This window comes from Nicotiana tabacum, chromosome 19 (assembly GCF_000715075.1).
Source record: "Nicotiana tabacum cultivar K326 chromosome 19, ASM71507v2, whole genome shotgun sequence".
NCBI lineage: Eukaryota > Viridiplantae > Streptophyta > Magnoliopsida > Solanales > Solanaceae > Nicotiana > Nicotiana tabacum.
The window spans coordinates 75,061,417-75,133,505 of record NC_134098.1 but is presented as its reverse complement, the minus strand read 5'-3'; the positions used below and the strand labels follow the sequence as shown (position 1 = coordinate 75,133,505).

Genomic DNA, 72,089 nt, shown 5'->3' with positions numbered 1-72,089 from the left:
CCTAACGACAACCATTGAAGTTGCTTGCAAATATATTAGATAATTAAGTATAGTACTCGATTGAATGGTTATAGTAGATCTTTTGTCCATAATGGTTGGAGTGGATGTTCTGTTTAAAGTTAGTTTTAAGACTAATTATAATATTGATGTTTTGTGTTTAATGGTTGGAGTAGTTGTATTTAAAGCAAAATTTTGAGACTAATGATAATTTACTTTAATGTAATTTATGGTTTATTAATATATTAATGTTACTTAATACGCAATTTATATAATTTGTAGATGCTTTATTATATTAATATAATTAAAATTGGATCAGTTATGGAGTAACATTGCAAAAAAAAAAAATCAATGAATAGCGGAGGTTATAACTGCCGCTATTTAACCTATAATAATATTGTGTTATAAATTTGTGGGGGTTAAATAAAAAACTTGTGGGGGTTTAGACCTCCGCTATTTTTTAAATATGTAACAGCCAAACTACCAAATTGCGGAGGTTATACCGCCGTTGCCGCTATACGATAACGGCGGTCTGTCAAAAAAAAACCTCAAATTGGTTGCGGCAAACATTATTGAGGGGGTTTTGGAAACCGCCGTAAAAGTATATTGAGGAGGTTTCCAACCGCCACAATATGTAAATAAAACCTCCGCAAATTCAGTATTTTTTTGTAGTGAGATTTCAATGAAGTCCAAAAGAAACTCATCTGAAAGTTGCTAAGAGAATTCTGAGGTATCTCAAAGAAACTCAGGACCTGGTCCTCTATTATCCCTCAAGAGATAATTTTGACTTAATTGGGTATGTTGATGCGGATTATGCTGGTTATTTGGTGGATAGAAAGAGTAAATATGGGATAGCATATTTTCTGGGATCATGCTTGATTTCATGAGGTACAAAGAAACAAAACTTTGTAGCCCTCTCTACTGTAGAAACTGAATATGTGGTAGTTACTTCATGTTGTGCCTAATTGTTATGAATCAAGCAACAACTGGAAGATTTTGGTATGTTTTCTGACTATGTGCCACTACTGTGTGACAACACAAGTGCTCTCAACATGGAAAAGAACTCGGTTCAGCATAAGAGGACAAAGCATATTGATGTGCGACATTATTTCCTCAGGGACAATGTTGAAAAGGGTCTCATCTGTATGACGTTTTACAAAATAGAGGACCGGGTAGCTGATATCTTCACCAAAGCATTGAGCATAGAGCATTTTAAAAATAATCGACTGGAGTTGGGATTAATAAAATTGAACTGAGAACCTGGTCCCTCAATGATTGGCTATGAAGGAATGTCAAGGTAAACTGCTAAAACTTTCTGGTAATTTCTAACTCAATTATATACTGTTACAGGTAAACACGCATGGCAATAACAGGGCAAACAAGCAACTAATGACATTGCAATTTGGTAGAAGGATGAGGCTCATATTTATAAAAATCAGTCAAGGAACCTGGTTCCCTTGACTCAAGTTAGTAGTTCTTCTTACACTCATACGCATTTTTAAACTGCTAAAAGTATCACGTCATTAAAATGTGTCCGCCCTTTCTCCCACACCTTTTAATTCCAAACGTCACACCCATTATAAACCGACCCGACTACCGAGTCACTTTCCCCCAATTGTAATTGGTAACTCCCTCCCTCTAAATAACCCCAAAAGACATGTCTCTCTCACAACTGTTGAAATCAAAGCCATCAACCTTTCCTCTTCTCTCAGAAACCCTCTTTCTTATGTCATTGTTCTAAACAATTACCACGTCTTCTCAAAAATCAGTCTCCTAAAGCCACCATTGTCATTCCTACTGTGACTTCGTCTCACGAGGCACAACAACCCAAGTCTGAGTCTCAACCTTCACCCACTGAAAACTCCATCTCCAACCAACAGCCACCCATTATCTCTTTTCCGACTCCATCGAGTTTCGATTCCCACCGTAGCCAAAAATAATCAAACACCCAAGAAGTTTGTAGCGACAAACTCTCCCTCTTCTACGCTGGAAAAAATGGCAGAAGATGGAATAGATGGAGAAGAGGGAATAGATGGAGAAGAGGGAATAGAGGTTTCGAGTCAGCGAGTTGAGGAGATAACGGTAGCCCAAGAGGTTGTTGCTAGTCTTGGTGAAGCATCTGTAATGACCCAGCCGGTCGTTTTGAGAATTTAAGTCTTGTTCGGCGGCATAAGATCTTGAGAAGCTTCGTATTATGTGTATTGACTTGCGTGCGTGGTTAAATTCAGTTACTGGATGATTCAGAGTCAAATCGAAGAAGGATTCAAGTTTTGGAAGCTTAAGCGGTAAGAGTTGACCGGATGATTCGAATTGTTGCTGTGGAGACTCAAGGTAAACTTGTTATTGCGTTCGCAGGCTTTGGAGTCACTTCTGATTTTTATTCACACTGTTTACTTTATTTCAAACAGTTGTATTTAGAAAATTGTAATAAACTCTGTAGAGCTTATGACTTGTACTACCGGTTTTGGGAATTGTAAATTTTATACATATTTCCATTTCAATGTTATTAAATTACTGTTGTTATTTAGTAAATGTTAGGCTTACCTAGACCCTAGAGACTAGGTGCTATCACGATACCCAACGGAGGGAAAATTGGGTCGTGACAAGTTGCTCACAGGTTTCTGTCGTGCTATTGTTACTACTGAAATTTGCGCATGTGGCGTGACAAGGCGGGCTATATATATGTATGTGTGGGTTGCACATATGGTGAAACAAGATGGGAATATTATTATACATGTGTGGCGAGACAAGGAGGGCATTTACTTTATTATTGCACACGTGGCGAGACAATGTGGGCTGTGTCAGGGATTGATTTGTGATAACTTGTGATGGCCTGGGGGCATTCTTGTTGTTGATATTTGTGCAATGGTACACCTACCTGTGTGAGCTTTATCTTGTGGAAAGTTACGGGAAAACATTCTATGTGTTTTCCATTTCTTTTCCTATACTTACTAGCTGGCATGAACTATGTTAGGACACTTGCACAAGCATACACGTAGTTAAGCACTCTTATCGGTTAAGAGGTTTTCTTGATATTGCTGCGTATAGATGCACACCCTGTTTACTTGCCTTCTATGTGAGAATGGGTCTATTTGGCACGTGAGTCGTCAGTGCAGTTATAAATTGTAATGAGAGCATAGGATGCTAAGTGTTAGGGTTCAGGAATTGGGATTTCACGACCCAAAATCCGACTAGTCATGATGGCACCTAACCCACCCACTAGGTAAGCGACTTAATCACTAACCAAATCCAATAATAATTAATAAAGCAATTTAAGTAAAGAATTATCTTAATCTTATACATTCCCCAAGAACTGGTAGAACAAATCATGCGCTTCTAAGATTAGAGTTTACAAAGCAGAAATGAAATAAATACATAGTCTGTTTGAGTAGTACATAAACAGAGTTTTACAGATCTAAAGCTACCACGAACAAGAGGCAGCTACAGCCGGGACGCAGGTACATCTTCAATCCAGCTCTCATCGAACACAGCAACATCAGCAACCAACATCCGCACGCAAGGTGCAGAAGTGTAGTATAAGTATAACCGACCCCATGTAATCAATAAGTAACAAATCTAACCTTATGTTGAAAGTAGTGACGAGCTTGTACCAAGGTTGGGTCCCAACTTCAATAACCAACAATAGTTCATAACAACATAAAACAAGTAATACGAGAAGTAACTCAATAATCAAATGTTCAACAAAAACATGATTTCTGAAAATAGTTCCGCCTTTCGAGTACTTCAGTGAAAACCCAAATCGTTTACCAGAGTTATCAAAAATATGAATAAGTTTGAAAAAAAATCCTAAAATCCTTTCCATAATAAATAAGATGTTTCATTTTCCTTCCAAATAACCAGTGTAAACAAATGCATCACTATGCCCATCTGTCAACATGTGTGAGAAATCATGAATGATGTAATACCGTACAGCATGAGAAAAATACATCTCTATGCATGTATGTCATGTGTGCATGTCAATGCAATGCATCTCAGAGATGAACTCATGTACTCACACTCTCAGAGTACTCAATCTCACTGTCTCGCATTCTCTCTTACTATGCTCAAGGCTCAGCACACTCAATCACTCAGTGCTATATAATACATGTTGCGGCGTGCAGCCCGATCCACATATCCACATATATATATAGTCGACTGCGCTCACTGGGGGTGTGCAGACTCCGGAGGGGCTCCTTCAGCCCAAGTGCTATATTGTTGTGGCATGCAGCCCGATCCAATATTGTTGCAGCATGCAACCCGATCCAATATTGTTGCGGCGTGCAACCCGATCCAATAATATATATATATATATATATATATATATATATATATATATATATATATATATATATATATATATATATATATATATATATATATATGCCTGACAAGATTGTTGCGGCGTGCAACCCGATCCATATAATATATAATCAATATCATATGCTGCGACGTGCAGCCCGATCCCAAAATGTCACTCTCACTCAGGCCCTCGGCCTCACTCAGTCATCAATCTCTCCAGTCTCACTCACGGGCTCACAATGATATGATGTATCAATAAAAAACAACTGAGACTGAGATATGATATGAATGCATGGATATGACTGAGTACAATTTATCAATAAAATCAGTGAGATGACAGCAAAAAACGACCACTATGGGTCCTAACAATATCAGCATAAAGCCTAAACATGATATTTAGCATGATTGACAGCTTAACTACTTTACCACATGGTGATAACACAGATATCAACAAAATAGGGCCATTATACAGTGCCTATGAAAACAACGGAATCACAATTCATAGGGTGCACGCCCACACGCCCGTCACCTAGCATGTGCGTCACCTCAATACCAATCACATAACACGTATTTCAGGATTTCATACCCTCAGCACTAAGATTAGAAGAGTTACTTACCTTGAACAAGCCAATTCCAACACCGAGCAAGCCAAGAGATGCTCCAAAAATGCCATCATGCTCATAGCGACCTCTGAACCGCTCAAAACTAGCCAAAAGCAACTCAGATACATCAGATAAAGCCCAAGGGAGCAATTACAAATGATAAATATCGAATTCTACATCAAATCCCAAATTCGGCCAAAAATCACACTGGAGCCCATGCCTCGAAACACAACTCACAAAATCTGACAACCCATTCATTTACTAGTCCAACCACACTAGTTTCACTCAGATCCGACTCCAAATTGGTGTTCAAAACTCAAAAATTCATATTATGAAACTTTAGGCCACCCCCCCCCCCAATTTCCTCTTTAAAATTCACCAACCAATTGCTAAAATCGAAGATAGATTCATGGAATATAATCAAAACTGAGTAGAGAACACTTACCCAAATCCCTGTGATGAAATTTGCTTCAAAAATTGCCTCAATTGGAGTCCTACATCTCAAAATATGAAGAAAGAACCAAAACCTCAATTTTTATAACTCTACCCAGCTATTCCGCATTTGCGGTCAAAATGTCGTATCTGCGACCACCGCTTCTGTGATAATTCCTCGCTTCTGCGAAACAACCTCACTCAGCAAAACCTCGCACCTGCGGTCTTTAAGCCGCTTTTGTGCTTGCGCTTCTGCGCACTTGAACCACATCTGCGGTTACGCAGGTGCGTCCAAGCACCCGCACCTGCGATCCTCACGCCCAACTCCCTTTCTCGCTTTTGCGATGGCACTGCCGCTTTTGTGGCTCCGCACCTGCACTACATGCTCCGTAGGTGCGGTCATACCAGAACCAGAAAATCTTCAGCAATGCAACATGGAATGAAATTGGTCCGAACCTCGTCCGAAACTCACCTGAGCCACTCGGGACCCCATCCAAATATACCAACAAGTCCCATAACATAACACGGACCTACTCGAGGCCTCAAAATACACATAATAACATCGAAATGACAAATCACACCTCAATTTGAAATCATTAAACTTTGAAACTTTAACTTCCACAACCGATGCCGAAAACTATCAAATCACATCTAATTGACCTCAAATTTCGCACACAAGTCACATTTGTCGTTACAGACCTGCTCCAACTTTCGGAATCGGAATCCGACCCCGATATCAAAAGGTCCACTCCCGGTCAAACTTTCCAAAATTCTAGCTTTCGCCATTTCGAGCCAAATTCTACTTCAGACCTCCAAACCACAATCCGGACGTGCTCCTAAGTCCAAAATCACCCAATGGAGCTAACGGAACCATCAAAACTCCGTTCCAGGTTCAAATTCAAAAAAAGTCAAACTTGATCAACTCCCCCAATTTAAAGTTTCAACAATGAAATCCATTTTTCCAATTCGATTCAGAATAACCTGAAAATCAAAATCGATGATTCACATAAGTCATAATGCATCATACGAAGCTACTCGTGCCCGTAAACTACCGAGAGAAGTGCAAATGCTCAAAACGACTGGTTGGGTCGTTACATCCTCTCCCACTTAAACATGCGTTCGTCCTCGAACATGCCCAGAGTTGTTTCAAAAGCCATCAAATCGCCGTGTAACCTTACCATGCACATACCAGGGGGGTGATCCCACATCACCCTATCCCATATAGGTCTGATAACACAACATGATTGAAATTTCTTAATCCAACCTAGCACATAAACCTTAGAATCCAATTTTCAACCTCCACAATTTCTATAAGATCAGAATCTCGTATCTACTCACTGTATAAGTCTGAACAAGCTGTATCAAGCCATATCTATAACCCAAGATGTAATCACATGATGTACCATATAACTCAAATACTCATAGCAAAAATTTCAAATCATAATAGCTGCTCAAAACAACCCAATACCGGTAATAGACATCATATCAAACAAAGCCTCGCTCTAAAACCCTCGTACACTGCCAATGATGAAAGAAACATATAGAATTCATAACCATTCATCAGATCAACAGGTCATGGAGCTCCCTCTCCTTATACAAGAACTATAGCCAATTTCTAAGCCGACTTCCGATATTATCCTTCCAAATATACCAAACCAAATCCGATAGCATCCATTCTAGATCCAATGACTTTATCCCATCTAACATAATCACTCTAGTGACACGACACATCAATACAGCTTAAAGCCACAACTCGTGCACCAAATAGTAACATTCCAAATGTACTAAATCCTGAAAAAAATGCCTCAAACGAGAGGATTGTCCCGCTAGCTTAACAAGTACCATCACAGCACCATGCTAAGATCCTAACACACACCGTAGAACCAAAACACATGAATCTATCACATAGGATCATATCTCAACATAACTTCACGGTAATGTGTGACCCCATCCAAACGCTGATCCATGTTATATCCCTCGAGCCACCTTTCTCCAAATCAATAACCACGTGAAATTCAACATCAAGTACCCAAAGTGCATTACCATAACCATGGAGAGTAAATAACATAATACCACAATCCAAAAAGAACATAGCCAACGCGCAATCAATCATGCAATACCCAAATACTCATCTCGCTCATATTCCGCTATAAAGCTCAAATAGAACCGCACCATATGTGCGTATAACCAACGAATCACAACTCCTCGTGGCATAGAAGAGTAATTCACCAAACATTTCAGAACACGTATAAGCTCAACAACAGTTGAATGGCGCATCCCTCAATAATGGCAGTATGGAGCCAACCAATCCGACTCGGTGCAGAACACACATCCATATTGGGCCTACCAATGAACCCCAAATCAACTCTCGTCACCCATAATAGATAAATAACCCTCCGAAAGTCCACAATAACTGAATCACAACATATACTATCTTCTGACTAACCTTGGCTACATTTTCAGAGTCCATAACAAAGAAACAATCTACTCATGAGAACTCCCAGTCTCCAAATCCATAGGACACACGAATTACCATATCTAATCTCAACTCCACCGCCTGAATGTCTAACACTTCTCTAATACACGATCATCCCACGAGGAATACTTCTATAATTCTTCTGTGCCATAAAGCAAAATTTGAACATCAGCAGTCGATCAAACAAGAGAGTGCTTGACACAATACCAATGAAGTATCCATAAATCAAAACATATTGCCCTTTCTGAAATGTATACCCTCATCGAGCCATGCCAGATAGTAATATCATTTACCTAGTCGTCCGAAACTGCACACGTTGCCTAAGGACTCATGACCTTCCCTTCAAAATTGAACTGTGACCTTACACATGAAATTCTCAATCCTACCCAACACACCGCACATACCATGCCATCATACGAAAAAATACGAGAGCTTCGAAATCCACTCCGAGTCACAAGCAACTGCATACTTAATTAGCTAAGAACTTTCCTTTTGAGCACATCCAGGAGAAAATCGCTATACATCGCATGCTCCTCACGCCAGTAGAAAATATACATCTCTAACCGTGGTAGAAACCATCAAGAACTCTCTGAATCCCATTTGCATAAAATACATTATAAGCACCAAACGAGCCAATTGCATATGTTGCCATGCTGATCCAACCTGTTACTAAACTGTCCTAATTCTCTGAGTTCCTTCGGAATTACCTTCAAATTGATACTCCTCCTTGCCATAATACTTCAATCCTCAACCCAAGAATCACCACACGAGAACCTAGCATAAAAACACACCGCCTCAAGGCTCATAAGCCGCTGAATGCTCTCTTAAGCACCACAAAAGTACCACAATCGAGATACCCACTCTGAAGAGACCTTCTGTGAATTTCAAGTTGTTCATCTTACCTTCCTGATACTGAAATGTAGAATCCACAATGATGTAGAAATACTGCGAGTCTCGACACCATCCCATGCAAATATCAGATCCTAGCCATATACCAATCTGAAATCCTCAATTTCTACATATAATTCTTGAATCCATTAGAACCACTCTCGAGAGTCATCCACTATACTCAAATCTTAATTGAGCCGACCAAACAGACCGAATGACCTGTGCCCCATTAGTACACCAACACCCAAGGGAGTAGTCCACACTCATAAGCAATCGAGCAAATTCCTACTCCAAGTATCCTACATCCTTCGCGAATAACCACTCAATTATTTTATGATTCCCATATACCCATAAAGCATAACACAAACCTTATCCAAAATTTCCTTTACTCGAGTCACCCTCGATCTCAACCTTTGTAAGCCATAACTGATTCACCAGTATACCTCAAACTGAAACCAATACAACACATAACCATGCAATCAACCCGTCAATACAGACTCCCCCACTAGGCTCAAGGCTAAGGAATAAAGCATCTAATAACTTACAATAGCCATACCTCAATACTACCATAGTACCACAATGAGATTCTACTAAATCCTTCATCCTCCCATGCAACACAAAACATCTAGTACCTCAAATCATTTGCAAATCTCGCGTTCATCCTCGTGATGGTTAAGCCAACTTCCACAGGCGATCCAAACTCAAATTGCAACATATATCATTCACTGGTAAAAGAGAACTCTTTACAAAACTTCATAAGGACCACACAACCTCAGGACACCTTGCAGGAGATAACCTACTTGCTCTGCCTCAAACTGACATCTCTCTATACCCTTCCACAGTCACGACTACTACGCAATCACTTAATCTTCTTGATTCTAAACTCATCAACAAGATATGAGAATCTACTTTACTCCACAACTAAACAACAGGAGAGATCCCTCAACACACCCATAACTCGAGACCATATGCCAAATCAAGACAGAAATCAAACACCCCATAGTCCTTTCTACCTCTCAAGTAAACTCTTCTCGTCACATTCGAACGATCCGAACACATCTCGCAGTCACATCATACTCACAACATAGCCATTTCACCGCTTATCGAGCCATAAATTCCTCTCGTTGGGACATTACCGGACATATGAGTCCAAATGTACAAGTTACCACTGAAGCTACTGAGCTCAAGCTGCGGTCTAACCATGGCCTCAAGTCCTCCAGACTGGCCCATCACCAAAACACAGAATACATATCTCGAACCTCGTTCATAGAATCACAAGCTGGCGATGCACAGCTGATACCAAGCGCTCATGTGCGCATATGAGTGGTGGAAGGAATTCAAAGAGTTACACTTTGAGCTGAATCAATGTCGCACGATAAGGAAAGAAAGATGGGAAGTATATCCTAAATATCCTATAGCCTTTCGAAGATAGGTATGGACATCATCAAACCGATACGTAAGACTCTACTAGACACTTGCTCATGACTTGTAGAACCTATGAACCTAGAGCTCTGATACCACCTTGTCACGACCCAAAATCTGACTAGTCGTAATGGCACCTACTCACCCGCAAGGTAATACACTTAACCGCTAAACAAATCTAATAAGAATTAATAAAGTAATTTAAGAAAAGAATTATCCTAATCTTATACATTCCCCAAGAACTGGTAATACAAATCATGAGCTTCTAAGATTAGAGTTTACAAAGCGGAAATAAAATAAATATATAGTCTGTTTGAGTAGTACATAAACAGAGTTTTACATATCTAAAGCTACCGCGAACAAGAGGCAGCTACAGCCGGGACGCAGGTACATCTTCAATCCATCTCCCATCGAACACAGCAACCAACATCTGCATGCAAGGTGCAGAAGTGTAGTATGAGTACAACCGACCTCATGTACTCAATAAGTAACAAACCTAACCTTAGCTTGAAAGTAGTGATGAGTTTGTACCAAGGTCGGGTCCCAACTTCAATAACCAACAATAGTTCATAACAACATAAAACAAGTAATACCATAAGTAACTCAACAATCAAATGTTCAACAAAAACATAATTTCTGAAAATAGTTTTGCCTTTCGAGTACTTCAATGAAAACCCAAATCGTTTACCAGAGTTACCAAAAATATAAATAAGTTTGAAAACAATAATTTTCCCAAAATCCTTTCCATAATAAATAAGATATTTCATTTTTCTTCCAGATAACCAGTGTAAAACAAATGCATCACTATGCCCATCTGTCAACATGTGTGAGAAATCATGAATGATGTAATATCGTACAGCATGAGGAAAATATATCTCTATGCCTGTATGTCATGTGTGCATGTCAATGCAATGCATCTCAAAGATGAACTCATGCACTCACACTTTCAGAGTACTTAATCTCACTGTCTCGCATTCTCTCTCACTATACTCAAGGCTCAAATCACTCAACGCTGTATATTACATGTTGCGGCGTGCAGCCCGATCCACAAATATATATATACCCCGAAGGCTTGTTGCGGCGTGCAACCCGATCCATATAAAATATAATCAGTATCATATGCTACGGCGTGCAGCCCGATCCCAAAATGTCACTCTCACTCAGGTCCTCGACCTCACTCAGTCATCAATCTCTCTAGTCTCACTCAAGTGCTCACAATGCCATGAAACTAGCATGACAATAATGATGTGATGCATCAACAACAACAACTAAGACTGAGATACGATATGAATGCATGAATATGACTAAGTACAAAATATCAATTGAAATCAGTGAGATGACAGCAAGAAATAACCACTATGGGTACCAACAATATCAGCATAAAGCCTAAACATGATATTTAGTATGATTGACAGCTTATATCACATGATGAAAACATAAATATCAACAAAGTAGGGCCACTATACAGGGCCATGGGAACAATAGAGTCCTATTTCACAAGGTGCGCACCCACACGCCCATCACCTAGTATTTGTGTCACCTCAATACCAATCACATAACACGTATTTCAGGATTTCATACCCTCATTACTAAGATTAGAAGAGTTACTTACCTTGAACAAGCCAATTACAACATCGAGCAAGCCAAGCGATGCTCCAAAAATGCCATCACGCGTGTAGAGATCTCCGAACGGCTCAACTCAAATACATCAGATAAAGCCCAAGGGAGCAATTACAAATGATAAAGATCGAATTGTGCATGAAATCCCAAATTTGGCCAAAAATCACTCTGGGGCCCATGTCTCGAAACTCGACAAAACTCACAAAATCCGACAACCCATTCAATTACGAGTCCAACCACACTAGTTTCACTCAGATTCGACTCCAAATCAGTGTTCAAAACTCAAAAATTCATATTATGAAACTTTAGGCCAAATACCCCAATTTCCTCTTTAAAATTCATCAACCAATTGCTAAAATCGAAGATAGATTCATGGAATATAATCAAAACTGAGTAGAGAACACTTACCCCAATCCTTGTGATGAAATTTGCTTCAACAATCGCCTCAATCGGAGTCCCAAATCTCAAAATCTGAAGAAAGAACCAAAACCTCGATTTTTATAACTCTGCCCAGCTATTCCGCATTTGCGGTCCAATTGTCGCATCTGCGACCACCGCTTCTATGATAATTCCTCGCTTCTGCGAAACAGCCCACTCAGCAAAACTTCGCACATGCAGTCCTTAAGCCGCTTTTGCGATTTTGCTTATACGCACTTGAACCACATCTGCGGTTGCGCAAGTGCATCCAAGCACCCGCACCTGTGATCCTCACGCCCAGCTCTCTTTCTCATTTCTGCGATGGCACTGCCGCTTTTGCGGCTGCACCTGCGCTACATACTCCACAGGTGCGGTCATACTAAAACCAGAAAATCTTCAAAAATGCAACATGGAATGAAATTGGTCTGAACCTCGTCCGAAACTCACCCGAGCGACTCAGGACCCGTCCAAATATACTAACGAGTCCCATAACATAATACGGACCTACTTGAGGCCTCAAAACACACATAACAACATCAAAACAACGAATCACACCTCAATTCAAAATCATTGAACTTTGAAACTTTAACTTCCAAAACTGATGCTGAAAACTATCAAATCACGTCTGATTGACCTCAAATTTTGCACACAAGTCACATTTGACATTATGGACCTGCTCCAACTTCCGGAATCGGAATCCGACCTTGATATCAAAAACTCCACTCCTGGTCAAACTTTACAAAATTCTAGCTTTCACCATTTCGAGCCAAATTCTACTACGGACCTCCAAACCACAACTTGGCTGCGCTCCTAAGTCCAAAATCATCCAACAGAGCTAAGATAACCATCAAAACTCTGTTCTCGGTTCAAATTCACAAAAAGTCAAACTTGATCAACTCCCCCAATTTAAAGTTTCAACAATGAAATCCATTCTTCCAATTCAATTCTGAATAACTTGAAAATCCAAACCGACAATTCACATAAGTAATAATGTATCATACGGAGCTATTCATACCCGTAAACTACTGAGTGAAGTGCAAATGCTCAAAACAACCGATTGGGTCGTTACATGGGACCCGTGAGTTGTGAATATTCTGAGGTTCGGTACCTCGTGGAGGTTATTGGCTAAAACCCAGTGTGAAAGTGGTCGTTTTGTTGAGTTGTTATTTGCCTTTCATTTATTTGTGATCACCAGATTTAGACTGTGTTTCCATACATCTACTGTGTCATTATTATGGTATTCCGCTGATAGTTGTTGTTTTCCTTTCTTATTGAAATTACCGTATTAATTTCCATTTCGCGTGGTCATTATGTAGTTATCATACTCTGTTGTTCCTATACTTATACTTGTTCAGGTTTTTTAGTCTAGTAGGTATCTTGACTGTACCTCGTCACTACTCCACTGAGGTTAGTCTTGATACTTGCTGAGTACCGCAGTGGTGTACTCATACTACACTTTTGTATAGTTTTGTGCAGATCCAGGTATTTTTGAAGTCAGTTGATCATTAGCTAGCTGTGCGGATTGTTGTTGTGGAGAATCAAGATAAATATGTTATTGCGTTCGCAGGCTTTGGAGTCACCTTCTGATTTGTATTCACATTGTTTATTTTATTTCAAACCGTTATATTTAAAAAATTGTAACAAACTCTGTAGAGTTTATGACTTGTACTATCGGTTTTGGGAATTATAAATTTTATAGAGATTTCCATTTCAAAAAAAATTAAATGTTATTAAATTACTGTTGTTATTTAGAAAATGTTAGGCTTACCTAGTCCCTAAGACTAGGTTCCATCACGATACCCAACGGAGGAAAAATTGGGTCGTGACAAGTTGGTATCAGAGCCCTAGTTTCATAGGTGCTACGAGTCATAAGCGAGTTTAGTAGAGTCTTGCGGATCGGTACGGAGACGTCTGTACTTATCTTCGAGAGGCTGCAGAACTATTAGGATAGTTTCTCTTCCTTCATTCCTATCGTGTGAGTTTATTGATCTCAAAGTTTGAAGCTTTTATCATTCCATTCTCTCACAGATGGTGAGGACACGAGCTGCAGTTACCGATGACGTTGCCCCTGGAGCATATGTCGCTAGGGGCAGAGGCAGAGGCCGAAGAGGAGAATGTGTCACAGCTAGAGCATCCACTAGAGCAACAGTTGAGAAGCCGCCAGTAGCTCCGGTTGAGGGACAGGTACCGGAGGTGCCTGCTGTTACCCCCGGACTTCAGGAGACCTTAGCACAGTTCCTGAGCATGTTTGGCACATTAGCTCAGGCGGGTTGATTTCGGTTGCACCAGCTACATCACAGACCAGGGGAGGAGCTTAGACTCCCGCTGCCCATACTCTAGAGCAGCGAGTTCACATTGGTCCGATTTCAGGTGTCATGGCGACATAGCCTGTGGTTCCAGTTTAGCATGTGGTTATGGCAGCAGCATCTGTGGAAGAACAACTTAGACTTGAGAGGTACAAGAGGTACCACCATGCTACCTTCAGTTGATTAGCGACAGACGATGCCCGGGGTTTCCTGGAGGAGTGTCACCGCATTCTTCGTACTATGGGTATTATGGAGACGGGCGGGGTTGCTTTTGTTATGTTCCAACTTAGAGGAGCGGCTTATCAGTGGTGGCGGGCGTATGAGTTAGGTAGCCCGGCCGAGTCAGCTTCACTTACATAGGTTCAGTTTACAGAGATGTTCCTGAGAGAGTTTGTACCTCAGTCCCTTCGAGATGCATGGCGCGTGGAGTTTGAGCAGTTGCACCACGACACTATGTTAGTGTCAGAGTATGCCATTAGATTCAATGATTTGGCCACACATGCACCTGCTTTGGTCGCTACCGTTAGAGAGCGTATCCGTAGATTCATTGAGGGGCTCAGGCATGATATTCGGTTCAGCATGGCTCGGGAGTTAGAGTTGGATGTTTTGTTTCAGCAGGTAGTAGGGATCGCTCGCCGAGTGGAGCTCATGTGGGATCAAGAGAGAGAGAGGACAGGCGGTGCCATGAGAGAGAGGTTAGACGAGGTTAGGAGAGAGAGGACAGAGAGGCTAGGAGGCCTCGTAGACCGGATAGATCTACTGGTCCTTATTTTGGAGGCAAGGTACGGTATGGTAGAGGTTTTGTGGGTCAGCCAGTTCAGTTTGCACTTCAGGCTACGCACGTTGTTTCAGCTACTCATAGGTCTCAGAGTACCCGTACCGCACAGTTCCCACAGCCACACCAGCAGAGAGGTTGCTTTGTGTGCGGAGATACCAGCTACATGGTGAGAGATTATCCCAGACTCTAGACAGATGTGTCACAGCGGGGTATTCAGGCGAGTAGAGGGCACCCAAGAGGCGGAGTCCTGGCCCGTTGATATACTTTCTATGATATGGCTGAGGCTTATGCCCCAGATGATGTCATACATGTATGCTTTTTATTTGTTACAGAGGGGCACCATTCGTATTTAGTTTTGGTTCTACTTATCGGGGCAAGTTCCCTTATTTGTTGCTTCATTTATGGGTGAGTTTCATGATTAGTACTCTCCTTACGTGTTTACCCCTGTTGGGGAGATTCTATGAGTGGTAGCCCGTATCTATAGTTTGCAATTATTCATTATTGAGATTTACAAGGCTAGAAGTGAATTCATGTTGTCCATTATGGTAGGTTTGATGTGATTCCTGAGTAATTTGGTTACGATTTGTGATTTGATACTCTACCGGGGTGAAAGTTTAGTAAGTGTTGTGATTTTATTGGAAGAATTGAGTTAGTGGAAGATTTCCATTGGTATAATGTGTATTCGACTTGTGATTCGGAGTTGAGGGTGAAACCATCGCGATTCCATGTGATTTGATATGTTTGAGCCGGGCTGCATGCCGCGGTGGAAGTTATATCAGGATGAGATCCTTGTGAATTGTTCATATACTTCAATTTTTCCTTTTAAATTGATTTGTAGGATGGTACTCATAGAGAGTTGTGTCTGTCGGGCTTGTTTGACATTCGCATATATGTTATTCTTTACATATTCAGTCATTTTTCATTTTGTGCTTCTTGAGTTTTAGCTTGCGGGGTGTGTGCCCGGTGGTGTTAGTTGTGACTCGTTGATTTGGGTGTATAGTTAAGAGGTCTTTATGTTTCTTGCACCGTTGTCAGTGTTGTAGAGGTTTAAAACAGGGTTCTAACGGATATGAGACTAATTGTCGATGTTGGTTTGATTACGGGCACCTATTATGATTAGAAATGTTATTACGGGCCTATGTGTGGCGTGTCATGTTGAGTGGTCGTACCTTGTGGGGGTAGGCATGAGTTGTTGCAGTTGGTTGAGACTGATACAGGGTGTGGATTTAGAATCGGGTGTTTTGTAGATGAACGGAAGGTGAGAATTTTGACTTTAAGGCTTATCGGTGTTGGTAGAAAGGATAAATTATAGTTGAGATGGTGTCGTCAGGTTTATGTGGATTGAGGTGACATGGGGTCACCTGCGGGTGTATGTTGGATATGTGCATTCAAAGATTTGAACACGTCGAGACGATTCTTGGCACGTTCGAGGACAAACGTTTGTTTAAGAGGGGGAGGATATAACGAGCATGTCGGTCGTTTTGAGAATTTAAGTCATGCTCGGCGGCATAAGGTCTTGAGCAGCTTCGCATTATGTCTATTGACTTGCATGCGTGGTTGAATTCAGTTACCGGATGATTCAGAGTCAAATCTGAAGAAGGATTCAAGTTTTGGAAGCTTATGCGGTAAGAGATGACCGGAATTTGACTTTTGTGTAAACCGCTCCGAAATGAGTTTTGGATGATTTCAACAGCTTCATATGGTGATTTTGGACTTAGGCGTGCGTCCAAATTTGGATTTGGAGGTCCGTAGGGTGATTTGAAGCATTTCGGCGAAAGTTGGAAAAGTTGAAGTTTTGAAGGTTGAGAGGTTTGACCAAGAGTTGACTTTGGTGATATTAGGGTCGAAATGCGATGTCGAGAGTTAGAACAACTCCGTTATGTCATTTGGGACTTGCCTGCAAAATTTGACGTCATTCCAGGTTGATTTGATAGGTTTCGGTGCGAGTTTTAGAAGTTGGAAGATTTGAAAGTTCATAAGTTCGATTCATGGTGTGATTCATAGTTTCGACATTGTTTGATGTGATTTGAGACCTCGAGCTAGTTCGTGTTAGGTTATGGAACCTGTTGGTATGTTTAGACGGGGGTCCCGGGGGCCTCGGATGAGTTTCGGATGGGCTACGGGCCATTTCCTTCTATTTTTGGACTATTGTTTTCTGTCATCTGGTTTCCTTAATCGCGTCCCCGTCACTTCCTTCGCATTCGCGTAGTGTAATTTTTGGAGGATGAATTATTTGTTCTCCGCATTCGTATAACTCCTTCCGTGATCGCGGAAGCCTGCCTTCCCCTTCTTCGCGTTCGCATCCGCTCCATCGCGTTCACGTAGTAGAAACTAGGAGCTGGGAGTTGGTGACCATTTCCTCTACGCATTTGCACTGCTCTATCCGCTAACACGTAAGTGTGCTTTCCCCTCCTTCGCGGTCGCGTGCCGCTTCACGCGTTCGCGTAGCCCAGTTCCTGGGCCATTATTTTCCTTCTTCGCGATCGCCCATGCTTGTTCGCGATCGCAGAGCACCAATTCCGGGCAGTAGCCATTTCCTCTTCGCGATCGCAGCTCCTCTTCTGCGATCGTGATGAACAAATACCTGGGCAGCAGAATATATTTTCCAAATCGAGGGTTATGCCATTTTTATCATATCTTGACTTGTAGAGCTCGGTTTTGAGTGTTTCTTTGTAGGGTTTTCAAGTAAATCAATTGGGTAAGTGTTCTTCACCTAGAATTTATTATATTCCATAATTTTATCTTCATTTTTATCATTTAATTTGTATTTTGAGTTGAGAAAAATGGTGGTTTTTTAAGAAAATTTTCAAAATGAAAAATCATGATTTGAAGGACGAATTGGTATCGGAATTTGATAATTTTAGTATGGTTGAACTCGTATCGAAATGGGTATTCAGGTTTTATAAAATTTGTCAGGTTTCGAGGTGCGGGCCCGGGGGTTAATTTTTGGGTTAATTTTTAGATTTTGATAAAGATTGAGGCTTTATGATCCGGAATAGTTTCTTATGAGTTTTATTTGTGCTTTGAAGTTATTTTGGTTAGATTTGAGCCGTCCGGAGGCCATTTCACCAGAGAACTTTATTTTTGAGTATCGGTCTTTCTTCTTTGAGGTAAGTATCTTGCCTAACTTCGTGTGGGGAACTACCCCTTAGGATTTGAGTCTCTATGCTAATTATAGTCCGTGTACGCGAGGTGACGAGTACGTGCTCGGACTTATTTGTGGAAAGTTGGTCTTTTAGGGTTTTTAGGTTCTTTTATTTACTGAATATGTAGTTGTTTTGTTATGAATACGTTTCTTAATTACTATTTTCACCTCTACCTGCTTTAATTAGAGTTAATTGCTTCATGATCCACTCATGTTATTTATTTGATTCATCTATGCCTTAACTGAAATTGTTATCTCTTCTATTGTCACGTTATCTTTCCCCTAGCTGCTTATCTTTATTTGAAGTTATAATTATCTCTTCTGTAATTGTTCATCCTTAATTGAGACTATGATTATTTTTCTGCTGCTTGTCCTTAATTGAATTCGTTGTGTCTATTTCATAATTGCCCGACCTTAAAAGAAGTTTAGATATCCTATATCTTAGTTGACTTTTCCTTATTTGGAATCATTCAACTTATGTTAGCTCCCTTGTTGTTGAACTGTACATTGCGGGCCGTTGTTACATATTATTTCCTTCCTTATTGAGCTATTCTTATTATGACTAGCATTCCCTATTGTGACTAATCCTTGTGAACTTGTTCTTCCGTTTCTTTGAGTTCTAGAATTTCTGAGTTGATTTATTTATTGTACCCTTGTATTAGTGTTATTGTTGATGTGGTACTTGTTGTGATGCACGAGGTCTCTGTCATGCGACTGTTATTGTGATGCACGAGGTTTCTGTCATGCGGTTATTGTTATGGGGTTGCATGAGGTTTCTGTTGTGCTATTGTTACTACTGATATTTGCACATACGGCGTGACAATGCGGGCTATATATATGTGGGTTGCGCATGTGGCGAGACAAGGTAGAAACATTATTATGCATGTGTGGCGAGATAAGGCGGGCATTTACTTTATTATTGCACACGTGGCAAGACAAGGTGGGTTGTGTCAGAAATTGATTTGTGATAACTTGTGATGTCCTGGGGGCATTCTTATTGTTGATATTTGTGTAATGATACACTTACCTGTGTGAGCTTTATCTTGTGGAAAGTTGTGGGAAAACATTCTACGTGTTGTCCATTTCTTTTCCTATACTTACTAGCTGGCATGAACTATGTTAGGACACTTGCACAAGCATACACGTAGTTAAGCACTCTTATCGGTTAAGAGGTTTTCTTGATATTATTGAGTATAGATGCACACCCATGTTTACTTTCCTTCTATGTGAGAATGGCTCTATTTGGCACGTGAGTCGTCAGTGCGGTTATAAATTGTAATGAGAGCACATGATGCTAAGTGTTATGGTTCAGGAATTGGGACCCGTGAGTTGTGAATATTCTGAGGTTCGGTACCTCGTGGAGGTTATAGGCTAAAACCCAGTGTGAAAGCGGTCGTTTTGTTGAGTTTTTATTTGCCTTTCATTCATTTGTGATCACCGGATTTAGACCGTGTTTCTGTACATCTACTGTGTCATTATTATGGTATTCCGCTGATGGTTGTTGTTTTCCTTTCTTATTGAAATTACCGTATTAATTTCCATTTCGCGTGGTCAATATGTAGTTATCATACTCTGTTATTCCTATACTTATACTTGTTCAGGTTGTTTAGTCCAGTAGGTGTCTTGACTGTACCTTGTCACTACTCCACTGAGGTTAGTCTTGATACTTGCTGAGTACCGCCGTGGTGTACTCATACTGCACTTCTGCATATTTTTGTGCAGATCCAGGTATTTTCGAAGTCAGTTGATCATTAGCTAGTTGTGCGAATTATTACTGTGGAGACTCAAGGTGAACCTGTTGCTGTGTTCGCAGGCTTCAGAGTCACCTTCTGATTTGTATTCACACTATTTACTTTATTTCAAACAGTTGTATTTAGAAAATTATAACAAACTCTGTAGAGCTTATGACTTGTACTACCAGTTTTGGGAATTGTAAATTTTATAGAGATTTTTATTTCAAAAAAAATGTTAGATGTTATTAAATTACTGTTGTTATTTAGTAAATGTTAGGATTACCTAGTCCCTAAGACTAGGTGCCATCACGATACCCAACGGAGGGAAAATTGGGTCATGATAGCATCTGGTGTGTCTACTACTCTTTATGTTCCAACGTTTGATCTGAATATTGCATCACCATCAGGTAACGTCTCTTTCGCCTTCATTGATTCTATATTGTTGGATGCAACTGAGAAGGAAGCCATAGAGAACATGTTGTTTATTGCTACTGAAGGGGTTTTGGTTGGGGAGTATGTGTCTGGAGATGTGAGTGCTGAGACTCAGGGGGAATAAAAAGAGAATGGGAATGGAAGTGAGGAACTGGTGCCTCAAGGTGACTTGGTACCAGTTAGTACTACAGGGAAGCCAACAAAGGTACCTGCTCCCTCTGCCCAAGAAGATCACTTTGCTCCTACTTGGGATGAAACTCCATGCTCCACTAAAAAGCCCCTGGATAGTATTAACCCTCTCCCTTCCCCTCATCTAGATGCAGTTCCTTTACATTTTGTGATTCCTGATATGAAGCCTTTGTCTGAAGAAGAAGATGACGAAAGTGAGGAGGATTATGATGATATGCATGTTGCACAATTTATAGTTGCTAGAAGTGGTAGGGCTGTCTCCAAGGTGACACGTCAGTATGATGACCCCCACCTGCTCGTTCTTCATGACAGGGTTCAGCGAGGTGATGCTAGAGATGTGATTGTTGGTGATGATGGCATGTTGAGGATGCAGGGCCGGATATGTGTACCCAACGTGGATAGGCTTCGGGAGTTGATTCTTGAGGAGGCCCACAGCTCGCGGTACTCCATCCATCCGGGTGTCGCGAAGATGTACCAGGATCTGAGACAACACTATTGGTGGAGGCGGATGAAGAAGGATATAGTTTGGTTTGTGTCGGTGTCTCAACTGTCAGCAGGTTAAGTATGAACATCAGATACCGGGTGGCTTGCTTCGGAGGTTAGAGATCCCAGAGTGGAAGTGGGAGCAAATCACCATGGACTTTGTAGTCGGGCACCCACGGACTTCGAGGAAGTTCGATGCTATGTGGGTTATTGTGGATCGGCTGACCAAGTCCACACACTTCATTCCAGTTGGCACTACTTACTCTTCAGAGCGGTTGGCTGAGATTTACATCCGAGAGATTGTTCGCCTGCATGGTGTCCCAGTTTTCATCATTTTAGATAGGGAACTCAGTTTACATCGTAGTTTTGGAGGGCCGTGCAGCGAGAGTTGGGTACTCAGGTTGAGTTGAGCATAACTTTTCACCCTCAAATGGACGGGCAGCCCGAGCGCACTATTCAGATACTGGAGGACATGTTACGCGCTTGTGTCATTGACTTTGGGGGTTCATGGGATTAGTTTCTGCCGCTCGCGGAGTTTGCATATAACAACAATTATCAGTCGAGCATTCAGATGACTCCGTACGAGACTTTATATGTGAGGAGGTGTAGATCTCCAGTAGGATGGTTTGAGCCGGGTGAGGCTAGGCTCTTGGGTACAGACTTGGTCCAGGATGCATTAGATAAGGTGAAATTGATTCAAGAGCGGCTTCGCACAGTGCAGTCTAGGCAGAAGAGCTACGCGGACAGGAAGGTCCGTGATGTGTCTTTTATGGTTGGGGAGAAGGTTTTGCTAAAGGTATCACCCATGAAGGGTGTTATGAGGTTTGGGAAGAGGGGAATGTTGAGCCCCCAGTTTATTGGGCCTTTTGAGGAGCTTCAGAGGATAGGGGATGTGGCTTATAAGCTTACCTTGCCACCCAGCTTGTCGAGTGTGCATCCAGTGTTTCATGTTTCCATGCTCCGGAAGTATGTTGGAGATCCGTCCTATATTTTGGACTTCAGCACGGTTCAGTTAGAGGGTGATATGACTTATGATGTGGAGCCGGTGGCCATTTTGGATCGGCAGATTCGGAACTTGAGTGCAAAGGATATAACTTCAGTAAAAGTGTAGTGGAGAGGTCAACCTGCGGAGGACACCACCTGGGAGACCGAGCGGGAGATGCGGAGCAGATATCCACACCTATTTGAGACTCCAGGTATGTTTCTAGACCCGTTCGAGGACGAACGGTTGTTTAAGAGGGGGAGGATGTAACGACCCGACCGGTCGTTTCGAGAGTTATAGCCTTGTTTCCCCAATTTTTGCTACTGTTTTGTGTTATTTAGTTGTATTATGATATATCGGGTTAGTTGGTTTGGCTCCGGAGTGGTTTCAGAGTGAATTGAGACACTTAGTCTCTAAAGTAGAAGCTTAAGTTGGAAAAGTCAATCGGATGTTGACTTATGTGTAAAAGACCTTGGATTTGAATTTTGATGGTTTCGTTAGCTCTGTTAGGTGATTTTGGACTTGGGAGCGCGTTCGAAATGAGATTTAGAGGCCCATGGTAAAATTAGGCTTGAATTGGTGAAAGTTAGAATTTTGACAATTTTGGTCAGTAGTGAAAATTTTGATATCGGGGTCGGAATGGAATTTCGGAAGTTGGAATAGGTTCGTGGTGTTATTTTTGACTTGTGTGTAAAAATTGAGGTCATTCGGACGTTGTTTAGCGGGTTTCAGCATCGTTGGTGGAATTCGGAAGTTTAGAAGTCCTTTGGCTTGAATCCGAGTGTAATTTGGTGTTTTGATGTTGTTTTGAGTGATTTGATGATTTGTCTAAGTTCGTATGATGTTGTGGGATATGTTAGTATATTTGGTTGAGGTCCCGAGGGCCTCAGGGTGATTCCGGATGATTAACGGAACAAGTTTGGAAATTGGAGGATTGCTGAAGTTGAACTCAGCTGTCATAATCGTACCTGCAGATGTCTCATCGCAGGTGCGAGCCTGCAGAAGCAAGCGGGAGATCGCAGATGCGAGATTGGAGGAGCTGGGCAGAAGGCGTAGGTGCGATGGTCGCGGAAGCGAATTATGGGGAGCAAGTGCGTTGTTGAACTGCAGGTGCGAGAAGGTTGTCGCATCTGCGAGTCCGCAGGTGCGAGATTTGGCCGCAGATGCAGAACCTGGGATCTTAAGTGAGTTCTGCACCTGCGATGGAAATTCCGCAGGTGCGGCATCGCAGAAGCGGAAAAAGGTGCCGCAGGTGCGTTTTCACTGGGCAGAATGTATAAATTGAGGACTTCGTGATTTTTGCTCATTTTCACCATTTTTAACTCGGACTTTGGAGCTTTTGGGGTGATATTTGAAGGGGACTCAAGGGTTTTCACAGAGGTAAGTTGCTTGAGCTCTAATACTCCTAGCTATGGTGCTTTCCCGTTGATTTCTCATCTAATTAGTGGGGTTTTGAAGTGAAAATTGGGGGTTAGGGCATGGGATTTTGGAGAGTGTAATTTGAGGATTTGAGGGACCAAATGATGTTGGATTTTGATGAATTTTGTATGGTTAGACTCATGAGTGAATGGGCTTTCGGGTTTTGTGACTTTTGTCGGATTTCGAAACATGAGCCCGGGGTTCGGATTTGAGTTGATTTCGGGTTTTGAGTCTAATTTAGTAGTTTTCTTGTGGAATTAATTCCTTTAGCATATATTAATGGTATTGTACTGCTTGTGGCTAGATTCGGGATGCTCGGAGGCTGATTCCAGAGGCAAGGGCATTGCGGAGTAGAGATTTGCTCGGATTGAGGTACGTAACGGTTGTAAATCTAGTCATGAGGGTATGAAACCCCGAATTTTTGTGTCATGTGACTATTTGGAGGTGACGCACATACTAGGTAATGGGCGTGTGTGAGTGCACCATTGGGGATTTGTGACTTGGCCCGTCCCGTAGCAACTGTAAAGTTGAACAACTTGTTGTAGCTATATGCTCTTTATGTGCTTTAGAAAGATTTACTGTAAATCACGCTAGATACCATGTCTAGGCCTTATTCCAGTATTGTTTGGACCCTTAGAGGTTGTTTCTTGCTGTCCTCTCACTGCTTTAGTTGATATCCCGTACTCAGTCATGTTCATGCATTCTTACATCATAGCTCAGTCTCTGTTATTCTATTTGTTGCATCATGTTAATATTGTTTAGGTTGATTTCTGAGAGCCCGAGAGACTGGAGAGGTTTATGACTGAGTGAGGCCGAGGGCCTATTTGTGAGGTATTGTACCTTAGCACGTGAGTTGTCCGTGCGGATTCTGATATGATATTATAGCACGTGAGTTGTCCGTACAGCACATGAGTTGTCCGTACAGATTATAGCGCTTGGGCTGTAGGAGCCCTTCCGGAGTCTGAACACCCCCAGTGAGTGCATGTACCTACTGAGTGCGAGTGCCGAGCGATTGTGAGGCATGAGTGATGGTGAAGCATGAGTGATTGTGAGGTTGGAGTGATTGGGAGGACTGAGTGATGTTAGCCCGAGGGGCAGTATATGATTTCATCATCCATGCTCATAGTTGCTTTGAGTCCTTGTTTGAGAACTATTGAAAGATATTTCTAATTGATTTACTTGAACTTGATTTAAACAAGCTAATTTGACTTAAACTCTGGTTACAAAGCATGCCGCACTTTACTAAATTTTGTGATATGAACGGTACTTGCATTTAGCTCGTCACTACTTCTCAGCCTTTATTTGTTTCTGTTACTTACTGAGTTGGTGTACTCACGTTACTCCCTGCACCATGTGTGCAGGTCCAGGAATTTTTGGTCACAGTAGTGACTGTTGATATTCCTGTAGCTGATCATTGGAGTTAGCAAGGTAGCTGCCTGGCGAACGCAGCCCTGTTTTCTCCTTCTTTATCTCCCCCTTAGTTGTATTTTGGATTTTTTCCCAGACTATGTTAGTCTTATTGTTGTCGGACCAGTTTTTAGTAGTTGCTCATGACTCAGTGACACCCCGATGTTTGGTCCTTTTCATTCCGCATTTCTATTTTTGAGTTCAACCCTTATTTCCTTTATGAAATTCTGTTATACAAGATGCCTTTTGGCATATGTTTGAATGAATTGTTATAGTATTGTGGGAGTCGGCTGGCCTAGTACCATCGATAGGCGCCATCACGATAGGTTTGAGTCTAGGGTCGTGACACCTGCCTCCTGCCAATATTGTGGATGTTGAGGACAAAGAGGTGAATAAGGAACCTGCTTCCCTTGTTCGTAAATCCTCTAAGAAGTCTGTGCTCGTGAAGCCCAAGAAAATATCGTCTGTGAGGGGTGTTGAAATTGATAGAGAGAAAATTGTTGAAAAGAAGGAGCCTGGTGAGAAAGCTAAGTCTGGTAGGAAGGAGAAAAGTGTTGAGAAGAAGAAATCTCATAAGAGAAAGGCAAGTGACACTGAGGAACCTGATTCCTCCAAGAAAGCCACAGTGGAAGTATCAGAAATTAACAAAAGAGAAAAGCTGAAGAAGCAAAAGGTACTGTGAGGCAAAGTGTTTGACGCTGACATTCTTGACATGTCAGGCATGAGACAACTGTTTGATATTTGCGAGTTTCATAAGTGGACTCATCTCTTTACTATTCAGAGTCCCAAAGTCTATGAAGAGGAAGTTCGCATTTTACGCTACTCTGTTCACTGTGGAAGATGACAATATCTACCTAAGGGTTAATGGAGTGGATTTTGTGATGGATGAAGCTGTACTGGGGAGTATCTTGGATGTGCCTACTGAGGGGCTCTCGTCTGTTGAAGGGACATGCTCCTCCGATTTTAGGAAAATCATTCTAAAGCCTCAGGCTGTTCAGTGAGAGGAGCGGCTGCACAAAAAGACCCTGCTTCCAGTATACCAGCTCATGTTTGAGATGGTGAACAAGGTCCATCTCCCTCGTGCGGAAAGACGTTCCATTACTTCAATAGCGGACCTATTCCTCCTGGAGGCATTGGATGAATACATTACTATCAAACTGCCTGGAATCATAATTGAACATATGAAAAAGGTGGCAGACTTCAAGGATGGGAACCATGGTTGCCTTATGGGTTTCTGCTCACTAGAGTGTTTGAATATTTCAAAGTTCCTTTGGGAAGAGGAGCGATGGGTACTCGAAAGCAAACGTTCTCAATGACTACCTTGGAGGAGTGCGAGTGTATCGATAAAAAGGGGGAGTTGGTAGCAATTCTACAATTTCTCAGCTAATTGATGCTCATACTACTGCTAATAAGGAAATAAAGAGGCTGAAGGCTAGGAATGCCATTCTTAAGGGACATCTCGGTCAAGTCAAAGAGTAACTAGTTCTAGCATTGCACAGGGTGCAGAGGTTGCCCGCTTGATGGCTGAAAATGTAGACTTGAGAAAACAGGTTGAGAGCGATCTACAAATGCTCGAGTGTATGTTCTTCTCAAAGCCCTTGCCCCATCATCCTTCCCTCCCTCTTATAGTGCCCCTTAAACAGTCCCTTTGTCAGTGTCCAGTTTATCCATGCTTGTCTTCGTCCCAGTGTCCTATTTTGGTTTGTTATTTTTGTGACTGTGCTACTTTAAGTTGGTTTATTGTGCGTATGTTTTGTAACAATAGTACTAGTACTGCATATGTTTTTCTTCTCAAATTAATCAATGAGCATCCCAGTCTTTTGCTATGCATGTTATACTCTTGTGCTCTATTTTTAGCTATGTTGTGTGCACACAAGTGGCATGAGTTAACTTTGCTGGACTTCTTTTTACGTTTACTTGCATAAATATTTTGTATGATACCAAAAGTGGGAAGAAAAATTGAAGGGGAGAAAGAGAAATAGGTTCCTAGGGGGAATATAACTAATCTGCAAGGTGAATTGTATGGAGATTTGGTTCTTAGGGGGAACTTCAATTCTAAATTTGTCATCATCAAAAAAGGAGAAAATTGATAAGTTATGTGCCTTTGTGTTTTGTTGATTTAATAAACTTCGTATGAGAACCAGATATGGAACATGATACAAAGCCTCAAAGTGTTCAGAACAACAAGTCACATGTCTGGCACAAGTTCCAATGATACCAGTGAAAGGAACGACAGATGGAACAAATGGCTATCAATTCCTCCGGTCACACTACATGTCAACTCCTTATAGCTGTTAAAGCTGCTGCACTGTTGCACTGCACACACAACAGTGCAACAATCACTTTTTGGAGCATGCTATGTACCAGATACTTGCTTATATCATCCCAATGACCTCACTTATATATTACCAACACGAGACAAGGGAAAACACACACTTGCAAACCCTAAATCATTAATTCTTTCTCAAGTGTGTTGCCGCCTTCATTGACTCCAAGGCTTAAAGAACAAAGTAGCAACAGAACAAAGGACTATATCCCAGCACTAAGTTCATCTTGTGCCCTTAGTATTGTTGTATCTTTGTTAATGTTATTCACTTGTAATTCCTGCCCAACTTAGTTAGAAGCATCTCGTATGATATCTTTGTATACCAAAAACCTTGTGTTTTTGTTTGGCTAGAGTTAGTCAAAATGATGAGGTTTGTAATAGAGTTATTACAAAAAGACTTGCAAGTACGTGAGTGATTACGAGTTTAATTCCTATATTACAATAGGTCATGATTTTTAATCCCGTGAGCTGATAGTTTTACACGTAAAATATTGTTGTGTTATTTACTTACTGCTGTGTGTGTTACGTGTGAATTAATAGAGAACCAGGTTCTCTATATAGTTTGTGGACTCTAGTTTTCATCAATAATATTATATTATTTTATAATATTATATATTACATAACTTGGTATACAGGTTCCACCGAAAAACTAGTAAATATAAAAGCCAATCCACAAACTAAGAAAAAGAAGAAAAAGGAAATGAAAGTCCTCATAAAAAAAACGATTTTTTTTGTTAACGACATTAGTTGACGGGTAAAATCTAAAAAATTTGTGATAACATTATATTAGAATAAAAAATGTTTGACATTTTTATTATTGGTCTGACGAAGTTGTACGCTTCAGACAGCTATGATTAGCGGCCAAAACACCGTGCTGCACCATCCTCCTAATTCGCTCTTCAATTCCTTATCTCCTCGCCATATCTGTGTATCTTTCTGTAACGACAAAGCTTTAAAAAAGTCAGTCACGCACTCCGCCCCTCGGTTTGCTCGTCTGTTAAACAATGAATCACGAAAGTTGTTGGGTCGTCATCCAAATTGCTGGCCTTGGGCTCGACGACCATCTCTTCCTCCGGGACGTTCCTGTGACGGAAACATTGAAAAAGAACAAGATATGTGCGACAGCAGCAAAGACGATAGTGATAGTGATAGTGGTATCCAGATAGGATCTCTGCTCGAGGAAGTTATCCCACAAGGCAATAATACCGCTATAATCTCGGCTTGCTTTGTTGGCCTCTTCACCGGTATCAGTGTCGTGCTTTTCAACGCTGCGGTAAGTGCGCTATAGGTCTTTCATTTCTCTTTTCATCTACTATTCTCCCTTACTTACTTGGCCTCAGTCAATCAGCCCCCTGCCTACTTTAAATTATTGTACAATTTATCAGAGGAGTATCCTATACATCAAATTCACATAACTTAGTAAAATATGCTGACATTCTGAATTTTAACCTTACCAGCTTAGAACATCCAGGCTAGTTCAGAAACAGATAATCTAAATTGGCCTCATTTATAAGTCATTTTGTTAATCAAGACATACAATTTGGCTCTTGATAAAAGATTATGCAGCGCCCGATGATAACCTAATATTTATCAGCAACCCATATGTCACTTTCTTTTGTTTAAATGCTCTCCCATGTAATTTAACAATATTGTCACCATACAAAAGAGAACTGAAGTGAATGTTCCATTTGTGGTCATATAACGGATATCTCCCTTGGTTAGGTTCATGAAATACGTGATCTTTGTTGGGATGGAATTCCATATCGAGCTGCCTCAGAGGAGCCCATTGGAGTACATTGGCAACGTGTAATCTTAGTACCAGCTTGTGGCGGTTTGGTAGTCAGCTTTTTGAATGCCTTCCGAGCCACTCTGGAGGTTTCAACTGAAGAAAGTTGGACATCATCTGTTAAATCTGTGTTGGGGCCAGTTTTGAAGACAATGGCCGCTTGTGTCACATTAGGAACTGGGAATTCCTTAGGACCAGAAGGCCCTAGTGTTGAAATTGGTACATCTGTTGCCAAGGGAGTTGGAGCTCTGCTTGATAAAGGTGGTCGTAGAAAGCTGTCACTCAAGGCTGCTGGATCAGCTGCTGGAATCGCTTCTGGTTTGTTCCCCATATTATTCTTGGTTCTGAACCATACATGGTACATTTTCCTTATAATTACATGTAGCCTGTTGTATGCTTTCCTCTTTCCTGGGAAGCCTTTCTGTAAATGCAAATGTGTTTGCACTCAAACCAATAAACTGTAAAAACAGTGAACCCCTTGAGCAAGCAAAAGCACTTGAAAAACTATAAATAGATCCCCCCCCCCCCCCCCAAGATACAGTGAAATGACACCGGGTGACCCAAAAATAAAGCAGCTTACATCTTGACTTTGAGAGGAACTGCAATCAGCTATAAGTAGGTTATTAATTTCCAGTGCCTGCATTCTGCCCAAGTACTATGATATATTTCTGAAGCTTTGTTTCCCCAGTTCCTTTTTCAGACGTTTGCTGTCAATAAAGTTGAGCCAGCCAACTTGGTTCCCACAAGCTACTAATTTTGTCCAAGCTTACTCTATGGGAGAAGTTAAATTTCCCAAATTCCTTGAGCAGAAAATGAAAAATGAACTCAAAGTGTCATATTAGGCAACTATCTAAAGAAAAATACTTAATTGAAGTTTAGATAAGAAAAGTGAATATATATTGATGTAGTCTCCGTTAGGTGAGAAGCGCATCACTTACCCAGCAACATATGGACCTAAAATTTACTAGTGAACTTTTCACATTGTATCAAAAGCTCAACAAACAGAAAGATGACTAGTCCTAAAATGTTATTTCACATCAACCTTATCATACGTGCATTATTTGTTCTCTATATTTCTATTTCATCCGATATAACCAATCGTCATTGTAAATTCTATAATGCCTGTGGTTACTTTTGTCTTTAGTGACAAATGACATTTAGGCTAACCATGTAGTTATTGACTGATTTCGCTTGACGTCTCTTCCAATTATGTAGTAGTAGAGTGTTGAGATATGGATATGTTACCTTCTAAAAAAAAAGAGTGTTGAGATGCGGATGGTTTGCTAGCTGGCTTTTGTCTCCCTTCAAGTTGAATTAGCAAAAGCAATGTCTCATAAGTTGGATAGCTAGACAAGAAAAACTCCAAATTACTTTATGTAGAGTATTCTTAAGCTTGAGTCGCGAGTTGGAAATTGGAATTATGTAAAAAAACCTGGAATTATTTGGTTGAGCCTGCTTTTTATTTTTGTCAATATTTCCAGTATCTAACCCAACATGTTTAGAGCAATTCCCAGAGAGCCTCAATACGAGGCATTTGCAGAGTCTTTATGAGAGTCCAGGAAGGGGCACACACTGTAGAGGTATAGTGTTGTCCTTATTTTTTTTTTTTTGATAAGGTAAGATTTTATTAAAAGGTACCAAGATGGTGCAAAATTACAAACATCCAAACTAATACAACAAAGCAACTACATTCCTCCTAGCTCCTCTAGAAAATTCATATATTGTTCCATATTTTTCATTACATGTCTTTTACACCAGAAATACAAGTTTAATAAGCATCTGTTTTTAATCCTGGATACATGCTGCCTTTCCCCTTCAAAGCAAATCCTGTTTCTTTCCAACCATATTGTCCAGAACACACATAGAGGAATTGTTCTTCATACTATCTGTTGACTCTTTGCCACTTTTTGTTGTTGCCATGTCTCCAACAAACTTTACACTGGCAGGCATTGCCCACTTGACATCATATATATTTAGGAAGAGCTACCAACACTGCTTTGCCACTTTGAAATGGATGATTAGATGGTTGACTGTTTCTGCCTCTTCTTCACACATGTAACACCGGTTACATAGAGCAAAACCTCTCTTCTGCAAGTTCTCCTGAGTTAGAAAAGCTTCCTTTGCTCCAATCCAACCAAAACGGGCTACTTTAATAAGTGCTTTTGACTTCCATATTGCTTTCCATGGCCAATTTGACTGATAAAGCCCTTGTAGTTTTTGTAACAAGCTATAACAACTGCTGACTGTGAAAATACCATCATTACTTGCTGCCCAGATTAATGAGTCTCTCCTGTTTTCCTCCAATCTAACATTATTCAATAACTGCATCAATTGGGAAAATTCATCAACTTCCCAGTCATTGAGGCCCCTCTTGAAGATTAGCTGCCAGCCGGTGCTTGAATAGAAGTCTAACACTCTTCCATTTTTGTTAATAGAGCAGCTATATAGACCAGGAAACTTTGATCTAAGACTTCCATTTTCCAACCACATATCAGACCAAAACAGGGTATTATTACCATTTCCAAGTTTCAGTTTCACAAACTGACTATATTTATTCCAAAGATTACTAATTGTGCTCCAAACTCCCCCTTTTGAAGAAGATTGAATTGAACGAGGAGCCCACATGTCCTTCATACCATACTTGGCATCTATCACCTTTTTCCATAATCTATTCCCATCATAATTATATCTCCATAGCCATTTAAATAAAAGACTTTTGTTATGCATCTTTAGATTCCTCACTCCTAATCCCCCTCTTTCTTTTTTTTTCATCACCTCTTGCCATTTGACCAAGTGAAATTTCTTGTTATCATTATTACCTTCCCACAAAAATTTATTCCTCATAGTATTCAATTTTTTCTCCACTGATGTTGGCATTTTAACGAGAGATATTAGATAAGTAGGTATACCATCCATCACACTATTGACCAGTGTAAGCCTACCACCAAGAGATAAATATTGTCTTTTCCATGACACCAGTTTACTGCTACATCTATCCAAGACCCCCTGCCACATCTTTGCATCATTCTTTTTTGCTCCAAGTGGTAGGCCCAGATAGGTGGATGGTAGCTGCTCCACTTTACAACCCAAAACATCTGCCAGATCATCAATACAATGCTCGGCATTAATACTAAACACATTACTCTTTGCCAAGTTCACTTTCAATCCCGAGACAGCTTCAAAAGCTAGTAGTACTCCTATGAGGTGTAAGAGTTGCTCTTTTTCAGCTTCACATAATATCAATGTATCATCAGCATAGAGTATGTGTGAGAAATACAGTTCTTCCCCCTCTCTTTTTCTAATTTTCAATCCTCTAATCCACCCTAACTTTTCTGCTTTTAAAAGCATTCTGCTAAAGATTTCCATCACCAACAAAAATAAATAGGGGGATATTGGATCCCCCTGTCTTAACCCCCTCTGAGAATTAAAGTATCTATGTGGACTCCCATTAATTAAAACTGAGAAGCTAATTGAGGATATGCAGAATTTTATCCACCCAATCCATCTTTCCCCAAAATTCGTATGTTTCATCAGATTTAACAGACATGACCAATTTACATGATCATAAGCCTTTTCCACGTCAAGTTTGCAGGCCACCCCTTTAATCTTCCTCTTGAATAGATATTCAAGACACTCATTAGCTACCATAGCAGCATCAATAAATTGCCTTCCTCTTACAAAGGCATTCTGATTATCTAATATCAATTTTCCTATCACCATCTTTAATCTTTCAGCTATCGACTTTGCAATTATTTTATAGACACTGCCCAACAAGCTGATAGGTCTAAAATCTTTCACTTCCGCTGCCCCCTTTTTCTTAGGAATAAGAGCAATGAAAATTGAGTTTAGGCTCTTAGTCTTGTCCTTATTTTCAGGGTTGAACTAGTTCTTTAGAAGTTTCCTAGGCTTCCTAATTTCCAAAGTTCTGCCAGGTCCTTTTCTAGTGAAGTACTTGAAGTTTAATAAATCAAATTTTAATTTCTAACATATCCCGAGAAATTCATTCACAAATTCAACTGGTGACTTCTGATGCAGAAACATAAGCAACTGCTTATGGGTTCATATGTTCCTGCAATTTTATTGTTGACATGGATTGGCTTCATATGGTTTTGTTCCTGCAATTTTATCGCTGACACTAATCCTTTCATATGGTTTTATGTGGGGTGGTAAATAGAGGTTAAGAGACAAGAAGAGGCTGGAAAAGGTGGGCAGTTCATTTGTTAGTAGACTACTCTATTTACTAAGAGATATGATGTCCCATACATTACTCGAATTGGCTCCAAATACAGATTCCACTTCTTTGTCGAGTTTCCTTATTGTACAGAGTTCGACTCGTCAAGGGAAATTCACTTCCTTTGACTGAATAATGCTAGTTTGAGTAGTACCTTAAATTAAATGGACCATTTAATTCTATCTACTTGATAGAATAGACTGGTCATCAACTAGTTGCAAATATAATGACAACTCCGCCATGTTTGCAGAGTCACCTGATGAAGAAGTACCTCAATTAGTAGACCATTTCTTGAATGTTCTACAGTATTCTCTATGCCTACATGACCACATCACTTTTCCTTTTGCGTTGTGAGAACTTGAACTTGGTGAGCGGGGGTTCCCCAGGAATGGCATCTTGGTGGCAGATGACCATTCTGTCCTTATCTTAGCTAATGCTTCTTGGATTGCCTCACTAGATTTATTATACCTTTAATAAATGTTTGCCATTGTTCTGCCATAATAGAGGGATGTACCTAGCTGGTGCTTCACATCACATAGTCCAAAACTAATGAAATGCTTTACAATTGTCGAGTACTAAAGGATGATTTGTGGAATCAGATCTCAAACAATTTATTTTGAGGAAGAAAAATACCAAAGGTTTTTTCTGTTTGTTGGAAGATTAAAAATCCTTTAAAAGGTAAAGATTTATGAACTTAATTCAGCATTTTTGTGGCCATTGCTGAAAAAGAGAAAACAATGGCACTTATTCGAGTTTGCTTATCCAAAAAAAAAGAAGAAGAGAATGTCACGTAATGCAATTTCATCTTAGGAAACTTTGCAGGAGAAAAGCAAGAGTGATAAAACAGAACTATTTGTTTTTTTGATAAGTTGTTGTGACCTATTTCTTTGTCATTCTTATTTGCTAATAAGCTAATGTACCCTGTACTATGGTTGTTTTGACTTAATCCGGGGATGTTCAGTGAGCATTTTCTTGTTTTTTCTGCTGTCAGCATCTGCTGCCTTACAGGAATTCATTTTCTGGAAATTTACTTCTTGTTCTGCTAACATTTTCCTGTTATATCTTGTCAGTCATTTTCTCTCCATGGTTATACTGTTTGTGTCACTTTGAAACTCTCCTTGTTTTCTACTTTAAAGGATTTAATGCTGCTGTCGGGGGCTGTTTCTTTGCTGTGGAATCTGTGTTATGGCCATCACCTGCAGAGTCCTCCTTGTACTTGACAAATACGACTTCAATGGTTATTCTCAGTGCTGTTATAGCTTCTGTAGTCTCAGAAATTGGTCTTGGCTCTGAACCTGCATTTGCAGTTCCAGGATATGATTTCCGTACACCTACTGGTAATTTTGGACTTCTTTCTCGAGTTTGATTCTTAAATACAATTGTACCCGTCACTTACAGCAACAACAACTACATTTCAACAGCTAGTTGGGGTTGGCTACACAGATCATCACTATCCATTTCAATTTCTTTAGTCCCATTTCTTTCGAATATTCAGTACTTTGGGATTCTCTATTATCAGAGGTTCTCTTTATTTTCTACTTTGACGTACAAATCTCTAAATAGATTAAAGAAGACTCCTAGAGACACTGGCCTAATGCAAATGTACCACCATGAATAAACCTTAATCTGAAATAGCTGGTATCGTATATAAGAACCTTTAGCTTTAATTGTGTTCTATATTGATCTTTTGGGACAACTTCCGTCCAATAATATTATGTCTTACTTATACAGTTATACTTATCCTTAAACTTTACTCTTTAGAGTGGTTATCCGTAGTTCAAGCTTTTGTTGGCACCATAGCTAGTTTGGTTCTTAGTAAAAAGTTACTCTTTAGAGTGGTAACTTTTTGTCAATTTTCTTAGTGAAAATATAACCTCTGTGACAAATCTACCAAGTATAAATCCAATATGGTTCTGTGTCATACTTGTAGTTTATCCAAGTCTATGCTCCATCACTCTTACAAAGGCTCATCGTATGACTAATTTTTTTTGAGAAAGGTAACAGTTTGTATTGATAATAAGATCAGCGCCAGGTTAGTCATTAGTGCTAATAGCTGTATGTACAACTCCAAAAGAGCAAAAGACAAGCACCTGGTGTAACGTAAATTACAAGCTGCCTATAAAATCTATCAGGTCTCCTACCTCACTAAACATTTCTTGTTTACACCAAAAAAATAAAACAAGGAAAGACAATCCATCTTAATCTTCTGAATGGAGTTTCTTTTGCCTTCAAACATCTCGAGTTCCTTTCGTTCCATGCAATCCACCATATACAAGCTGGGATGCTTTTCCATTTGTCTTTATCCATTTTTTCTACCAATTCCCTTCCAATTGACTAGAAGTTCCAATGTGGTTCTAGATATGACCCAATTAACTCCCAACATATAAAAGAACATGTTCCACGGATTTGTAGTGATTCTGCAATGTAGGAACAAGTGAGCATTACTTTCTACTTCCTGTCCACAAAGAAAACATCTTGAGCAAATCTGGAAACCTCTTCTTTGTAAGTTATCATGTGTTAAACATGCTTTTTTACCACTAACCAGACAAAACATGATACTTTGGGAGGAGTTTTAACCCTCCAAATGTGTTTCCAAGGCCACACCTCAGTCATTGAAACATTATGATTTAGAGTCCAGTATGCATCTTTTACTGAAAATGCACCTTTGCTATTCAGCTTCCAAACTATTTTATCTATGGTCTTGTTAGTTTACAGCTATGTATATAGTGTAGTCTTGTCCCACATTGGAATAGGAGTAGTATGTCCTTGTATAGTATAGCTATAAATAAGGACCTCTTGTATTGTATTGAACATCCAATATCAATAACATATTTTCTCCCGTGCTTTCTCACATGGTATCAGAGCAATTGTGAGAGATTTATCGCTGCGCATAAATTCCAGCGACTCCGGGAAGAGAAATCAGTCACCGGAAGTCTTTTTCCGACGACTCTTTCAAGGTTGTTTGCGTTTGCTTTATAAATCCAACACTACCACAAGAGTAATCACTGTCCGGCGACCAAACCCCAGTAAAAATCTCCGGCAGCAGCCTCCTCACGCCACCAGAAGCTCACGCGCCGGCGCGTACGACCACTTCCGTCCATTTTTTGAAAAACTTCCTTCAGAACAGTTGGGTCGCCTGGTAATTCCTATCCTACCCCTACTGTTTTCATTTCATTCCGACCACTTTGAGTTTTTTCCGGCTGCTACAGTACTATTCCGGCAGCTATAGTACTATTCCGACAACTACAGTAAGATTCCGGCTGCTACAGTATTTCATTATTCTGTTTTTGTGTTTCCTTACTCTGTTTCAGTGGATTACAATTGATTCTTTCTCTTATTTGGTAATAATTTGCAACAATGTCTATGGGATTTGATGTTTTTGGGTCTAGAAACATGAGTTCTGGAAGCTCTAGTGTTATTATTACCTCAGAACCTTAAATGGGAGGTTCAAACTACTTAGCTTGGGCTTCATCTGTCGAGTTGTGGTGTAGAGGCCAAGGTGTTCAAGATCATCTAATCAAACCGTCTAGCGAAGGAGATGAAAAGGCAATAACACTTTGGACAAAAATCGATGCTCAGTTATGTAGCATCTTGTGGCGATCTATTGATTCCAAGTTGATGCCCTTGTTTCGTCCATTCCTGACATGTTATTTGGTTTGGGCAAAGGCACACACCTTATACACTAATGACATATCTCGCTTCTATGATGTGATATCGCGGATGACAAACTGAAAGAAGCAAGAATTAGATATGTCTACTTACTTGGGTCAAGTACAAGCAATCATGGGGGAATTTGAGAAGTTGATGCCAGTTTCTGCTAGTGTTGAAAAACAACAAGAGCAGCGACAAAAGATGTTTCTCGCTCTTACCCTCGCTGAACTTCCTAATGATCTTGATTCAGTACGCGACCATATTTTAGCTAGTCCGACTGTCCCGACAGTTGATGAATTATTCTCTCGATTACTCCGCCTTGCTGCAGCACCAAGTCCACCAGTGATCTCATCACAGATACTTGATTCCTCTGTTCTTGCATCCCAGACAATGGATGTTCGGGCATCTCAAACTATGGAGCATAGACGAGGAGGAGGTCGTTTTGGAAGATCTAGACCCAAGTGTTCTTATTGTCACAAACTTGGACACACTCGTGAAATGTGTTATTCCTTACATGGTCGTCCACCCAAAAATGCTTACATTGCTCAGACCGAGACTCCAGGTAACCAGGGATTTTCTTTATCTAAAGAAGAATATAATGAACTCCTTCAGTATCGAACAAGTAAGCAGACATCTCCACAAGTAGCCTCAGTTGCTTAGACTGATACTTCTTTTACTGGTAATTTTTTTGCTTGTGTTTCCCAGTCTAGCACTCTTGGCCCATGGGTCATGGACTCAGGCGCTTCTGATCACATCTCTGGTAATATATCACTTTTGTTAAATATTGTATATTCATAGTCTCTTCCCATTGTTACTTTAGCCAATGGATGTCAAATTACGGCAAAAGGAGTTGGACAAGCTAATCCCTTGTCTTCTATCACCCTAGATTCTGTTCTTTATGTCCCTGGCTGTCTTTTTCGTCTTGCATCTGTTAGTCGTTTGACTCGTGCCCTCCATTGTGGTATATATTTTATTGACGATTCTTTTATTATGCAGGACTGCAGTACGGGACAGACAATTGGTACAGGACGTGAATCAGAAGGCCTTTACTACCTTAACTCACTCAGTCCTTCCACAACATGTCTAGTTACAGATCCTCCAGATCTAATCCACAGACGTTTAGGACATCCGAGTTTATCCAAACTTCAGAAGATGGTGCCTAGTTTATCTAGTTTGTCTACATTAGATTGTGAGTCGTGTCAGCTTGGGAAACATACCCGAGCCTCCTTTTCGCGTAGTGTTGAGAGTCTTGCATAGTCTGCCTTCTCCTTAGTTCATTCTGATATATGGGGTCCTAGTAGAGTAAGTTCAACCTTGGGATTTCGTTATTTTGTTAGTTTCATTGATGATTATTCAAGATGTACTTGGCTTTTCTTAATGAAAGACCGTTCTGAGTTATTTTCTATATTCCAGAGTTTCTGTGCTGAAATGAAAAACCAATTTGGTGTTTCTATTCGCATTTTTCGCAGTGATAATGCCTTAGAATATTTATCTTTTCAATTTCAGCAGTTTATGACTTCTCAAGGAATTATTCATCAGACATCTTGTCCTTATACCCCTCAACAAAATGGGGTTGCTGAGAGAAAGAATAGGCACCTTATTGAGATTGCTCGCACACTTCTAATTGAATCTCGTGTTCCGTTGCGTTTTTGGGGCGATGCAGTGCTCACAACTTGTTATTTGATTAATCGGATGCCTTCATCTCCCATCAAGGATCAGATTCCACATTCAGTATTGTTTCCCCAGTCACCCTTATACTCTCTTCCACCCCGTATTTTTGGAAGCACGTGTTTTGTTCATAACTTAGCCCCTGGGAAAGATAAGTTAGCTCTTCGTGCTCTCAAGTGTGTCTTCCTTGGTTATTCTCGTGTTCAGAAGGGATATCGTTATTATTCTCCAGATCTTCGTAGGTACCTTATGTCAGCTGACGTCACATTTTTTGAGTCTAAACCTTTCTTTACTTTTGCTGACCACCATGATATATCTGAGGTCTTACCTATACCGACCTTTGAGGAGTTTACTATAGCTCCTCCTCCACCTTCGACCACAGAGGTTTCATCCATACCAGCCGTTGAGGAGTCTAGTGTTGTTCCTCGTAGTTCCCCAGCCACAGGAACACCACTCTTGACTTATCATCATCGTTCGCGCCCTACATCGGGCCCAACTGGTTCTCGTCCTGCACCTGACCCTTCTCCTGCTGCGGACCCTGCTCCTAGTACACTGATTGCACTTCGGAAAGGTATACGAACCATACTTAACCCTAATCCTCATTATGTCGGTTTGAGTTATCATCGTCTGTCATTTCCCCATTATGCTTTTATATCTTCTTTGAACTCGGTTTCCATCCCTAAGTCTACAGGTGAAACGTTGTCTCACCCAGGATGGCGACAGGCTATGAGTGACGAGATGTCTGCTTTACATACAAGTGGTACTTGGGAGCTTGTTCCTCTTCCCTCAGGTAAATCTACTGTTGGTTGTCGTTGGGTTTATGCAGTCAAAGTTGGTCCCGATGGCCAGATTGATCGACTTAAGGCCCGTCTTGTTGCCAAAGGATATACTCAGATATTTGGGCTCGATTACAGTGATACCTTCTCTCCCGTGGCTAAAGTGGCTTCAGTCCGTCTTTTTCTATCCATGGCTGCGGTTCGTCATTGGCCCCTCTATCAGCTGAACACTAAGAATGCCTTTTTTCACGGTGATCTTGAGGATGAGGTTTATATAGAGCAACCACCTGGTTTTGTTGCTCAGGAGGGGGTCTCGTGGCCTTGTATGTCGCTTGCGTCGGTCACTTTATGGTCTAAAGCAGTCTCCTAGAGCCTGGTTTGGTAAGTTCAGCACGGTTATCCAGGAGTTTGGCATGACTCGTAGTGAAGCTGATCACTCTGTGTTTTATCGGCACCCTGTTGACATTCCGATGGATCCGAATTCTAAACTTATGCCAGGACAGGGGGAGCCGCTTAGCGATCCTGCAAGCTATAGGCGGCTGGTTGGAAAATTAAATTATCTCACAGTGACTAGACCCGATATTTCTTATCCTGTAAGTGTTGTGAGTCGATTTATGAATTCTCCCTGTGATAGTCATTGGGTTGCAGTTGTCCGCATTATTCGGTATATAAAATCGGCTCCAGGCAAAGGGTTACTGTTTGAGGATCAAGGTCATGAGCAGATCGTTGGATACTCAGATGCTGATTGGGCAGGATCACCTTCTGATAGACGTTCTACGTCTGGATGTTGTGTTTTAGTAGGAGGCAATTTGGTGTCTTGGAAGAGCAAGAAACAGAATGTAGTTGCTCGGTCTAGTGCAGAAGCAGAATATCGAGCAATGGCTATGGCAACATATGAGCTAGTCTCGACCAAACAATTGCTCAAGGAGTTGAAATTTGGTGAAATCAATCGGATGGAACTTGTGTGCGATAATCAAGCTGCCCTTCATATTGCATCAAATCCGGTGTTCCATGAGAGAACTAAACACATTGAGATTGATTGTCACTTCGTCAGAGAAAAGATACTTTCAGGAGAGATTGCTACAAAGTTTGTGAGGTCGAATGATCAACTTGCAGATATTTTCACCAAGTCTCTCACTGGTCCTCGTATTGGTTATATATGTAACAAGCTCGGTACATATGATTTGTATGCACCGGCTTGAGGGGGAGTGTTAGTTTACAGCTATGTATATAGTGTAGTCTTGTCTCACATTGGAATAGGAGTAGTATGTCCTTGTATAGTATAGCTATAAATAAGACAGTACTAACGTCCCTTTTGCCGGGGGTTCTGCATCTTTAAATAGATGCACGTGGTTCCATAGCAGACCGTGTTGATCACAGATCGTGCTGCATCCTCTTCCCAGCGGACTCGGTGAGCCCCTCTTGTATTGTATTGAACATCCAATATCAATAACATATTTTCTCTCGTGCTTTCTCACAGGTCTGTGATGTACCCTTGAAAGGTTCAAGAGTTTGGAGGAAGATAGAAACTCTGTTTATCTCCCAATCATCCAAAGATCTTCTAAAGTTCCAGTTCCATCCTTGTGAGCTCCAGACTGACTTACCAATGCTTGGCTTTGAAGACTTAGAGAGAATAAGTCAGGAAAAATCTTTCAACCTTCCTTGCCCTATCCGGTGATCTTCCCAAAAAGATGTCTTCAACCCATTGCCAACATTGATCCTGATATTGCTACTGAAAGATTTCTTTTGGTGGCAGGATTACTCTCATTAACAATGTACTTGACAATCTCCATACATACGAATGTCTCTTTACCCTCTTGCCATTAAGGTTGTAAAGAGACTTGTCAAATTAAGAAGAGGTTTCCTATGGAACTGTTTCAAGGAAGGAACCTCCTTTCCTTTGGTCAAGTGGAGTTAAGTCATATAATCTAGGAAGTGGAGACTTGGGTATAAAATAGCTGCAACTACAGAAAAGGAGCATCTTATTTAAATGATCACGCAAATGTGCCCAAAACTTTAAATATCTGCGGAGCATATGGTTGTAGCAAAATTTGAATCTTCCGGTCAATGTTGCTCATGTCCAGTGAATACCCCTGATGGTGAAAGTGTCCTGAAGGGAAGCAGGAACTTATTGGAGGAATTGGCATTTAACACTCAGCATTTCGTTAGGTCATAGCCCGCTGAAAATTGAGTGCCCAGATTTATATAGTTTTGCTCTAAACTGACGATGCAGTTGCACAACATACGACAAACTAAGGTGGGACATCTTCTTCGGAAGGAATTTTGAGGATTAAGAGATAGAGTGGTTGATTCAGTTGCAAATGAAGCTTCAAGGGTTCAATATCATCCAGGAGACACCGGATTCTGATAGATAAAACAACAGAAAGATGAACACTACTTTGTTAGGCTTGTTACAAGTTGCTATCGTCTTTCTTATCTCGGCACACAATTTAGATTTGGGAACTTATTTGGAAAATAGAGTGGTTGTTTTTGTGAATAGCATCAGACAAAGCTTCTGAGCTGGTACGACAGAAAACTCAACAGGGAGAATAAAAGACTGTGGTTCACGATTTCTGCATGCATCTTGTAGGTTATTTGGTGGGTAAAATATTTAATGTTTTGAAGGGAAGGTAGAACATGTTCATAGGCTTAGATTCAAATGTTTGTATTTTTTTGGCTCTTTGGTGAGAGATGCTGAATGTAAATGACATAGGCAGCTGACTATAATTTCTCAGCTCCTTGCTTTTTAAATTGGCAGGCACTGATATGTACATGTGAACATCCAACACTTTTGTGGTGCCGTTCCGATGAATAAAGCACATTAATCACTTACTGATCAGGAGTAATAGTTTAGGAGTTCTAGAATTTTTGTACATAAAATGAACCAAAAAGAATATCGGAATGAGAACATGTTTCTTTTTTTGTTTCTTCTTTTTCGTACAAATTTCAATAACACTTCTGATAGAATAGCTAGGTCCATTTGAATTCCTTTGGAGACCCTTACACAACCAATGAATGGCAAGTATAGCATTTTCTAACACCCTCCCACATGTATAATCCAGTTTTTAGGGTTTAGATGTGGATTTGATTTGACCTTATTGCCTTTTTTTGTTTTTGTTCTTTTTGAAGTAGAGAGTGAGGAGGCTCACAACGACGGGCTACGTAGAGCGAGATTAATTCGGCTCAACGGGCTAATGATTGGACTTACATGCTACAACAATGTTAGGAGAAAGAGAGAGAGAGAGAGAGAAGCCCAGAGCAGTTCCACGAGTTAAGAAAGAGAAGTCCAAAGCGATTGAATATGAAGAGAGAAAGCGGTTGTGCTAACAGGCTCCCTCAAGTTTGGCTCTGAGCATCCAACTCAAAACCTTAAGGCAATGAGTAGAGTAGCCCAGGACCATTTAAACTCCTGTTGAAAACCTTACACAACCAATAAGGGAACAAGTGTAACATTCTCTTACAACCCTACCGTCTTATAAGTCAGGGCTCTAATTTAGCATAAAATCAAAGTGAGGCGATCTACTATGAAATGAAGAAAATAACTGATAAATATAAAGAATGTTAATTCTCCCATATAGCCTGAATGTTCCCAGAACAAAATAAATTAGTCTCATGATTTATCATTAACATGATGTTCCTCTTATTTTGAGTGATTAGGAAGGTTAATCAAGGAGTAAATTCTTTCTAATTTGTATCGTCTAGAATTATTTGTCTAACAAATTTTCAGATTACCGGTGATCAAAAGAGGAAAATATTTTGCATACAACGTTACCATACCTTACAAAAGGGCGATGAACATTTTTTTATTTTATTATTGTCCTTTTTTTCAATTAGGGGTTATGCAGTCTTCCTCCACGTGATATTACTCTTAGAATCACGTTTTTGTCATTGCTATTACTTACTGTGGTAAGTACAAATGTGTTTTGAACTCTTTTTGGTATGTATTATTGAGTTAATTTTTCGTTTCCATTTCAGAGCTGCCGCTTTATCTTCTGCTGGGCATCTTTTGTGGCTTAGTTTCAGTGGCATTATCAAGTTGTACATCATTTATGCTGCAAATAGTGGAAAATATTCAAATGACCAGCGGCATGCCAAAAGCAGCTTTTCCTGTCCTGGGCGGTCTTCTGGTTGGGCTGGTAGCTTTAGCATATCCTGAAATCCTTTACCAGGGTTTTGAGAATGTTAATATTCTGCTAGAATCTCGCCCACTAGTGAAAGGCCTCTCCGCTGATCTGTTGCTCCAGCTTGTAGCTGTCAAAATAGTAACAACTTCATTATGCCGAGCCTCTGGATTGGTTGGAGGCTACTATGCGCCATCTCTATTCATCGGTGCTGCTACTGGAACTGCATATGGGAAAATTGTTAGCTACATTATCTCTCATGCTGATCCAATCTTTCATCTTTCCATCTTGGAAGTTGCATCCCCACAAGCTTATGGCCTGGTATGAATTTGTCTTTTGTTAGAAGTAGCATTACATATCTGGATAAGTGAGTTTTTTATTATTGAAAAGTAATAACAGGAGAACAAGAGAATATATCACCCAAATCTACTTCTTTCCTCTCTTCTATTCTTCTGAAATTCAAGGTCCTTTAACTCCTCCACAGTCTGTCTAGTTATTGATCCTGTAGACTTAATTCACATAGGTTTAGGACATTCGAGTTTATCCAAACTTCATGAAAAGGTTTCTAATTTTTTTACATTACATTATGAGTCGTGTCTACTTGAGAAACATATCACTCCATGTTTCTATAGTCTGTTTTCTCCTTAGTTTATTCTGATATGTGGGGTCCTATTAAGTCAGTTCAACATTGTATTTTCATTATTTTTGCAGTATCATTGATAATTATTCAAGATGTACTTGGATTTTCTTTACAAGAGATAGTTCTCAGTTGTTTTTTGTGTTCCTAAGTTTTTATGCTGCAATACAAAATTGGTTTGATGTCTCTATTTGCATTTTTCCCAATGATAATGCCTTAGAATATTTTCTTTTCCGTTTCAGTAGCTTATTATTTCTTTAGGAACTCTTTATCAGAAATCTCAACTGAGATAGATGAGAGGAAGAATAAGCATATCATTGGTCTCATTCAGTCCCCTGTCAAGCTTAGTTTCTTGAGCGATGCGGTTTCACGTCCTTTTATTAGATTAATTGGATGCCTCATCTGCTATCCAAAATCAGTTAACTTTCGATATTGTTTCCTCGCTTACCTTTATACTCTCTTTCCCTCGAGTCTTTGGGAGCACATGTTTTGTTCAATAACATAGCTCCTGGAAAGTGACCAGCGCAACCGACAAACAAGGCCTTCTTAATGTAGAAGGTGGACATATGCTATTCTAGCCACGGGAAAGAAAGTAATATTGTAATCAAACCCAAATATCTGAGTATAACCTTTGGCAATGGCGATCAATTTGATTATATGGACCAACTTTGCCTGCATATACCCACCGACAACCAATAATAGATTTACCGGGAGGTAGAGAAACAAGCTCCCAAATACCACTAATATGTAAAGCAGATATATCTCTGATCATAGCTTGTCCTTGTGGACATAGGGATAGAAATTAAGGACAAAGATGACACAAAAGCATAATGCGGTGATGATAAACGATGATAACTCAAATCAATATAATGGGGATGGGGATTGAGAGTGGATCGAATATCTTTGCGGAATGCGATTGGTAGACTAGGAGGAGAGAAGTCTGTGGACATGATGTTGGACTGAGATCAATAATAAGTCAAGAATGGTGGAGCTACAGAACATGGAACTGGAGCTGTAGGTGACATAATCGGAGCTGTAGGAGGTGGAGCTATAGAGGAAGGTGAAGGAGAGATAGCGACTGAATCTCCAAAAGATGAAACCGGTAATACCTCAAAAAATGTCTAAGAGATCATTTGGACCTATGAAGTATGATTGCGTTTTTAAAAAGGTAACATCATAAGGTCAGGTGAATAACATTGATATCCCCGTTGCATCCTCGAGTAACTTAGAAATATACATTTGAGAGCACGGAGAGCTAACTTATCTTTTCTGGAGCAAGGTTGTAAACAAAACACGTGCTCCCAAAGACACGAGGTGGAAGAGAGAAAGGTGAGTGGGGAAACAAGACAGAGGATGAAACTTGACTCTTGATAGTTGAAGATGACATACAATTAATAAGACAATAGGATGTGAGATCCAATGACAGTTCTCATGAACTGCTGAAATGGAGAAGACAAATACTCTGGGGCGTTATCACTACGAAATGTGCAGTTAGAAACCCCAAATTGATTTTGGATTTCAGTGTGGAAGGTCTAAAAAATAGAGAACAACTCAGATTGATTTTTCATCAAGAATATCCAAGTGGACTTGGAATAATCATCAATGAAACTGACAAAGTAGCGGAATTCCAAGGTAGAACTAACCCGACAAGGACCCCAAACATCTGAATGGACTAAAGTGAAAGGTAACTCTACCCGATTATCAGGATGTCGAGGGAAATGAGAGTGAGTATGCCTTCTGAGCGGATATGACTCACGCTCTAGAGTGGACAAGTGAGACAAACGAGGTACTATTTTCTAAAGTTCTGATAAATTGGGATGTCCTAACTGTATATGTAATAAATCTGGTGGATCAGTAAAAGGACAAGCTGTAGGGGGAAAAAAATACCAAATATTTCCAGAAGATGGCAAACTACAACAGAAGATGCAACTGCATTAACATGCTCAGGATAGGTGATGAAATCATTGAGGACAAAGAGTTGATCAAGAAGGAGATTCTGGAATTTTACCAGAACTTATATAGTGAAAATGAACCCTGGAGGCGCAGTGCAAATTTCGAAGACATCTCCTCACTAAGCATAGAAGAGAAGAACTGGTTGGAAGCTCCATTTGTAGAAATAGAGGTGCTTGAAGCTTTGAAATCATGTGCCCCTTATAAAGCACCAGGTCCAGAAGGCTTCACTATGGATTTCTTTCAGAAAAATTGGGATACTCTTAAAACAGACATCATGGCTGCACTTAATCATTTTCACCAGAGCTGTCACATGGTTAGGGCTTGCAATGCCACCTTCATTGCCCTAATTCCAAAGAAAAATGGTGCTATGGAGCTCAGAGACTACAGACCTATTAGCTTGACAGGTATTGTATACAAATTGGTTTCAAAGATTTTAGCAGAGAGGCTCAAGAAGGTAATTGACAAACTAGTCTCGGGGGAACAAAATGCTTTCATCAAGAACAGGCAGATCACTGATGCTTCCTTGATTGCCAATGAAGTGCTGGATTGGAGAATGAAAAGTGGAGAACCAGGCGTGTTGTGCAAACTGGACATTAAAAAGGCTTTTGATCAATTAAGCTGGTCTTACCTCATGAGTATCTTGAGGCAGATGGGCTTTGGGGAGAAATGGAGAAGATGGATAAACTATTGCATTTCAACTGTCAAGTACTCTGTTTTGGTGAATAGGGACCCAATCGGTTTTTTCTCCCCCCAAAAGGGCCTAAGGCAGGGGGATCCCCTCTCCCCCTTCCTATTCATTCTGGCGATGGAAGGACTCACTAAAATGTTGGAGAAGGCTAAGCAACTGCAATGGATACAAGGCTTTCAGGTGGGAAGGAATCCTGCCAGCTCAGTTACAGTATCTCATCTACTCTTTGCGGATGATACTCTTATTTTCTGTGGTACTGAGAGATCACAAGCACGAAATCTCAACCTGACACTGATGATCTTCGAGGCACTATCAGGACTCCACATCAATATGATAAAGAGCATCATATACCCTGTGAATGCAGTCCCCAACATACAAGAGCTAGCAGACATCCTATGCCGCAAAACAGACACTTTCCCAACCACATATCTTGGACTTCCCTTGGGAGCTAAATTCAAATCAAAAGAAGTTTGGAATGGAGTCCTAGAGAAGTTTGAAAAGAGGCTTGCGACTTGGCAAATGCAATACCTCCCCATGGGTGGCAGGTTAACTTTAATCAATAGTGTACTGGACAGTCTTCCCACATACCACATATCTTTGTTCCCAATTCCAATCTCAGTCCTAAAGCAGATGGACAAACTCAGAAGGAAGTTCTTATGGGAAGGATGCAGCAAAACACACAAATTTCCACTAGTGAAATGGCTGAAGGTAACTCAACCAAAATTCAAAGGAGTCTTGGGAATCAGGGATGCTATGCTCTTAAAATGGCTCTGGAGATATGGACAGGAGGAATCTAGGCTATGGAAGGACATCATATTTGCTAAATATGGAGCACACAACCACTGGTGTTCCAAGAAAACAAACTCTCCTTATGGAGTTGGTCTGTGGAAGAACATCAGCAACCACTGGGATGAATTCTTCCAAAATGTAACTTTCAAAGTTGGGAATGTAACTCGTATAAGTTTTGGAAGGATAGATGGCTTGGAAATACACCTTTGAAAGACATGTTTCCCAGTATGTATCAGATTGCCGTGACCAAAGACTCCACTGTTGCTCATAATAGAAACAATGACACTTGGTACCCACTTTTCAGAAGAAATTTGCAGGATTGGGAGGTCAACAACCTACTCACAATGTTAAGCTCCCTAGAATGTCATAACATTGAAGATCAACAACCTGACAAACTTATTTGGGAAAATTCTAAGAGAGGCAAGTACACAGTCAAAGAATGATACATTCACCTCTGTGACCAGAATCCAATATATAACTGGCCATGGAAACATATCTGGAGAACTAAAGTGCCTACCAAGATGACTTGCTTCACATGATTGTCTCTAAATGGGGCCTGTCTCACTCAAGACAACTTAATCAAGAGGAACATCATATAAGTTAATAGATGCTACATGTGCCAACAACAGTCAGAAAGTGTAAAGCACTTATTCCTTCACTGCTCAGTTGCAAAAGAAATTTGGAACTTCTTCTACACTACCTTTGGTCTAAAATGGGTTATGCCACAATCAACTAAGCAAGCTTTTGAAAGTTGGTATTTTTGGAGAGTTGATAAATCCATTAGAAAAATCTGGAAAATGGTGTCGGCCGCAAGTTTTTGGTGTATTTGGAAAGAAAGGAACTGAAGATGTTTTGATGGCATATCAACTCCACTCAAGGCTGCGTGTTTAGTTAACTTATTTTGCTGGAACTATCTCACCCCTGTTAATAGTGCTGATACTTCTGTGGATTTCATTAGCCCCCTGATAGTAGCATAGGCTTTTGTAAATGGAGCTAATTATCCTTTCTCTTTTGTACTCTTTGCATCTTCTTGATGCCTTTTAATGAATCTAATTTACTTCATCAAAAAGAAAATGACAAGTTGTTGAAGGAGGAAAAGATGTGAGTCCATGTGATTTAGCAAGGATAAGGTACTAAAGTCCATTTGATTCACGTCCGGTACCAATGATCCGTCTCGTGCTGCATTCCTGTATTAAAACAGAGTCATCAAGAAATAAAATAGAGCAAATAAGTGATTGGCCAAGCGACTAGTGGATATGAGATTAAAAGGACTATGGGGAACATAAAAAACTGAATTCAAAGGTAAGGAAGGAAGTGGACTAGCTTAACCTATTCTAGTTGCCATGGTTTGAGAATCGTTGGCCATTGTGACTATTGGAAGTGATTGAGAGTAAGAAATAGTAGTGAAAGGAGATTTGTTACCCGAAATATAATTAGATGCACCTGAATCAATGACCCAAAAGTCGGAAGAAGAGGAAACACAAGTCACGCTATTACCTGTTTGAACAATAGAGATTAGTTTGGATCAAATAGTTGTATAGAGAACTGAAATTTGGAGAAATCAATCATATAGAACTTGTATGTGATTATTGTTGCCCTTTATATTGCGTCAAATCCTAAAACACATTGAGATTAACTGCCACTTATCACAGAAAAGATATTCTCTAGAGACATTGTTACAATTTCATGAAGTCAAGTAATTAGCTTGAACATATCTTCAGCAAGTCCCTCGTCAGTCCTCATATTAGTTACATTTGTAACAATGTCGGTACATAAGACTTATAAGCACCAGTTTGAGGAGGAGTGGTAGAGAGTTGATGTACATAGTTAAAGTAGATATACTTACACTTAGTGTTATGTAAAGAGTGGATATAAAAAGGGATCAGCATAAGACAATTGTCTTCGCGCGTCTTAACATTTTTTTCCTGTCTTTATTTCTCTCATGGTATCAGATAACCTATCTCTATCTTGGTTTACCCAATGGTTGGCCCCCATATTGTATTAGCCATGCTCCAGTTGACTAGGCTTGGACGGGCAGAGGTGTTAAATTATCCCATATTGGTTGAAAGAATGAGCTATTGTCTCCTTATATGGTCTTAGACAATTCTCCAACTCATGAGATATTTTGTTTTGGCTGAGTTAGCCCTAAGGTTTATTTTTTGTCATATTCTTTAACCTTATGGCAATGCTTGTACACGGAAAAACCGGAGTGCAAGACTTAAATTAGGAGAAGGAAACTATTGAAGGTGAGGAACTTAAAGGGTTGTGAGAATACACGGGAGAAAAAAATCTTAATACTATCTAGTGGCCTTGTATATCAAATGATCAGCTTGCAAATATTTTCACCAAGTCCCTCACTGGTCCTCGTATTAGTTACATATGTAACAAGTTCGGTATATATGATTTGTATGCACCGGCTTGAGGTTATGCATATTCTATTCCTCCTACTATATATGTGACTAGGAAATATTTTACTCCTACTGCATATGGGACTAGGACTATTTACACATAACTATCTAACATTCCCCTCAAGCCAGTGCACACAAGTCATATGTACCGAGCTTGTTACATATGTAACTAATACGAGGACCAGTGAGGGATTTAGTAAAAATATCTGCAAGCTGGTCATTCGACATACAAGGCCACTAGACTCCCCCCGAGCAACAAAACCAGGTGGTTGCTGATAAACAGAAACTGGCCGAAAAGTTGCCGGAAAAATTTGAAAATAGTGAGACTAAGCCGAATTCTACACTACAAAATAGGTTCTAAAACACCACCAGAAAACAAAAACTTTTCTAGAAATTACTCTTCACACCGGAAAAAATAAAAGTTGTCAGAATTTGATGTAATTTATATAGATAGGTTCGGAATCACTGGAGGAGTAAGTTGTCCCGAAGAAGTTTTGTCAAAAAGTGGCCGGAATGGCTCACATGCGCCGGAAAACTTACTGTAGCTCGCAGGAACCCTAGTTCTGGCGGTGCGTGGAGGCGCGTGACTTAAGATTAAGATGCTTACAGGACTATCTTGAGAAATATACATATTATATAGACGCTTGAGTTGCTTCCCAATCCTAAATAGAAGCTTTTATTCGTAGGCAAGAAGGGAAGCAGCTTTACTTGAGCCAATAGCTTTCAAGGTGCACGTTGTCACACCAAGGACATCCAGAATTTGATTTTATAGGGGGTGTGAGAAAGCACGGGAGAAAATATGTTATTGATATTTGGATAATAAATACAATACAAGAGGTCCCTATTTATAGCTATACACTACAAGGAGATATTACTCCTCTTCCAATGTGGGACAAGAATACACTATACATATCTGTAAACTAACACTCCCCCTCAAGTCGGTGCATACACATCATATGTACCGATCTTGTTACACATGTAGCTAATACGAGAACCAATAAGAGACTTAGTGAAAATATCTGCTAGTTGATCATTCGACTTTACAAACTTTGTAACAATATCTCCTGAAAGTATTTTTTCTCTGACAAAGTGACAGTCGATCTCAATGTGTTTAGTCCTCTCATGGAACACCGGATTTGACGCAATATGAAGAGTAGCTTGGTTATCACACATTAGTTCCATCTTGCTGATTTCTCCGAATTTTAACTCCTTGAGCAACTGCTTGACCCAAAATAACTCACACGTCGTCATAGCCATGGCCCGATATTCGGCTTCGGCGCTAGATCGAGCAACTACATTCTGTTTCTTGCTCTTCCACGAGACCAAATTACCTCCTACTAGAACACAATATCCAGACATAGAACGTCTATCAAAAGGTGATCTTGCCCAATCAGCATCTGTGTACCCAACAATCTGCTCGTGGCCTTGATCCTCGAATAGTAATCCTTTGCCCGGAGCTGACTTTATATACCGAAGAATGCGAACAACTGCATCCCAGTGACTATCACAGGGAGAATCCATAAACTGACTTACAACACTCACCGGAAAAGAAATGTCAGGTCTAGTCACTGTGAGGTAATTCAATTTGCCAACCAACCTCCTATATCTCGTAGGGTCTCTAAGAGGCTCCCCTGTCCAGGTAGAAGCTTAGCATTCGGATCCATAGGAGAGTCAATAGATCTGCAACCCATCATTCCAGTCTCCTCAAGAATGTCTAAGGCATACTTCCGCTGTGAAATAACAATACCTGAGTTAGACTGAGCAACCTCAATACCTAGAAAATACTTCAATCTGCCCAAATCCTTAGTCTGGAAGTGCTGAAAGAGATGTTGCTTCAGATTAGTAATACCATCCTGATCATTGCCAGTAATAACAATATCATCAACATAAATCACTAGATAAATACACAGATTAGGAGCAGAATGCCGATAAAACACAGAGTGATCAGCCTCACTACGAGTCATACCGAACTCCTGAATAATTGTGCTGAACTTACCAAACCAAGCTCGAGGGGACTGTTTCAAACCATATAGTGACCTGCGCAATCTGCACACACAACCATTAAACTCCCCTAAGCAACAAAACCAGGTGGTTGCTCCATATAAACTTCTTCCTCAAGATCACTGTGGAGAAAAGCATTCTTAATGTCTAACTGATAAAGAGGCCAATGACGTACAACAGCCATGGACAAAAAGAGACGAACAGATGCTACTTTAGCCACGGGAGAGAACATATCACTATAATCAAGCCCAAAAATCTGAGTATATCCTTTTGCAACAAGACGAGCCTTAAACCGATCAACCTGGCCATCCGGACCGACTTTGACTGCATAAACCCAACGACAACCAACAGTAGACTTACCTGCAGGAAGAGGAACAAGCTCCCAAGTGCAACTCGCATGTAAAGCAGACATCTCGTCAATCATAGCATGTCGCCATCCTGGATGAGATAGTGCCTCACCTGTAGACTTAGGGATAGAAACAGTGGACAAAGAAGATATAAAAGCATAATGAGGTGACGACAGACGATGATAACTTAAACCGACATAGTGGGGATTAGGATTAAGTGTGGATCATACACCTTTGCGGAGTGCAATTGGTTGACTAAGAGGAGACAAGTCCGCAGTAGGTGCAGAATCTGATGCGGGGCGTGAATCACCTGGGCCTGATGCTGGATATGGACGACGATGATAAGTCAAGAGTGGTGGAGCTGCCGAAGGTTGAACTGGATTATGTGGAGGAACTGGAGCTATAGGTGGTGGAGCTACAACTGGAGCTGTAGGTGGTGGAACTAGAGTAACTGAATCTCCAAAAGATGAAACTGGTAGTACCTCAGAAATATCTAAGTGATGACCTGAACCTGTGAAGTATGATTGGGTTTCAAAGAAGGTAACATCAGCAGACATAAGGTACTGCTGGAGGTTAGGAGAGTAGCATCGATACCCCTTTTGTGTTCTCGAGAAACCTAGAAATACGCACTTAAGAGCACGAGGAGCTAACTTATCCGTTCCTGGAATAAGGTTATGCACAAAACAAGTGCTTCCAAAGATACGAGGTGGAAGAGAGAACAAAGGTAAGTGGTAAAACATGACAGAGAATGGAACTTGGTTCTGGATAGCTGATGATGTCATACGATTAATAAGATAGCAAGATGTAAGAACTGTATCCCCCAAAAACGCAACGGAGCATGAGATTGTATGAGTAGGGTACGAGCAGTTTCAATAAAATGTCTATTCTTTCTTTCAGCTACCCCATTTTGTTGAGATGTGTACAGACAAGATGTTTGATGAATAATCCCATGAGATTTCATAAACTGCTGAAATGGGGAAGACAAATACTCTCGGGCATTATCACTACGAAATGTGCGAATAGAAACCCCAAATTGATTTTGAATTTCAGCGTGGAAGGTCTGGAAAATAGAAAACAGCTCAGATCGATTTTTTATCAAAAATATCCAAGTGCACCTGGAATAATCATCAATGAAACTGACAAAATAGCAGAATCCCAAGGTGGAACTGACCCGACTAGGACCCCAAACATCTGAATGGACTAAAGTAAAAGGTGACTCTGCTCGATTATCAAGACGCCTAAGGAAATGGGAGCGAGTATGCTTACCGAGCTGACATGACTCACACTCTAGAGCTGACAAGTGAGATAAACCAGATACCATTTTCTGAAGTTTTGACAAACTGGGATGTCCCAACCGTTTATGTAATAAATCTGGTGAATCAGTAACAGGACATATTGTAGATGGAAGACAAGATGCGAGTCCATGTATTTAGCAAGGATAAGGTAATAAAGTCCGTTTGATTCACGCCCGGTACCAATGATCCGCCCCGTACTGCGTTCTTGTATAAAAACATGGTCATCAAGAAATAAAATAACGCATTTAAGTGATTTGGCTAAGCGACTAACAACTATGAGATTAAAAGGACTATTGCGAACATAAAGGACTGAATCTAAAGGTAAGGAAGAAAGTGGGCTTGCTTGACCTATTGCAGTTGCCATGGTTTGAGACCCATTGGCTATTGTGACTTTTGGAAAAGATTGAGAATACGAAATAGTAGTGAAAAGAGATTTGTTACCAGAAATATGATCTGATGCACCTGAATCAATGACCCAAGACTCAGAGGATGAAGATTGGGAAAAACAAGTCACGCTATTACCTGTTTGAACAACAGAAGCTATCTCAGAAGATGTCTGCTTACATGCTTTGTACTAAAGGAACTCAATATAATCTGCTAAAGAAACCATCCGACTATTCAAAGCATCGGTTCCCATGTCGCTACAATTTGTAGTAGTAGGGTTAACTTGAAATAGTGGAAATAAGTAACTCCGGTGAGAAAACTGAAGAAATAGCTTGAAAACACTGTTTACAACAGTAAAAACAGAACACTGTTCTGCGCCGGAATCTACTGTAGCTGACGGAAAAACTCAAAGTAGTCGGAATGAAACGAAAAACAGTAGGGGTAGGATCGGAATTACCAGGCGACCCAACTATTCTGAAGGAAGTTTTTCAAAAAATGGCCGGAAGTGGTCGTACGTGTCGGCGCGTGAGCTCACGCGCGTGAGCTTCTGGTGGCGCGTGGAGGCGCGTGAGGAGGCTGCTGCCGGAGATTTTCACTGGGGTTTGGTCGCCGGACAGTGACTACTCTTGTGGTAGTGTTGGATTTTGCACAACACTGACGGAGATAAAGCAGACGCAAACAGCCTTGAAAAAGTCGCCGGAAAAGACTTCCGGTGACTGATTTCTCTTCCTGGAATCGCTGGAATTTATGCACAGCGATAAATCTCTCACAATTGCTCTGATACCATGTGAGAAAGCATGGGAGAAAATATGTTATTGATATTTGGATAATAAATACAATACAAGAGGTCCCTATTTATAGCTATACACTACAAGGAGATATTACTTCTCTTCCAATGTGGGACAAAAATACACTATACATATCTGTAAACTAACAAGGGGAATATCGTTTAAAGATAAAAAAGATAGCGTGCAGAAGATTGCATACATTAGAGATGCAAAATACAGAATACCCATACTCCCAGATAATGCAGTATGCCTTTTGCATGACCCACTGGTTGAATGGAAGCACCTGGTCAATTTACTAGGTGTGTTAGTGATTTTTGCTGCTTCCTTCCCCTTTCTAAACTACATACTATCTAAAATGTTAGGGGGACAGAAGCCCAGTCAATCTGACTAGGTGATGTTAGTGGTTTCCGCTTCTTTCTCCCACTTCTAAATGCGTACTTTCTCAAATTTAGGAGCATAGAAACTTAAGCAGCTGCCTACCTGAGGAGGTGCATGGGAACATAAGAGAATAGACTTTACCTGTCATATTTTCCATACCTTAGTTAATTACAGTGTTATCCTGATAATGATCTGTTTTCTGTATCTAGGCTGAATCGAGATTCAATCGCTTTTGGCTGAAAGGATGCTGCTACAGATCCTTAGTTTACATCATTGTGGTTCTTATTCTATAAGTACTTCCCCTATCAACTACTTCCTTCTTTTTTCTTAGGTTATTTGCCTCTTAGGTTGTTTGCAAGGAAAGGAACAATAGATGTTTTGATGGAATAGCAACTCCAAACCACTTCCTTAAGGCTAATATACTGTTTGGCCAAGCTTCTTCAAAGTCCAAAGCCCTTTTTTGTCTTCAAAAAAGTATCTTTTTTTCCCAAAGTTGAGGTGTTTGGCCAAACTTTTGGAAGGAAAAAAAAGTGCTTTTGAGTAAAGCAGAAGCTCTTGAGAAGTAGAAAAAGTAGTTTTTTCCCGGAAGCATTTTTTTGAAAAGCACTTTTGAGAAAAATAAACTTAGAAACACTTTTTAAAAGTTTGGCCAAACACTAATTGCTGCTTAAAAGTGTTTTTCAGATTTATTAGCCAAACACAAACTGCTTCTCACCAAAAGTACTTTTTTGAAAAATACTTTTTTGAAAAGTGATTTTCAAACAAAGCACTTTTCAAAATAAGTTTATTTTAGAAGCTTGTCAACCGGCTATAAATGTCTTTTATTTTTACAGCTAGAGTACCCTAACACCTGTAAATTCCCCTAGACATTTTTTTCGACTTTGTTAGCTCATTAACCCTAGTATAGGACTCTTTGTTTTGGAGCTAGCAAACTCTTTTGTTTTCCTATTTTTGCATCTTCTTGGTGCCATTTATAATATCTCTTACTTCACCAAAAAAAATAAGTTCCCAAAATATGACTACCTTGAGTTGGCCAAAGCATAACCAAAGCTTGGGCACACCAGTGTTTGCGTGAATTTTATGGATGTTCCTTACCTTTATCCTTCTGTGCTTATGTAGCATCTGTCTTGGTTAATCTTTTCTGAAGTCTATAGTGTATTTCTGTGTTGCAACATGAGTTTACTGTCAATCTTACTGTTTGACCTCAATTTTGGGTTCTTTTTGATTTTGAAAGACATCGTTTAACAGGTTGGCATGGCTGCTACTCTTGCTGGTGTCTGTCAGGTGCCTCTCACTGCTGTTTTGCTTCTCTTTGAACTGACACAGAATTATCGGATAGTTCTGCCCCTCTTGGGAGCTGTGGGGTTGTCTTCTTGGGTTACATCTGGACAAACAAGGAAAAGTGTAGTGAAGGATAGAGAAAGACTAAAAGATGCAAGAGCCCACATGATGCAGCGACAAGGAACTTCTTTCTCCAACATTTCTAGTTTAACTTATTCTTCAGGTGTGAAACCTTCACAGAAAGAGAGTAACCTATGCAAACTTGAGAGTTCCCTCTGTCTTTATGAATCTGATGATGAAGAAAATGATTTGGCAAGGACAATTCTAGTTTCACAGGCAATGAGAACACGATATGTGACAGTTCTAATGAGCACCTTGCTAACGGAGACCATATCCCTCATGCTAGCTGAGAAGCAATCTTGTGCAATAATAGTTGATGAAAATAATTTTCTCATTGGTCTGCTGACACTTAGTGATATCCAGAATTACAGCAAGTTGCCAAGAGCAGAGGGCAATTTCCAGGAGGTAGCTTCTTGGTACATTTCAATATTCTTAACTGATGAAAAAATAAGGGAAATTGATCTAGCATGAAATTAAGCTAATTATAAGTTTTACACTGTAGAACTGGTAAAACAGGGTTGGCTGGATATTTCTTTGTTGAATTTTTAGGATTATATGTATTGTTTTAGTTTTGTAGGTTGTTTTCTGATGTGCTTTTTGACTTGGCAGAATCTTAAGATGAAATGGAAGGTGTTTAACCAAAAAATAGAATTTTCAGTCAAAGCCTATATTTAGAAGAAAACGGGTTATTGATAACCAAGTTTTACTTTACTTCCCCAACAATCTATTTGGTAAATAGCAAAAGTAATGCGTATGTGAGAAAGCACGGGAGAAAATATATTATTGATATTAGATATTCAATATAATACAAGAGGTCCTACACATCATATAGCTATAGTCTACAAACTACATATTACTCTCATTCCAATGTGGGACTACACATAACTAACACTCCCCCTCAAGCCGGTGCATACATATCATATGTACCGAGCTTGTTACACATGTAACTAATACGAGAACCAGTAAGAGACTTAGTGAAAATATCTGCTAGTTGATCATTTGACTTTACAAACTTTGTAAAAATATCTCCTGAAAGTATTTTTTCTCTGACAAAGTAACAGTCGATCTCAATGTGTTTAGTCCTCTCATGGAATAGCGGATTTGACGCAATATGAAGAGCAGCTTGGTTATCACACACCAGTTCCATCTTGCTGATTTCTCCAAACTTTAACTCCTTGAGCAACTGCTTGACCCAAACTAACTCTCACGTTGCCATAGCCATTGCCCGATATTCGACGTCGGCGCCAGATCGAGCAACTACATTCTGTTTCTTGCTCTTCCACGAGACCAAATTACCTCCTACTAGAACACAATATCCAGGCGTAGAACGTCTATCAAAAGGTGATCCTGCCCAATCAGCATTTGTGTACCCAACAATTTGCTCGTGGCCTCGATCCTCGAGTAGTAATCCTTTGCTTGGAGATGACTTTATATACCGAAGAATGCGAACAACTGCATCCCAGTGACTATCACAGGGAGAATCCATAAACTGACTTACAACACTCACCGGAAAAGAAATGTCAGGTCTAGTCACTGTGAGGTAATTCAATTTGCCAACCAACCTCCTATATCTCGTAGGGTCTCTAAGAGGCTCCCCGTGTCTAGGCAGAAGCTTAGCATTCGGATCCATAAGAGAGTCAATAGGTCTGTAACCCATCATTCCAGTCTCCTCAAAAATGTCTAAGGCATAATTCCGCTGTGAAATAACAATACCTGAGCTAGACTGAGGCACTGAGCAACCTCAATACCTAGAAAATACTTCAATCTGCCCAGATCCTTAGTCTGGAAGTGCTGAAAGAGATGTTGCTTCAGATTAGTAATATCATCCTGATCATTGCCAGTAATAACAATATCATCAACATAAACCACTAGATAAATACACAGATTAGGAGTAAAGTGCCGATAAAACACAGAGAGATCAGCCTCACTACGAGTCATGGCGAACTCCTGAATAATTATGCTGAACTTACCAAACCAAGCTCGAGGGGACTGTTTCAAACCATATAATGACCTGCACAATCTACACACACAACCATTAAACTCCCCCTGAGCAACAAAACCAGGTGGTTACTCCATATAAACTTCTTCCTCAAGATCACCGTGGAGAAAAGCATTCTTAATGTCTAACTGATAAAGAGGCCAATGACGTACAACAGCCATGGACAAAAAGAGACGAACAAATGCTATTTTAGCCACGGGAGAGAAAGTATCACTATAATCAAGCCCAAAAATCTGAGTATATCCTTTTGCAACAAGACGAGCCTTAAGCCGATCAACCTGGCCATCCGGGCCGACTTTGACCGCATAAACCTAATGACAACCAACATTAGACTTACCTGCAGGAAGAGGAACAAGCTCCCAAGTGCCACTCGCATGTAAAGCAGACATCTCGTCAATCATAGCATGTCGCCATCCTGGATGAGATAGTGCCTCACCTGTAGAGTTAGGGATAGAAACAATGGACAAAGAAGATATAAAAGCATAATGAGGTGATGACACACGATGATGACTTAAACCGACATAGTGGGGATTAGGATTACGTGTGGATCGTACGCCTTTGCGGAGTGCAATTGGTTGACTAAGAGGAGACAAGATCGTAGTAGGTGCAGAATCTGATGCAGGGCGTGAATCACTTGGGCATGATGTTGGATGTGGACGACGATGATAAGTCAAGAGTGGTGGAGCTGCAGAAGGTTGAACTGGATTATGTGGAGGAACTGGAGGTGGAGCTACAACTGGAGCTGTAGGTGGTGGAACTGGAGCTATAAGTGGTGGAGCTACAACTGGAGCTGGAGATGTAGAGGAAGATGAATGAGAGATAGTGACTGAATCTCCAAAAAATAAAATTGGTAGTACCTCAGAAATATCTAAGTGATGACATGAACCTGTGAAGTATGATTGAGTTTCAAAGAAGGTAACATCAGCGGACATAAGGTACCGCTGAAGGTCAAGAGAGTAGCATCGATACCCCTTTTGTGTTCTCGAGTAACCTAGAAATACGCACTTAAGAGCACGAGGAGCTAACTTATCTGTTCCTGGAGTAAGGTTATGGACAAAACAAGTGATTCCAAAGATACAGGGTGGAAGAGAGAACAAAGGTAAGTGGGGAAACATGACAAAGAATGGAACTTGGTTTTGGATAACTGAAGATGGCATACGATTAATAAGATAGCAAGATATAAGAACTGCATCCCCCCAAAAACGAAACGGAGCATGAGATTGTATGAGTAGGGTACGAGCAATTTCAATAAGATGTCTATTTTTTCTTTCAGCTACCCCATTTTGTTGAGATGTGTACAGACAAGATGTTTGATGAATAATCCCATGAGATTTCATAAACTGCTGAAATGGGGAAGACAAATACTCTCGGGCATTATCACTAGGAAATGTGCGAATAGAAACCCCAAATTGATTTTGAATTTTTAGCGTGGAAGGTCTGGAAAAATAGAAAACAACTCAGATCGATTTTTTATCAAAAATATCCAAGTGCACCTTGAATAATCATCAATTATTCAATAAAACTGACAAAGTAGCAGAATCCCAAGGTGGAACTGACCCGACTAGGACCCCAAACATTTGAGAATGGACTAAAGTAAAAGGTGACTCTGCTTGATTATCAAGACGCCGAGGGAAATGGAAGCGAGTATGCTTATCGAACTGACATGACTCACACTCTAGAGCTGACAAGTGAGATAAACCAGATACCATTTTATGAAGTTTTGACAAATTGGGATGTCCCGACCGTTTATGTAATAAATTTGGTGTATTAGTAACAGGACAAGTTGTTGAAGGAAGACAAGATGTGAGTCCGTGTGATTTAGCAAGGATAAGGTAATAAAGTCCGTTTGATTCACGTCCGGTACCAATAATTCGTCCCGTACTGCGTTCCTGTATAAAAACATGGTCATCAAGAAATAAAACAACGCATTTAAGTGATTTGGCTAAGCGACTAATAGTTATGAGATTAAAAGGACTATTGGGAACATAAATGACTGAATATAAAGGTAAGGAAGGAAGTGAGCTTGCTTGACTTATTGTTGTTGCCATTGTTTGAGACCTATTGGCCATTGTGACTCTTGAAAGAGATTGAAAATACGAAATAGTAGTGAAAAGAGATTTGTTACCAGAAATATGATCTGATGCACCTGAATCAATGACCCAAAACTCAGATGATGAAGATTGGGAGAAACAAGTCACGCTATTACCTGTTTAAACAACAGAAGCTATCACAGAAGATGTCTGCTTACATGCTTTGTACCGAAGGAACTCAATATAATCTGCTAAAGAAACCATCCGACTATTCAAAGTATCGGTTCCCATGTCGCTACAATTTGTAGTAATAGGATGGATAGACTCGGAAAATTGTAAAGTTATCGGAATTTGTCGTAACCAGGATCGAGCAAGCTGTCTTGAAGAAATGGTTTCAAAAAATGTCCGGAAAGGTCACTTTTACGCCGGAAAAATATAAAAATGGTCGAAATTTGATTTGAATTAGATGGGTAGGCTCGGAATTGTGAGGAGAGCAGACTGTCCTGAAGAAGCTTAATGAAAAAATGGCCGGAAAGTGGCCGGAACCCTCGCCGTAAAAGTTGTTACCGGCGCGTGAAGGCGCGTGGCATTTTTTCTGCCAGATAAATTTTCAGGGGTTGGTCGTCGGAGGGTGATCCCTTGTGGTGGTGTTGGTTTTTGCACAATACCGACAGGCCTTAGGTCACCCGAAAATTTGCACGATGACTAAGTTCTTTCTTCCCGGTTAACGCTGGAATGACGCACATCGATCTTTTCTCACTAATGCTATGATACCATGTGAGAAAGCACGGGAGAAAATATATTATTGATATTAGATACTCAATATAATACAAGAGGTCATATTTATAGCTATAGTCTACAAAGTACATATTACTCTCATTCAAATGTGGGACTACACATAACTAACAACGTAAATTAACAAAGAGAAATAAGGAATGTAACAACAGTCAATCCCTAAAATCAAGGTAGAAAACTTTGATAAAGCAGAGAATTATAGAATGTATTTCAGTAGTACTTGGAACTTGTCCTTACAAATAAAATTCTTTATCCTTATATAGGGGCGTACAATCATAACATTTTTCGCACTTAATTCGAATTCATTATGAGCATTAATTGTATTGATTGCCCGTTATCATAGATAACCATAACTGACGTATTTGTAACTATAAATGCCTTATAACGGCTCTGATTCCCCTTCCTTATTTACTTCTGGTTTGTGTATCTTTCCTTCTTTTTAGCCTTTATTCATTCAGTTCTCGCCTCTTCTTTGACAACTGTCAAGCCCGATCCTCTGTTCTGTACTGTCTCGTGGGTGTTTCCCCCGTACCTTCCTTATATTCTTAATTCTGTTAATTGAGAGTGTCACTTGTCACTATGCCATTGTTCCACGCGTCATGTTTCATCCACGTGTAATATCTTTTTTCCACCAATACAGATAATCCCCCACTTTCTGAATATTCTCAACTGAATATTCGGGTAAGTTTTTATGGCGGGAATTCTTTGCCGTCGTTTTTCGAGTATCATCGTGTCATCTTCAGAACCGATGTGACGTACGTCACGTCTATTTAATGCCTATGCCAGGTGGCTTCTATCGATTGGCTCTGCAGTTTTTTAGCGCTTTTTAGGGTTTTTCAGCGGCTGCGTCAGTCACGAAGTGACGGTTCCATTATGACGCTTCATAATGACTAACTTTAATGATGGTCGTGTCTTCTTATTAATACTTCATTCCTTTTTGATCTCTTGGAGTCTTCCTTCTTCAGTATCCACCACATTACTTCTTTGTATTTCTGCATCTTCTCTTTGATATTCCTTTGGACAATCATGTCTTCTTCTACACCAGACCCCCGTAAGGTTGTGATTGTTGACGAACTTGATCTTTCTACTGCTCCTACTAGAAGTAGGAGAGGTGGTAGACTTCGTAGTCTTGGTTCACTATCTAATCGTGGTTCTTCTTCCCAGGGTAGTGCTGCTAAGCCATCTTCTTCTAGACCTAGGGCTCCTTTAACCCCTAGATCTTCTTCTAGGAATAGAGATTTAAATGATCCAGTGCGCGAACCTACAGTTGCAGAGATTGTTCCTCAAGAATTTTCTTTTGTAACTGACCGTGAAACCATAAGGAATCAAATTTCTTCTATAGCCTCCCTCAATACCGCTAACCTTTATCCAAGTTTAATCAGTAATGGTCTTCTCTCCCGGGTTCGAAGAGAATATTACTGAAACCAGATTTCCCAATTTTAGTCCCTGGTGCCAACCAGAGAATTACTCCATACCATGTTGGTTTTTCCTTTGTTTACACCTACCCTTTTACTTTAGGGTTCAAACCACCTATTGAACCAGTAATCATTGAATTCTGTCGTTATTTCAACGTGTGTCTTGGCCAGATTGACCACATAGTATGGAGGGCTGTTCATGCCTTCGTTATTTATCAGATTTGGTTTCCATGCCTTTCACTTTTCAGCACTTGCTTCATCTCTACTCCCCTAAATTGTTTCGTGAAGTAGTTTTTACTCTCGTGGCTAGAAGTAAGAGAGTGTTGGTTAGCCTTGAAGACGATTGGGACCGTGGCTGGTACGCTCGTTTTGTTGCTGCTCCCACTAGTGCATTAGTGGGTGAAGAAAATATGCCTTTCCCGGAGAAATGGAACTTTGCACGTAAGCTTTCTTCTCCTCTTTTTTTTTGTCTTAAAAAAACTCCATGTAATCATATACCCACTTCTTCAGCAACTATGGAAGTTTTTTATGCTTGGGTAGAAAAGATGTTAACTGCTGCGCCTATGGAGAAAAGATCCTGGAAATACTTTTCTCAAAGATTTGGTTGGAAAGTGAAGACGCACGGTACTTTTTACCTTCATTGTTTTTCCTTTTCTCTTCCTTGTTTGTTCAATGATTTCTCATCCTTCCCTTTTTTTTTACTAGGGTTTCCGATTCGTGGTATTAGTCCCGCGTCTGTTCCATCAACTAGGCTTTCCGTGATTCTTGTTCAGGAAAGAATTTTAAGTGCTTCTTCTTCAAAAAGGAAAACTGACGGAGCCCGTGGCTCTGATGACGAAGAAGAAACAGAGGAGGGTTCTTTGGTGCGAAGGTCACGCGTCAGGAGACGCGTGGTTTCTGATGATGAAACTACTCCTTCTCATGACCCTCTATCTAGTTCAATCCCTTTTAGACTCACGGATGAGCTAGAGAGTACCCCTTTAGTGATTTCTTATGATGATGCTGTTGATCCCCCTCCAAGTTCTGTTGATAGATTGTTTGCTCATGGCTTCGAGGGTGATGAAGTTTTGGGCCTGTTTCTGAAGAATTGCCCCTTGCTTCCCTTCCAGTTTCAGTTTTCATTAACCCTTCCGTGTCCTTACCTGATGATACTCCTGTTGTTATTCTCGTGGCTGCTTCTACTCCGTCATCTATTCCCGTGACTGCTTCTCATGCAGAGGCCAAACCTTCTAGCAGCACAAGGGCAATGAAAAGAGTTGTTGTTGAGGTTCCTGAAGGTGAGAACTTATTAAGAAAATCCGGTCAAGCCGACGTGTAGTTGAAACCTATGCTCGGCCCCGTAGAGAAGAAGAAGTTAGAAAGCCATAGCTCACTCACTTTAATGAATGATATCGTTCATTCTTCCTTGAAAGTACAAGCTTAATTATATTTCCTTTCTTTTCTCTTTCTTATTCATAACTCTTCCTCCTTTTTTGCAGATCAACTTGATTGGCACAGAGCTTATGAAAAGAGTTTCTCAGGCGGACCGGCAAGTTATAGATTTGCGCACCGAGGCTGATAACTGGAAGGAACAATTCGAAGGTCTTCAATTGGAAAAAGAGGTTCCGGCGGAAGAGAAGAATGCTTTGGAACAACAGATGAGAGTGATTGCCTCTGAATTAGCAGTTGAAAAAGCTTCCTCGAGCCAGGTTGGAAAGGATAAGTATATACTTGAATCCTCCTTTGCTGAACAACTTTCCAAGGCAACTGAAGAAATAAGGAGTTTGAAGGAACTCCTTAATCAAAAAGAGGTTTATGCGAGAGAATTGGTTCAAACACTTACTCAAGTTCAGGAAGATCTCCGTGCCTCTACTTATAAGATTCAGTTCTTGGAAAGTTCTCTCGCTTCTTTGAAGACAGCTTACGATGCCTCTGAAGCAGAAAAAGAAGAGCTGAGAGCTGAGATTTACCAGTGGGAGAAGGATTATGAGATTCTCGAGGATAATCTATCGTTGGATGTAAGTTGGGCTTTCTTAAACACTCGTCTCGAGACTCTAGTTGAAGCCAACCATGAGGGTTTTGACCTTAATGCTGAGATTGCTAAGGCTAAAGAAGCAATTGATAAAACTCAGCAACGTCAAATCTTTTCCTCACCTGAAGACGAAGGTCCCGAAGGTGATGGAGATTGACTTGTTCCTGGTGGGGCTGATGTTCAAGCCTCTTCTTCTCAAGTTAATCATTCTGCTCCCGTGGATGATGCTCCTTATTTTTCTCCTGCTTTTTTGTTAACTTTTATTTTGTCGCTTTTCTCTTAGCTTAACAACTTTTTGGAAGGTTGTTTTTTGGTTACCCCTGTCTTCTTTTGGGGTTTAATGACAAACTAATACCTCTGTTGTTCCCAAGGTTTAATATATATATGTTTCGGCTGCTTTTACCGTTTATTCTGCTCTTTGATATTTGAGCTTTTTCCTTGCATTTAAAAATGTTTTAACAATCCGTGACTTTAATAAACACAGGTTTTCATAAAATAGAGCCCTTTTATGTTAACGACACTGATGAAGATGACGTCTCATCTTCACATTGGTGTAAATATATGAAAGACAGAGTAGACATGATAAAAGAAATAGTTTGAGGAAGTTTTGTGCTTTGAACTTTCAAATAAATTTCGTACATTTTCATAATTATTCGTACAACACTTTCATAACTGCTTTCTTTGTAGCAGATTTTAAGATACAAAATCGGGTCTATTATCCCGTGACTAGATTTTGGCCTTAACCTAAAACTCGTAAGAACATGTAATGTATCTTGTATCCTTTTCGCGAGTTCACACCTTGATCCGTGGTTTCTTCAAGGTTTTTGATTCAGGCTTTTTGCTCTCTTCTATATGCATAGTCCCCCCAGTGTTAGAGCTTTGAAGTATGAAATCTCGAACACTGGATTACTCCTTCCTTTTGGTCCATTCCCTGAAAAGGGAAATACAAACGGGACTCGCAGATATACATTTAGATGATGACTGCATAACCCCTTTTTCCATCAGAAAGGTTGCAACCTAAACCGGGAATAATTTAGTATTTCGCGTGTCTTTTGGGTCTAATATCATCATTTGGTACGGGCTAGCTTTTTGCCTATCATCTAAAATTGTTAGTAAATTTCAAAAGAAGAAAATAAAATCGTATCTGAGTGATACCTGCCCATGGGTACTTCCTTCGTCTAGAAGTAATACTTCTTCAGATGAACAGCGTTCCAGTTTGATGGTAGTATCTTGCCATCCATGGTTTCCAACTCATATGCTCCCTTTCCAGCGATGCCTTGAACCCTATAAGGGCCTTCCTAATTTGGACTCAACTTACCCGCGTTGGCCGCTGCTGTAGATCGGAATACCTTTTTGAGGACGAAGTCCCCAATCTTGAAGTATCTTAGATTAGCTTTCCTGTTGTAATATCGCTCAATCATCTGTTTTTGAGTCGTCGTCCTTATTAACGTTGCTTCTCTCCTTTCTTCTAGTAAATCCAAATTCATCTGCATCTCTTCCTCATTTAACTCCTCAGTAACATGCGTGTATCTCGTACTTGGTTCACCTATTTCTACTGGAATTAAGGCTTCAGTGCCATAGACAAGTGAAAATTGAGTCTTGACCGTACTTGTTTTTGCTGTCGTTCGATAAGCCCACAATACCCCTGGTAATATTTCTGACCAATTGCCTTTGACTCCTCTAATCTTTTCTTCAAGTTATTAATAATAACTTTATTTGTTGACTCAGCCTACCCATTGGCTACAGGATGGTAAGGTGCGGATGTAATCCGCTTAATCTGCCAACTCTAAAAGAATTTTGTAAGTTTCGTGCCTATGAACTTTGGGCCATTGTCACACACGATTTCCTTTGGAACTCCAAACCGGTAGATAATGTTTCGCCAAATAAAGTCCCTGACTTACTTTTCTTGCACCTGTTTGAAAGCTCCTGTTTTTACCCATTTTGAAAAATAATCTGTTAAAACTAATAGAAACTGTACCTTTCCTTTGGCTTGAGGTAACGGACCTACGATATCCACGCCCCATTTCATGAAAGGCCATGGCGAATAAACTGAATGTAACAGTTGTGTTGGGCGGTGCATGTTATTGGCATATCGTTGACACTTATCGCACCTGGCTACAAAGTTTTTCGCTTCTTCTTCCATTTTTTGCCAATAATATCCTGCTCTTATTAAAGTTTTTACCAATGATCTTCCCCTAGCGTGATTGCCACAGTGCCCCTCATGTACTTCCCTCATCACATATTCCGTTTGTGAAGGTCCGAGACACTGTGCTAAAGGTCCACCGAACATCTTTCGGTATAAGTTTCCACGAATTAAGAAATATCGGGCGGCTTTTTAGCGAAGCAACAGAGACTTTTTCTTGTCTTCGGGTAAAATTCCGTACTGCAAAAAGTTAACAAATTCGTTCCTCCAATCCCAAGTTAAATTTACCTCATTCTTGTCTAGGTCGAGTGCCGAATGAAACAAATGTATTATAATAGCATTTTTTGCATTTGTTATTTCCGCAACAGACGCGAGATTGGCCAACGCATCTGCTTCTACATTCTCCTCCCTGGGTATTTGGACGGCTTTCCACGACTGAAATTGTCTGACTAATTCCCGTACCTTTTCCAGATAATGTTGCATTCGTGCCTCTATTGCTATGTAAGTCCCCTGCATCTGGTTAACTACTAGTTGTGAGTCACTTTTGATTACAATCTGTTCTATACCAAGTTTTCGTGCTAGTTCCAAACCTGCAATCACAGCTTCATACTCCGCTTCATTGTTAGTGATGGGATAACATTTTATTACTTGTGTATGACTTCCCCTGAAGGCGGAATTAGAAAAATACCTAAGCCTGCTTTTTTAACATTCGAGGAACCGTCGGTAAATAAAATCCAAATCCCTGGATTAAATCCGGTAAATACCTGTAGTTCCTTTTCTGCTTTAGGAACTAAATTTGTGCTGAAATCTGCTATAAAGTCTGCTAAAACCTGCGATTTTATTGCAGTTCTGGGCTGATATATGATATCATACTCACCGAGTTCTATTGCCCACTTAACTAACCTACCAGATAGTTCTTGTTTATGCAATATATTCCTCAGGGGAAAAGCAGTTATTATAGAGATAGGATGACATTGAAAATAAGGTATCAATTTTCTAGATGCCATAATTAATGCTAAAGCGAGTTTTTCTAAGTGAGGATATCAAGTCTCAACATCTAACAAAGATTTACTAACATAATAAATTGTAGATTGTTTACCTTTATCTTCTCGTACCAACACTGTGCTTACCGCCACTTCCGACACGACAAGATAAATAAGCAGCCTTTCTCCGTCTTTTGGTTTGGCTAGAAGGGGCGGATTTGTCAAATATAATTTTAAGTCCTTGAGGGCTTGTTGGCATTCGCCAGTCCATTCAAATTGATTTTGCTTTTTCAATACTAAAAAGAGTTTAAAACTCTTTTCTGATGATTTTGAAATAAACCTCCCCAAGGCTGCTATTCTTTCTGTTAATCTCTGCACTTCTTTTTTGCTTGTGAGAACATCCGGCATTTCCTCAATAGCTTTGATTTGTGCAGGATTTGCTTCAATACCCCTGTTAGAAACAAGAAACCTAAAAACTTACCTGAAGCCACGCCAAAAGCACATTTTTTTGGATTTAGCTTCATATTGTATTTGTGGAGAATTTTGGAAGTGTCTGACATGTGCTGAAAATGATCTCCGGCTTGTACTGACTTGACTAGCATATCCTCACTATAGACTTCCATAGTTTTTCCCAGATGTTCTTGGAACATCTTAGTTACCAATCTTTGGTACGTGGCTCCAGCATTTTTTAGACCAAATGGCATGACTTTATAACAGTAAGTCCCCCTATCTGTGATAAACGAAGTTTTTTCTTCATCTAGTGGGTCCATCTTTATTTGGTTATAACGTGAATATGCATCTAAAAAACTTAACAACTCATGTCCTGCGGTGGAATCAATTAGTTGATCTATATGCGGTAAAGGGAACGAATCTTTAGGACAAGCTTTGTTTAAATCAGTATAATCTACACAAACTCGCCATTTCCCATTCTTTTTTTGGAACTACCACAGTATTAGCTAACCAGTTAGGGTATTTCACCTCTCGTATCAACCCAATTTTTAAAAGCTTTTGTACCTCATCTTGGATCACTTGATTTTTGAAGGATCCTTGCTTCCTCTTCTTCTGCTTGACAAGTGGGTATGATGGGTCCTCATAATCATTACCTCCGGTGGTATACCTGTCATATCTGAATGCGACCAAGCAAAGCAATCTACGTTAGCTTTTAAAAATTCAATTAACTTATCTTTCATTTCTGGGCTTAGATTTGCTCTGATGTAAACTTTTCTGTCTGGCCAGTGTTTAAATAGCACTACAGCTTCGAGTTCTTCAGTAGTTGTCTTCATGTTTTCATTTTCTTCTGGCTCTTGTGTGAGAAGGCACGGGAGAAAATATGTTATTGATATTGGATGATAAATACAATACAAGAGGTCCTTATTTATAGCTATACACTACAAGGAGATATTACTCCTCTTCCAATGTGGGACAAGACTACACTATACATATCTGTAAACTAACACTCCCCCTCAAGCCGGTGCATACACATCATATGTACCGAGCTTGTTACACATGTAACTAATACGAGAACCAGTAAGAGACTTAGTCAAAATATCTGCTAGTTCATCGTTCGACTTTACAAACTTTGTAAGAATATCTCCTGAAAGTATTTTTTCTCTTACAAAGTGACAGTCGATCTATATGTGTTTAGTCCTCTCATGGAACACCGGATTTGACGCAATATGAAGAGCAGCTTGGTTATCACACACCAGTTCCATCTTGCTGATTTCTCCGAACTTTAACTCCTTGAGCAACTGCTTGACCCAAACTAACTCACACGTCGCCATAGCCATGGCCCGATATTCGGCTTCGGCGCTAGATCGAGCAACTATATTCTGTTTCTTGCTCTTCCACGAGACCAAATTACCTCATACTAGAACACAATATCCAGACGTAGAACGTCTATCAAAAGGTGATCCTGCCCAATCAGCATCTGTGTACCTACCAATCTGCTCGTGGCATCGATCCTCGAATAGTAATCATTTGCCTGAAGCTGACTTTATATACCGAATAATGCGAACAACTGCATCCCAGTGACTATCACATGGAGAATCCATAAACTGACTTACAACACTCACCGGAAAAGAAATGTCAGGTCTAGTCACTGTGAGGTAATTCAATTTGCCAACCAACCTCCTATATCTCGTAGGGTCTCTAACAGGCTCCCCCGTCCAGGTAGAAGCTTAGCATTCAGATCCATAGGAGAGTCAATAAGTGTGCAACCCATCATTCCAGTCTCCTCAAATATGTCTAAGGCATACTTCCGCTGTGAAATAAAAATACCTGAGCTAGACTGAGCAACCTCAATACCTAAAAAATACTTCAATCTGCCCAAATCCTTAGTCTGGAAGTGCTGAAAGAGATGTTGCTTCAGATTAGTAATACCATCCTGATCATTGCCAGTAATAACAATATCATCAACATAAATCACTAGATAAATACACAGATTAGGAGCAGAATGCCGATAAAACACAGAGTGATCAGCCTCACTACGAGTCATACCGAACTCCTGAATAATTGTGCTGAACTTACCAAACCAAGCTCGAGGGGACTGTTTCAAACCATATAGTGACCTGCGCAATCTGCACACACAACCATTAAACTCCCCTAAGCAACAAAACCAGGTGGTTGCTCCATATAAACTTCTTCCTCAAGATCACTGTGGAGAAAAGCATTCTTAATGTCTAACTGATAAAGAGGCCAATGACGTACAACAGCCATGGACAAAAAGAGACGAACATATGCTACTTTAGCTACGGGAGAGAAAGTATCACTATAATCAAGCCCAAAAATGTGAGTATATCCTTTTGCAACAAGACGAGCCTTAAGCCTGGCCATCCGGGCTGACTTTGACTGCATAAACCCAACGACAACCAACAGTAGACTTACCTGTAGGCAGAGGAGCAAGCTCCCAAGTGCCACTCGCATGTAAAGCAGACATTTCGTCAATCATAGCATGTCGCCATCCTGGATGAGATAGTGCCTCACCTGTAGACTTAGGGATAGAAACAGTGGACAAAGAAGATATAAAAGTATAATGAGGTGACGACAGACGATGATAACTTAAACCGACATAGTGGGGATTAAGATTAAGTGTGGATCGTACACCTTTGCAGAGTGCAATTGGTTGACTAAGAGGAGACAAGTCCGCAGTAGGTGCAGAATCTGATGCGGGGCGTGAATCACCTGGGCCTGATGCTGGATGTGGACGACGATGATAAGTCAAGAGTGGTTGAGCTGCAGAAGGTTGAACTGGATTATGTGGAGGAACTGGAGCTATAGGTGGTGGAGCTACAACCGGAGCTGTAGGTGGTGGAACTGGAGCTATAGGTGGTAGAGCTACAACTGGAGCTATAGGTGGTGGAGCTACAACTGGAGCTGTAGGTGGTGGAGCTGGAGTGACTGAATCTCCAAAAGATGAAACTGGTAGTACCTCAGAAATATCTAAGTGATGACCTGAACCTGTGAAGTATGATTGGGTTTCAAAGAAGGTAACATCAGCGGACATAAGGTACCGTTGGAGGTCAGGAGAGTAGCATCGATACCCCTTTTGTGTTCTCGAGAAACCTAGAAATACGCACTTAAGAGCACGAAGAGCTAACTTATCTGTTCTTGGAGTAAGGTTATGGGCAAAACAAGTGCTTCCAAAGATACGGGGTGGAAGAGAGAACAAAGGTAAGTGGGGAAACATGACAGAGAATGGAACTTGGTTTTGGATAGCTGAAGACGGCATACGATTAATAAGATAACAAGATGTAAGAACTGCATCCCCCCAAAAATGCAACGGAGCATGAGATTGTATGAGTAGGGTACGATCAGTTTCAATAAGATGTCTATTCTTTCTTTCAGCTACCCCATTTTGTTGAGATGTGTACGGACAAGATGTTTGATGAATAATCCCATGAGATTTCATAAACTGCTGAAATGGGGAAGACAAATACTCTCGGGCATTATCACTACGAAATGTGCGAATAGAAACCCCAAATTGATTTTGAATTTCAGTGTGGAAGGTTTGGAAAATAGAAAACAGCTCAGATCAATTTTTTATCAAAAATATCCAAGTG

General features: G+C 40.3%; 2 protein-coding genes across 4 annotated transcripts in view; both read left to right on the top strand.

Moving 5' to 3' along the window:
• Positions 1–18, top strand: part of LOC142173549 (uncharacterized) — an 8,571-nt gene extending 8,553 nt beyond the window's left edge. The window contains exon 10 of the mRNA XM_075239162.1: positions 1–18. This exon is cut by the window's left edge and continues 66 nt beyond it. Within this exon, the coding sequence (XP_075095263.1) occupies positions 1–18 (18 nt within the window).
• Positions 19–28,150: 28,132 nt separating this feature from the next.
• LOC107822665 (chloride channel protein CLC-e) lies at positions 28,151–65,314 on the top strand. Of its 3 annotated transcripts, XM_075238011.1 has the most exons (6): positions 28,152–28,626; positions 29,076–29,457; positions 34,507–34,707; positions 43,441–43,907; positions 56,503–57,060; positions 64,373–65,314. In XM_075238011.1, the coding sequence occupies exons 1-6, from the start codon at positions 28,204–28,206 to the stop codon at positions 65,060–65,062; spliced, it is 2,721 nt and encodes a 906-aa protein (XP_075094112.1). In that variant the 5' UTR covers positions 28,152–28,203; the 3' UTR covers positions 65,063–65,314. The 3 variants fall into 3 exon arrangements, with proteins under 3 accessions (XP_075094114.1, XP_075094112.1, XP_075094113.1); XM_075238013.1 differs by lacking the exon at positions 34,507–34,707 and having other exon boundaries at positions 28,151–28,626; XM_075238012.1 differs by lacking the exons at positions 28,152–28,626; positions 29,076–29,457; positions 34,507–34,707 and adding an exon at positions 38,277–39,260.
• The last annotated feature ends 6,775 nt before the right edge of the window (positions 65,315–72,089 follow it).

Bases quoted from the DNA above. Each gene is read 5' to 3' on its own strand.
- LOC107822665 (XM_075238011.1), top strand. From the start codon at position 28,204: ATGATTAGCGGCCAAAACACCGTGCTGCACCATCCTCCTAATTCGCTC. The intron at 43,908-56,502 runs GTATGAATTTGT...ATCGTTTAACAG, and splicing joins CCCCACAAGCTTATGGCCTG to GTTGGCATGGCTGCTACTCT. The intron at 57,061-64,372 runs GTAGCTTCTTGG...CCTTTTTTGCAG, and splicing joins CAGAGGGCAATTTCCAGGAG to ATCAACTTGATTGGCACAGA.